General features: G+C 42.7%; 1 protein-coding gene across 1 annotated transcript; it reads left to right on the top strand.

The window, feature by feature from the left end:
• Nucleotides 1-2,628: 2,628 nt before the first annotated feature.
• On the top strand, nt 2,629-40,406 carry LOC140906749 (opsin-5). Its single transcript, XM_078851537.1, is given in 6 exon segments — nt 2,629-2,716; nt 6,369-6,531; nt 8,824-8,951; nt 11,260-11,594; nt 35,910-36,376; nt 39,990-40,406. Coding segments are annotated over 6 exon segments (1,359 nt in total). The 3' UTR covers nt 40,168-40,406.
• Nucleotides 40,407-72,089: the final 31,683 nt, after the last annotated feature.

Here is a 72,089-nt window from a genome sequence, read left to right on the forward strand (position 1 = left end):
TACCTACAGCATTGCAGGAATGAAGCAGGCTGTGACCTTATTACTAACTGTGTGTATACAGTGGTTGGCTCAGATCCAGAGTGTTAAGTACAGACCCTACTTAGACCATTTGGGCCATGTGCTAAGATTACTTTTGTACCTTGTTTTTTCTGACATTTCACATGTTGCGCTAAAATCCAATGTGCAAAATTGCATTTATTACATCATTTCTTGCTATTATGCTTATGGATATGGGGTGAAATTGCCATTAGGGCACTTAATCATATGACAGTTACAGAACAGGGAGAGCAATGGACCTTTATTTTTTATCAAGAAGCATAATCAGAGAAACTTGAGAAGGGGAAAAAGCTGCCAGTAGCAATTATATCTACCATTACCTGTGGCAATATTGATTGCCATAGGTAATGGTAGATATAATTCCTACTGGCCATGAAGTGTTAAGGGTCTGTACTTAACACTTCATGGCCAGGCTTAGGGAGTGTTGCTTTACTTTTGTTAGTCTGTGTATAGGAACTGTAATTTGTCTCATCTACTGAGGCAAAGCTCTAGCTAAACCTTACCAGCCCCATCTTCCACATTGCAGTAGCCTCCATAGGCCATGAAAATAGGAAGAGACATAACTTTCTTGAGACCTCAATAATATATTTCTTACAGGTCTATATAGTATCTCTTAGAGATGTGTAGATCCTGCAGTTCAATTCACAACAGATTGAACATGAAGAGATGCTTCACTGCCAAATGCAATGCACTGCAGCTCATTTGCTCCAAGGGCCTTATAGCCCCTTAGCCACTCCCCTCCCCACTGAAGGCCAAGGAAGGCTCAGCAGTTTCTCCAGCTGCACTGAGACCAATGAAAGTTAAGAGCCTAAATACCTTTGATGTGGCCCTTGTTGACCTTCTCCCCAGGTTTCCTGGCAGCATTTGGTGATTGCTGGCTCTAGCATGCCTTTCTAGGGCTTCCTAGTTGTGGGCTTCAGTCCTCACATGCTATAAATAGACTTGGAAGGATTCTATTTTTATTGGTAATATTTCTATTGATGATAGAAATTTACAGATAGGCAAAGTAAGAAAACTACTTTTTGGAGAATTTACTAGAGTTTGATTTAAGGATATTTACTTAGTATATATTTGACATGTAATGTTGACAATTTGTAGTTTAATGGTTATAATGCTTTCTCTTTTTAAATCTCAATGTTTGTCTTTAAACAATGGTCTGACACCCTCCCCCCCCAATAATTTCCCACAATCATGAAATTTTACATCAATAAAACTGGAAAAAATGGTTAAAATAAACTAATATCCATTGAAATTATATAAAAAAAATCAAATTCTGCCAAGCCTAGCTATAAAGTTGTTCTTGGGGGAAAGATGCATTCTAAATAGGGTAGTGGGAGCTGGGAAAACACTAGTGGATGCACTGCGAGCTAGCCAGACTCTGGGCAGGGGCAGAAGTGCTCTGTAGTCCCTAACATAGTAGCTAGAGAACCACTGGCAGGATACAAGTGACTGAAGTTCACCCATTAGAACATGATTCCAAATTCTTCTTGTGCTTTGCAGGCAGTTCACTAGTTTCTCTAATTTATTTGTTGTTGAATGTCATTTGCTGAAGAATTTCTTGAGGGCAAATTCAGAGGCGTTCTACGGAATCTCTTACAGTCAGAGTCCCTTAGATTTACGTAAGCGCCCTCTCTGAAACGTGAGGGAATCCAAGTTGGTGTAATTTAAGAACCAACCAGCCAGAAGAAAGTGTAAATAAAGTAGGCATGTCCTGCTTTAATTTTCATCTTCTAATGCTATCCTGTTAGGGGCCAGAAGAGAGGATTAGAGCAATTAGACTTCTTTACACACAGACTCAGTGGGACAAATTCAGAAATGAGAGTGTATGTGCAAGATGGGTAGAATGACTTACATGTTGGTAAGAGGGTGTGAACTTAAGTGAGTCAAAGCATGTAACGAATAACTTCAGAGAGTATACTGATGTAACATAGATGTTGAAGGGGTGGGGAAAAAGTGTAAATTATACCCATTAGACTTCTGTATTTTCATAGACTACTTAGGGCCTGATCTAGCTCCCATTGAATTTTAGATTTTCTTCCATAGTTCTTGGCCTTTTGTGCCTCCTATCTTTGAAAAGTGCTGAACAGTCACTCTGTGAAATTCAGCCCCCCTTTAATGTGTCTCAAGCTGAGCCTCCAAAAATCGAGGCATACAGAGTCACAAACACTGTTCCCTCTAAGCTGTATGCGTGTGCACATGCACACAGATCCTAAACCCCGCACACACGGCGAAACACCGCACTCACAAAAATTTGCACAGAAGCACAACAATTTGCACAGAAGAAATTTTTGTGCACATGGCCTGTCAAAAATTAGAGGGAACACTGGTCACAAGACGTTTTTTGGAAAATCTTGATGTACTCATGTTCTAATGAGTCAAAGGGACACCACTCAAGGGTGACAAACTAAATTCCTCAGCAACAACCCGATGCCACATCTCTCATCTTCAAACTTGTCATTGTGAACACTGGAAAAATCAAACCAACTCCCCGCAACAACCAGCTTATTGCTGGTCTTGCAGAAAGCCAACAGAGATTCTCAGGTGCTGAATTCCCATTTTCTTGTTTTTCAGATGGGTTCCTATCTTGTTAATGCAACATTCCAGTCCAAAATAACAGAAGAGGCAGATATTATTGTTGGACTGATTTATACAGTGTTTGGTAAGTATGGTTTGTTTCATGATTATTTCACATTCCAAAGGTTTGATGAGAATGTAGGGGGTTTGGAAATGGAGTTAATTACTGACACGGATTACTTCAAAGTTTTCATAACAATAAAATAAAAGACTAGATTGACCTAATTACAACTTCTATAATGTTAATTAGTGACACATTTTTCATCAAAAAGCAAGTACAGTACCTATTCAATTTTAATCTACTATAATAGTTTGACAATAATAATGGTGTTTAACTTTGGAAGTCATTAAACATTTTAAAGAATGATTTACTGCAAAATATTATGTGGTTGGTTCAACTTATACCACCCGAGGTTCTGGTCAGCACTATTTTGTATTTCTGGTTATGGTGTTAACATTGAATCCTTAAATCCCAGTCCAGCATCAAAATCTAGTAGTGCAAACCCCTGTACGCATGAGGAGTCCCAGGAAAGTCATTGAGACTCCTAATTGGCACAGTGGCCCATGAAAGTAGATCTAGATGCAGGTTTAGAGCCTTATACATGAGCAATGAAGCAAAGTTACTCCTGGAACTGTAGCACTGAATTTCTTTGCATCTAAAATGTCAATCATTGACTTCACTAGATTTGAGCCCACTTATACCATTGGTGAATATGGTCTTATGAATTCTTTATGGGCGAGAAACAAAATGCATATTCTAGCTGAGAAAAGGCCAGATCCTTGGCTGTAGCTGAACTGCATACAGCACAAATTGCAGGGAGATGGGGAGAAAGTACCTTAAAATCACTGTTTCAATACCTGATACTACTCATATTGTGTGGAGTGCCAGTCCACCTGGTAACTGCTTTAATTTATGACTACTGACAGCTGGGGATTAGTATGATGTAGAAGGATCCCTTTCTCCTTTTCCCCTGCTACATTGTCAGTAGGGAATTGTGTAGACATCTCTACATTCATTGTATACAACTGGAGGACCTCCTTTGCACTAGTATCGTCTTCCCAGCGATGGATGCTGGATTTTGATCTGTGTGATGCAAATCCAGATGGGAGAATTTGATCCCTAGTCTCTGCTTTTGGTGAACCAAGTCAAGTGTTTCAAATGCGAAAACTGAGGGTTGTCTGTAAAGAACATCTCCTTCTAAACAACATTACCCCCCAAGTCTAGGAGCACCAATGCAGTACATCAGTCCTGCTTCATGTCTGGAAAAGCAAATAAAGAATCCAAGAGGAGAATTGTGGCATGACTGGCCAATGAATTGTAATTGGAAAGATAACTCTGTAACTTTGCAGGAACTGGTGTGTGTGTATATAAGTACTTTCTGATTAGAAACAAACACATGAGTCTTGCTCGTTGCTCACTGCAGGTGAAAACTAGAATTTTCTGGTGATGCTTTCATTCTGTTTCTGATATTCTGCATGCAGATCATCGTCAACAAAGCAGGGTGAAAACTTGCTCTCGCTGGAAAGTGAACTGCACATGAAATGGTGAAAATTCCATTTACTTCAGCAGTACATGTTATGCCCCCCTCTCCCGCCTTTTGCTAAAGAGGCATTCAGCAAGGTTTGTTGCCAACTAACTAGCTTTTTTTTATTTTCCCTTTCAGATCCCATGATAGCCAACCCTGCTCAGATCACTGGCTCGCTTCAGTGTGACTTCCCAGCATGCACTGTGTTAGTGGTGTCACATCTGCTGCAGGACCTCATAAGAGAAAGGAGCTGGCCTGTTGGGGCACGGGGTGTCAGGTAAGTTGCGTTTAAAAGAGGTACTGTGCAACTTTCATGTTAGATATAATGTTGTAACTTCCCCTCTTCCTCCACAATTTAATAACTAAAAAACTAACAACAAAGCTGACCTTCCCCAATATCCATGCTCCAGCAGAGTCCTAAAGCAGCTGTGACATCCACATGGTGCATGCTGGGACATCCTATCAGAGCTTGAGCTGGTAATCCAAACGGGGCTGGGTGCTGTGGGACCTTGAAAGCAAACAGAAAAGGTGAGTTGTTGTTATGGAGCCAAGTGATGATCTTAGACCAGCTACTGAGAACATTCAAGTATTACTAAAGTGGATGGAATTTTCATGTGCTAGTTGCAATCCATTTTGATAAGTGAAAGTAATTTTAATGTTTAAGTTCCCACACCTTCAATGGCCACATGTGATCTCTTAGATCATGTCTCCTGTAGAGATATTTGTCATGAAATATTTGGTAGAGCGGGTGGAAAAATGGAAAAGCTATTACACAAAAAGCTTACCATTTCAAAGGTGTTGCCGTTCTGTAAGGTTCGAATCAAAATTATTGGCAAAATCTATTTTAAAATGTTGATATTTTGAATTTTAGCTCCCCCCTTTTTGTCACTAAATGAACAATACCCAGTTTTGTTTTTTTTTCATTTCTCTTTTTTGTGTTTCCTTCTTCCACTCTAAGTTTTCAAAAGTTAAAGAATTTTTCAAAAATTGCAGTGGCAAAAGGAATTTTTTTTTAAATGGAAAAGTCAATATATATTAAGCAACTCAGGATATTGTTCATTCTGTGCTTTCAGTGGGGGTGAGGAGGAAGCAGGTGTGTGCATGCGGGAAATCCGACGTTTCAAAATTTTAACGTTTTTGGGTTTGGTGAAAAATAAGGAAAATGTTTAAAGCAGTTTTTGAAAAGTTTTCAGTTTAGAAAAAAGGCCATTTGAACTAAATGTCAGATTTCCCACATGCACCACCTGCTTCCCCCCCACCATCACTGAAAGCACAGAATGAACAATATCCTGAGTTGCTTAATACATATTGACTTTTCCATATAAAAAAAAATTCCTTTTGCCGCTGCAAACTTTGGAACAAAATGTTTTGACCAGCTGTAATATTATTACAATTGGACTAGATCTGGGGAAGTTTAATCCTGCTTCTCCTCTTCCTTTTCAAGAAAGTCTCCACCCTCAGACACCTGGGATAGGTTTAATAAAGTAGAAAACAGTTTGTTACTGCTTACTACAATTCCTTGTTAATCAAAATAACAATGAATCCAGCTAGCATAGTCCTTCAAGTGAAAGCAAGATAATTTGTGGAGAACATTTGAAAAAATACTTAGAGGATGGGGGTGGTGGAAATAAAATCCTACTGGACTGGTAAATATAAGGGTGTATGAAGTGAAGTAAAGCCTCTTACTGCTGTGCTGAAAGGTCAGTGCTGGGTTTTGGCATTGGGATTTGAATACATGACTTTCTAACTTAGAAATCGGCATGCTACTAGGTAAGCCATACTTTTCTCCACACCTATAAGAGCTAAGTTTTATCCTACTTGTTCAGAGCTAGCGAGCAAATTAATATTCTTTCTCCGTTAGTCATGTTGGAATGTTAGAAGTAGTATATCTTCTATTAGAATTATATCAAATCCTAATCAAATGAACTTTTTATCTGGAGATAATAGATCATTGAAGTTAATTTCTCCATGATTTACTTTGTATCCTTTAATCATTATCGCAAATGAATCTTAAATAAGGCATTTCTGGGAAGATGTACCAAATAAGGGGTATTAAGTGTTCAAAAAAATTAGAGTTGAATTAATTTCATCATAGAAAAAAGATCATCCCATAAACACTGAATAGGTTGGCAATGCACTACTCCTTGCAAAGAGTATTAAAAACGAAAAGCCAGTAATGAATTCCTCTTTTTATTTTATATTCCCCTATAGGAATATGCTCCTTGTGTGGAAACAGTGTTCTTTTGTATGTTTCCTACAAGAAAAAGAATTTGCTAAAACCAGCAGAATACTTCATGATCAACCTTGCCATCAGTGACCGTGGTATGACTCTGACCTTGTACCCTCTAGCTGTTACATCCAGCCTTTCTCACAGGTTTGTTCAATATGCAAATAGTATTTAACATCCACTGCACAGACTGGAGGCCTCTGCCAGCAGAGAGGACTGAATTATTCTGCCACTTCTGTAGAAAGTACAGGGAAGATTAATTACGGAGATTGAGAGAAGTTTGTTACATAAGAGCAGCATTCTGAGCTGCTGGCTGCATTTAGTTTTCTAGGCTGAGGCCATTGCAATTTGTATCCCTCTTGGGAAAGGAGCATGGGGGTATTTCTTCCCTACAGTCACGCTACCTGCTGGCTGAAATCTTCCGTGGCAGGAATTGTAAGAACAATTGGAACATAGCTGTTTTAAAAAAAAAATACAAATCTAATATGCAAAGAAATCTGACGCTGTAGATGACTCCTGGGGATTAAAGTTATGGTTAATGTCCAATTCACAATTTGGTCTTCTTTCCAAATTAGCTCTTCTTTCTCTTGCCTCTACCTCCCTCATCCTTGCCAGTTTAACTGAATAGTATTCCATAATATCTGGCTTTTGTGATCTTTACATGGGGCTCAGAACCTCTAATAAATTCCCTTGCTGGACCCTAGGCAGTCTCTGGTATGCTGTGGAGTTTTCCCGTGGAAGCTCTTTGGGATTGTGGAGAGGAAAAAGAGGGTGCTTGTGGGACAGAGGAGAATGTGAATCTAGCCCAGAGTCTAATTTATTCAGATCAAAGGGATTTAGACACCTACCTGCCACTTTGGATGCTGAAGTCCAACATTTAAGAGCAAATGACATTTGCAAAATATCAGCTCAGCTGCTGCTGCCGAGCCCTGTAGGTACCTTAGAGACTTTAGATGCCTACATTTTAGTGGCTGAACATGCTCATAGCCAAGTCTTGACCTGCCCATCAGCTCTGTGCCTAACTCCCATCTACGCCCCAGCGGGATTCACGAGTTAGGCATTCCCCTATTGGGCCCCATCCAGGAGGTGTGCTCGGAGCATGTTGAAATTCACACAAAATGGCTGAAGGGTGAGGGGGCACTTCCTGGGGAAAGTGTTGATTTTTTTTGGATGAAATTTTTGTTTAAAAAAAAAAAATGGGGGGCGGGGAAGTTTGATAAAGATCAAACAGAACCTGACCTCAGGGGGATGGAACACTGCAAATGTTTTGTTTTGAAATGACTTTGTTCTGAAAGGTATTGTACTTTAAAATATAAAATTAGAATATAATTTTTAAAAAACCCAAATTGGGATGAATTTTATCAGAACAAACTATTTTGAAAACTTCGTCTCGCAGGAAATTTCCAATATTTTTCGCTCAGATTCAGAACGGAACCCCCCCACCCCCCCTCACCCCCGCCAAATGTTGGCATTTCCTGCAGAGCAGCTCTAGGAAGCAACAAGGTAAGACGCAATCTAGCATGGCTAAATGGCAAGGTTCAAGCGGAAGTCTTTCATGCCAAACTGATCCTTGTGGGAGAGCATGCGCAAAAGCTGCCCACACACTGCCTAGCTCAAATCAGTGCTATTGACTGTTTACTTTCATGACTGTATCACCCCCTGAGCAATTTACTTCCAAGTGCTACAGTATAAAATCACCTCTATTAACTCTTCCCTATGACTTGGGGGAGGGGGAGAAGGGAGAGAGGGATTTATGAGATTCCATCTCCTTACTGCAGGACTGTTCTAATTAGTGCTGCTTTCGGAATGCTTCTCTTATCCTCCACTCGGGCCTTGTCCACACACAAACTTGTGGACACTCTCTGATTTTGATTTGGGTAGCTTAATTTGGTTTATCTTAAACCAGTTTCTAATCTAACTTAAATTTAAACTGGAATTAGCTACTCTTATACAGAAATACGTGCCCACACAGGGGACTGCATTCGTTTAACTAAATCAGTTTAAATTCATATCTTTAGTTAAACTGCTGCAACGCTCCATGTAGACAGTGCCTAAAAGTGTTGCAGAGGAAGAGGAATGAGGAGAACTGAATTCTTAGCAGCTAGTGTCAGAGAAAAAAGAGTGAACAGTTTGGCAGAAAGTGGCTGAATTGAACAGACTCTGTTTTTTTTTTTTTTTCTTCTTTCTTCTCACCTCCCCTCAAAAATGAAGGCAGGCAACAATTTTTTAATGGCACTAGGATATTCCAGTAAGAATGTCCTCCTTCAGTTACCTGCTGACCAAGCATTAACACCACAATGATGCTCACTACTTTCGAATAGTAAATGTCAGCATTGTAATAATGACCACTACAAGGGACTTTCTACCATCTGCCTTTGAATTACAGGAAGAATGCGGCATTTAAATGTTGACTCTCTCTTGTTTTTGTTTTATTTTCAGATGGTTGTATGGTAAACAAGTTTGCTTGTTCTATGCATTCTGCGGTATACTTTTTGGGATCTGCAGTCTGTCAACACTAACATTACTGAGTACTGTGTGCTGCCTCAAAATTTGTTTCCCAGCTTATGGTAAATTAACTTCCTTCTCTCTCAGATTGTTCAGTATTTGGTTCTTGGACAAAGACAGCCATTGGCTAGTCGAGGTGTGTTACATGGGGGCCAAATGATTTATATATCTGTTCTCCCCAATAATTGAGTGTGGTGCTATATAAACCTAGTTTATTATATCCAAACCCACTTACGCTGAGGTAAATGACTCAGAAGAGGGCCATGAAATAACTGTTAAAATGAAAGCAAGGTTGGGTTAAGTTGATACCCTTTAAGATTCATTTTGTACAATTACCTTTGACTTGGTACAGGTATGAGCAGCATTTCAGTACCCTAATTTTTTGTAAATGGTAGAGATGCATACTATATTCTTTTGACCTTTTCAGATGTTTTCTTTTGTTCATCCACTCAAGTTCTTTCTTCATTACCTCACTCACGTCTTAGGATAAGAGGAATGCCAGTCAACGTAACATAGGAAAGACAAATGTAGCATCACATTTTACTACTATTCAAAGAACAGCTTTAAAATCCCTGAAGATGTAGTGTTGCAAGAAAAATGTGCATGACTGTAGTAAGTGTAGCCATGCAAATGGTGCCCCTCTCTTTCATATTCAGTGCCAACAGAACTACCTATTTTTAGTGAGATAAATTTTCCAGAACAAAGATGACCTTCTCTTGAATCAAGACACATGTCAACTAACAGTATCTTGTTTCTTTTCTTGTCTATGCCTGGTGTTGGATTGTTTAAAGACATTATAATTGTGAGGGTTAAATATTTAATTAATGTGAAAGTGTGTTGAAGATGCAACATCCCTGTTAAGTACATTTAATGTCTTCTTTATCATATAATATCTTCTTATCATATAAACTGAAAAATGGCAGATATAAACATTTTAGGCATGGATCATGAGCTCTGACCTACAAGTACTTGGCCCTACTTGTGTGGGGCAAAACATTTAGTAGAATCTCTCTAGGTGACAGCCCTTTAGTTTGAAATCAGGGTGATCATTCTTTAGATTCATTAGTGTTAACATTGTGTTTGAAAGTCATACTATGAACCATTCTAAAATGGAGCACATTTTGAAGCTGCAGGGAGCCGGGTCCTTGCTTATGACCAAGGAACACATAACACAAATTGCAGTGACAGGGGATGTAAGATGACTATGAAACTTCCCTTTGCAATCACCCCTCGCTCCTCCAGTTCTGTGTTAATTTGTGCTGGACTGGTTTCCCAGCATAACTCCGAGCAGCCTGAGGGTGCCAGCTTTCATTTTAAGGTAATCTGATTTCTTTTAAGTTCCCTTGAATATTTCCTTACATCTTTTATGTTTCCACACAAAACATCAATTGAATTTCAGTGAAGATCTCTTATTTATTTTATGATATGAGGGAGGATTTGCAAATAGCATGATCAGAGATCCCTGCACTTACTAGACATATGAACTGAAAGCTTGATTTAGTACAAAATCAGCTTGAGGCTCTCTCAGATGTACAGTATATTCACTATATGCAAAAATACCATTCGTGGCACCTCATAACAGCATAAGAGAAATCATCTCAAACTGAAATCAGGAAATAAGAGTTACAGTTTGAGTATCTGAGATGAGTGGTTTCTGAAGTACCGTGTGTGTGTGTTGTATTTGCTCTATTCTGTTTCCCTGGATTTCCTGATGCAGCGTTTCTTGAGAATAAGCTGTCTCTTCAACCTCCTGGCCAGAAGCTTAGACAAAGGTGAACAAGGTGGGACCTGAAACATCTTGTGTCTGCAGCTCACCCAACTTGCAGTTATTTAGGGTTCAGAATATTGCAAACTCATTTTATGGTGCCTTTAGTTTGAATAACAAGGAGATTTTTTACTGTTTATTTACATTGTGAATATTCTTTATTTGTGCAGGGAAGACCCAGTCTTGTTGGACCAGAACCCCATTTCACTAGGTGCTATACAGAAAACTAAGACAATCCCTGCTCCCAAAGAATTTATAGTCTTAAACTTAAGACAAATGAAAACAGGGGGCGACAGACTGGGAGCACAAGGAAACAATGAGCTAATATTGGCCAGCATGATAGGCAGTGATCTCGGCACATCCGCTGCTTACCTGTTAAGGCATCACAACAAAGGGAGAGTTTAATAGGGGATTTGAAGGAGGACCATGAGATAGCTTTGTGGATGTTTATGGGGGGCTCCTCCCAAGCTTGGGTGTGTGTGGGTAAACAATTGTAATACCCAGTATCCAATAAAAAGGGCCTATGCATTGTTTTCTGGCTTGCATAATTCAAATCCATCATGCTGCTGCAAGCAGTTCTTCACTGATTGTTTCATGTCTTCCAGGGAACAGATTTAGGCGAGAACATGGACGAATCTTGATAGCCTGCGGATGGGCCTATGCAGCAATTTTTGCCTGTTCGCCCCTAGCTCACTGGGGAGAGTATGGACCAGAGCCCTATGGTACAGCTTGCTGCATTGACTGGCATTCATCAAGTGTAAACACGGTGGCAATGTCTTACACTGTAGCTCTCTTTGTCTTCTGCTTTATCATCCCCTGTGGGGTAATTGTTACTTCCTATACCCTCATTCTGATAACTGTCAAGGAATCCAGAAAAGCAGTGGAACAGCATGTCTCAGGTCCCACCAGAATGAGCAACGTGCAGGCTATTACAGTCAAGGTATTTGAAAATTTGTGTTCTTAAGCCGCATTCTGCATGCACAGGCAGCACCATTTAGAGTGCTAGAGGGATCCCGAGAGAGGAATGAGAAAGGAAAGAAGACCAGTCCCACTTGTTTCTGAAACAAGCATGCAATGTTACCTTGTGCAGATTCACCACGTGAAAGTGAATTGTTCCTGCAAAACCCCTCAAGTGATAGCTATGAGGTTTCTGTAGTCTTTTCTTTAGGCTCTGGTAACAAAGGTATGGCAGAAGTTTTATTAGAATTTTGTGAAAATTTCAGACCTTTTTTTCTTTAAAGTTCTAGATATTTTACAATCTATTTTGGAAGACTGTAGGATTTCTTTGGAAAACCTGGCTTTAAAAGGGAAAAATGTATGCTGAATGCAATAAAACTTTGAAACTTGCGATAGAAAAATGTACTACTTGTAGCATGCAAGCAAATTCTGTACCTAAACATACAGTTACCAGTTATTTGGAAGGAACTCTTAGAGTTACATTTTGGCCTTCTGTGTTCAGGTCCTCTTTCTTTCGGCTCCCAGGTCCATCTGTCTTTCCCCTTGTTTTCAGGGTTGCATACCTCACTTTCACCCCCACATCTGTTTGCCTTTAGAGTTCTGGGGAACACGTATCTTTCTATTTTCAGAAAGTTTGAAACCCTGTCATTCCTACTATGATATTTTATGGATATTGTCCCAGATAGGCAAAGAAATGAGCTGTTTTGTAGTGACGGATGTGCAGTAACATTGCATTGCAGTGTTTTTTGTAGCATATAGTTTCATTTTAAGCTTGCAGTATTACTCGTAACAGCCTGGCAGCATTATCTAGATCAAAAAGAAAATCAGATCACATTAAAGAAGTGAGAAATAGCTAAATATTGAGACTTATGCTATGTGCTCAGAAATCGGTACTAAAGGAAGAGGATTGTGTTTTAACAATAGAGAATTACTGAGCATGAACAGGGCTAAACAAATGAGCTGATAAATGTTTATGCTCCTGCAATATCCTGAGAGAATACAAGGTTAAGGAATTCATTTATACTAGTAAAACATATTTTGAAAGATTCTTGCATCTTGGATGCAATTGTGTCTATTAAAAAGAAACGTAGACCAAATCTGATAAACTTTTATATATTTGGAAAAAGGTTTTGAAGTGAGATATTTTAAGCCACATATCTCACTGTCCCATATGTTAAAAATAGGGCTCCATTTAATGCATGACCATGGAATTTGCTCCTTGCCACCAAATTGTGTATCTGAATTTCAACAGAAAAGAAGCTTTCATTTACAAATATATCTGAAAACATAGCCTGAGTGTAAACAAGCACAATCATGTCTTCCTGAAATAATAAGAGATGTGAACTGATCCGTTCCTCTCCATGGTCTGTTAAGTTTGAAACCTGAAGATAAATCACTGGAATTCTCCAGAGTAACTTTGACTTTTGGATAAATCTGAAAAAAACAATACATAAAACAAAGATCCGTCTCTCTCAATTGATGTGTGGAACCTCAGTGTGAGTCATTTAAACTAAACAGGAGAATACAGTGCTGGGAACAAGCTTGCATTGGGAAGGTGATGGACTCTGTTAGCTTTGTGCATTGTTTGGAATAGAGCTGGTTGGAGCAACTTCAGTGGAATCATATTCTTATGGAATATGCAGTTCTGCCAAAATTGAAACACTTTGTGAAATCTGGTCAGTTTCACTTGTGTTTCTTTCAGAAAGCAAACTAGCCAAATCCAACAGTCAGAACATCCCATTTTGACAGTTTCAGAATGAAACATTTCAGTGTTTTTGTTCAATGTTTTTGATTTAAAATGACTTTTTGTTCTGCAATTTTTAATTTTAGGTTAGATATTTAATATAACACACAAATTTTAAGTGGAAACTGAAACAAAACAGTTTCGTTGAAATGAAACATTTTGAAGGACGTGAGGAAAAAGTAAACCTCAGAATTTTCTTCTTCAGAACAAAGCCAGATTTCGAAATCTCAATATCCTTTGCAAAATGGAACTTCCATCCTCTGTTCAGATCTAGTTTGGCGCTTTGCTTGGGCATATATTTTACCTCTTGTTTCTGCCCACTCCCATCTTCAGTGTCCTCTGCTTTACTCCGTTTCTTTAATGGGTCCTTTTCTCCTTCTCCCACAATAAGGAGGAGTTTTTAAGAACAAAAAGAATCTTAGCAATGCTATTAATCCATTACTAGATGGAAATGCTATAATAATGCAGAAAAGGCAGAATTGTTCAATAAATACTTGTTCTGTATTTGGAGGAAAAACAGATTATATAGTCACCTCAGATGATAACTCTTTCTATTCCTCTAGAATCTCAGAGGATGTTAAACATCAGGTACTAAAGTTAGACATTTTTAAATCCGTGGGTCCAGATAACTTGCATCCAAGAGTTTTAAAAGAGCTGAACAGTTAGTGTTGATTTTCAGTAACTCTTGGGACTCTGGGGATGTTTCAAAAGACTGGAAGAAATCTAATGTACCAAAATTAAAAAAGGATAGATGGGATGACCCCAGTAATCACAGACCTGTCAGCCTGACATTGATCCCAGGCAAGATAATGGAGCAGCTGATACAGGACTCCATAAAGAACTAAAGGGGGGTAATATAACTAACGCAAATCAATATGGGTTTCTGGGCAGTAGATCCTGTCAAACTAACTTTTTTTTTTTTTTAAGTGAGATCACAGGTTTGGTTGATAATATATTACATCAACACTATTACCTTTTAGAGTTCTGTAAGGTGTTCTTAGTACCACATAACATTTTGATTAAAACAACTAGAATGATATAAAATTAACATGGCACACGTTAAATGGATTCAAAACTGGCTAACTGATAGGTCTCAAAATGTAATTTAAGTGGGGAATCATCATCAATCAAGTATGTTTCTAGTAGGGCCCTTCAGGGATTGGTCTTAGCCCTACACTATTTAACATTTTTATCAATGATCTAGAAGGAAATATGAAAAAATTGTTGACAAATATTGCAGTGGACACAAAAATTGGGGGAGTGGTAAATAATTAACAGGACAGGTCACTGATTCAAAGTAATCTGAATTACTTTGTAAGCTGTCTGCAAGCAAAAAATATAGGCTTACATGGTGGGGGACTCTATCCTGGGAAGCAGTGGTTCTGAAAAAGATTGTGGGTGGTTGTGAGTAACCAGCTGAATGCATCCAATGAAGTGAGCGGTAGCTCACGAAAGCTTATGCTCAAATACATTTGTTAGTCTCTAAGGTGCCACAAGTACGCCTTTTCTTTCAGCTGAACATGAGCTCCTAGAACAAAACTGTGTCCAAAAGGGCTAATGCAAGCCTTGGATGCATGAACAGGTGAATGCTGAGTAGGAGAAGAGAGCTTATTTGACCCCTATCTTTGACACTGCTGCAACCACTGCTAAGAATACTGTGTCTAGTTCTGAATGATGTTGATAAATTGGAGAGGGCTCAGACAAGAGCCACAAGAATAATTAAAGGATTAGACAACAGGCCTTAAGAGAGTGATAACCTTCTTTTTTCTTAAATTAAATAGATTGAGTTCCTTGAGTTTAAGGGGTGACTTGATCATAGTCCATATGTACCTATCTGGGGGAAAATATATAATAATGGCTCTTCAGTCTCACAGAGAAAGATATGACATGATCCAATGGATGGAAGTTGAAGCTAGACAAGTTAAGATGGGAAATAAAGTGTATATTTTTAACAATGAGAGTAATTAACCACTGGAACAGTTTACCAAGGGTAGTGGTGGAGTCTTCATTACTGACAATTTTTACATCAAGATTGGATGCTTTTCTAAAAGATCGATCTAGGAATTATTTTGGGGAAGTTGTATGGCCTGTGTCATACAGGAAGTCAGACTAGATTATCACAGTGGTCTCTACTGGACTTGGAATCTATGGGTATGTCTACACTACGAAATTAGGTCGAATTTATAGAAGTCATTTTTTTAGAAATCGTTTTTATATAGTTGATTGTGTGTGTCCCCACAAAAAATGCTCTAAGTGCATTAACTCAGCAGAGTGCTTCCACAGTACCGAGGCTAGCATGACTTCCGGAGTGTTGCACTGCAGGTAGCTATCCCACAGTTCCTGCAGTCTCCGCTGCCATTGGAATTCTGGGTTGAGATCCCAATGCCTGATGCGGCAAAAAACATTGTCGCGGGTGGTTCTGGGTACATGTCGTCAGGCCCGCCCTCCCTCCCTCTGTGAAAGCAACGGTAGACAATTGTTGCGCGCCTTTTTTCCTGAGTTACCTGTGCAGACGCCATACCATGGCAAGCATGGAGCCCGCTCAGCTCACTGTCACTGTATGTCTCCTGGGTGCTGGCAGATGCATTGCTACACAGCAGCAGCAACCCATTGCCTTGTGGCAGCAGATAGTGCAATAGGCCTGAAAACCATCTTCATGGTGTCCGAGGTGCTCCTGGCCGCCTCAGTAAGGTCGGTCAGGAGCGCCTGGGCAGACATGAGCGCAGGGACTAAATTAGGAGTGACTCGACCAGGTCATTCTCTTTAGTCCTGCAGGCAGTCCTATTGTACCATCTTATGGTGAGCAGGCAGGAGATATGGATGGCTTGCAGTCCTACTGCATCGTCTGCTGCCAGCCAAAGATCTAAAAGATAGATGGAGTGGATCAAAACAAGAAACAGACCACATTTGTTTGGTATTCATTTGCTCCCCCTCCCTCCCTCCCTCTGTGAAATCAATGGCCGACAATTGTTTTGGTGAGGTCTGTCAGGGTCACCTTGAAAACTTTAATGGAGATTCAGTCCTGCCTGAAATACCAGAGGGAGGGATAGCTTAGTGGGTTGAGCATTGGCCTGCTAAACCCAGGGTTTTGAGTTCAATCCTTGAGCGGGCCATTCTGTGTGATAGTTGTGTGTGTTTCTCCTTGACAATAAAGCCACTCCCTTTGTTGATTTTAATTCCCTGTAAGCCAACCCTGTAAGCCATGTCGTCAGTTGCCCCTCCCCCCCATCAGAGCAACGGCAGACAATTGTTCCGCGCCTTTTTTCTGTGCAGACTCCATACCACGGCAAGCATGGAGCCTGCTCAGATCACTTTGGCAATTAGGAGCACATTAAACATCACACGCATTATCCAGCGGTATATACAGCACCAGAACCTGGCAAAGCAAAACCTGGCGAGTAGGTGATGTCAGCGTGGTGATGAGGACATGGACACAGACTTCTCTCAAATCACAGGCCCTGGCAATGTGGACATCATGGTGCTAATAGGGCAAGTTCATATGGTAGAATGTCGATTCTTGGCTCGGGAAACAAGCACAGACTGATGAGACTGCATAGTGTTGCAGATCTGGGACAATTCCCAGTGGCTGCGAAACTTTCGCATGCGTAAGGGCACTTTGTGACTTGCTTTCCCCTGCCCTGAAGCACATGAATACTAAGATGAGAGCAGCCCTCACAGTTGAGAAGTGAGTGGCAATAGCTTGCAACGCCAGACAGCTACTGGTTAGTTGGGAATCAATTCGGAGTGGACAAATCTACCGTGGGAGCTGCTGTGATGCAAGTAGCCCACACAATCAAAGATCTGCTGATATCAAGGGTAGTGACTTTGGGAAATGTGCAGGTCATAGTGGATGGCTTTGCTGCAATGGGATTCCCTAACTGTGGTGGGGCCATAGACGGAACCCATATCTCTATTTTGGCACCGGAGCACCAAGCCGGCAAGTACATAAACCGCAAGGGGTACTTTTCAATAGTGCTGCAAGCACTGGTGGATCACAAGGGACGTTTCACCAACATCAACGTGGGATGGTCGGGAAAGGTACATGACGCTCGCATCTTCAGGAACTCTGGTCTGTTTCAAAAGCTGCAGGAAGGGACTTTATTCCCAGACCAGAAAATAACTGTTGGGGATGTTGAAATGCCTTTAGTTATCCTTGGGGACCCAGCCTACCCCTTAATGCCATGGCTCATGAAGCCATACACAGGCAGCCTGGACAGCAGTCAGGAGCTGTTCAACTACAGGCTGAGCAAGTGCAGAATGGTGGTAGAATGTGCATTTGGATGCTTAAAAGCGCGCTGGCGCAGTTTACTGACTCAGACCTCAGCAAAACCAATATTCCCATTGTTATTACCGCTTGCTGTGCGCTCCACAATATCTGTGAGAGGAAGGGGGAGACGTTTATGGCGGGGTGGGAGGTTGAGGCTAATCGCCTGGCCACTGGTTACGCGCAGCCAGACACCAGGGCGGCTAGAAGAGCATAGGAGGGCGCGGTGCGCATCAGAGAAGCTTTGAAAACCAGTTTCATAACTGGCCAGGCTATGGTGTGACAGTTCTGTTTTGTTTCTCCTTGATGAAAACCCCCACCCCTTGGTTCACTCTATTTCCCTGTAAGCTAACCACCCTCCCCTCCTCCCTTCGATCACCGCTTGCAGAGGCAATCAAGTCATTGTTGCTTCACATTCATGCATTCTTTATTAATTCATCACAAAAATAGGGGGATAACTGCCAAGGTCGCCCGGGAGGGGTGGTGGAAGAGAGAAGCATGGGGAGGGGTGGTGGAGGAGGGAAAGACAAGGCCACACAGCACTTTAAAAGTTTAAAACTTATTGAATGCCAGCCTTCTGTTGCTTGGGCAATCCTCTGGGGTGGAGTGGCTGGGTGGCTGGGGGCCCCCCCACCGCATTCTTGGGCATCTGGGTGAGGAGGCTATGGAACTTGGGGAGGAGGGTGGTTGGTTACACGGGCTGCAGCGGCGATCTGTGCTCCAGTTGCCTTTCCTGCAGCTCAACCATATGCTGGAAAATATTAGTTTGATCCTCCAGCAGCCTCAGCATTGAATCCTGCCTCCTCTCATCATGCTGCTGCCACCTTTCAGCTTCAGCCCTCTCTTCAGCCCGCCACCTCTCCTGCCGGTCATTTTGTGCTTTTCTGCACTTTGACATTGTCTGCCTCCACGCATTCATCTGTGCTCTGTCAGTGTGGGAGGACAGCATGAGCTCAGAGAACATTTCATCACAAGTGCGGTTTTTTTTGCCTTCTAATCTTCACTAGTCTCTGGGAAGGAGAAGCTCCTGTTATCCTTGAAACACGTGCAGCTGGTGGAGGAAAAAAAAGTGACAGTGGTATTTAAAAAGACACATTTTATAGAACAATGGGTACGCTCTGTCACGGTAAACCTTGCTGCTAACATTACATACATAGCACATCTGCTTTCCTTCCAAGGTTGCATTTTGCCTCCCCCTACCACGTGGCTAGCCCTTCCCCCCCTCCCTGTGGCTAACAGCAGGGAACATTTCTGTTCAGCCACAGGCAAACAGCCCAGCAGGAACGGGCACCTCTGAATGTCCCCTTAAGAAAAGCACCCTATTTCAACCAGGTGACCATGAATGATATCATTCTCCTGAGGATAACACAGAGAGAGAAAGAACGGATGTTGTTTGAATGCCAGCAAACATACACTGCAATGCTTTGTTCTACAATGATTCCCAAGTATGTGCTACTGGCCTGGAGTGGTAAAGTGTCCTACCATGGTGGACAGAATAAGGCTGCCGTCCCCAGAAACCTTTTGCAAAGGCTTTAGGAGTACATCCAGGAGAGCCACGAATGCCAGGGCAAATTAATCATTAAACATGCTTGCTTTTAAACCATGTATACTATTTTAAAAGTACACTCACCAGAGGTCCCTTCTCCACCTGGCGGGTCTGGGAGGCAGCCTTGGGTCGGTTCGGGGGGTAATGGCTCCAGGTCCAGGGTGAGAAACAGTTCCTGGCTGTCGGGAAAACTGGTTTCTCTGCTTGCTTGCTGTGAGCTATCTACAACCTCATCATAATCATCTTCCTCGTACCCAAAACCTGCTTTCGTGTTGCCTCCATCTCTACTGAAGGAGTCAAACAACATGGCTGGGGTAGTGGTGGCTGAACCCCCTAAAATGGCATGCAACTCATCATAGAAGTGGCATGTTTGGGGCTCTGACCCGGAGCAGCCGTTTGCCTCTCTGGTTTTCTGGTAGGCTTGCCTCAGCTTCTTAAGTTAAACGCGGCACTGCTTCGGGTCCCTATTATGGCCTCTGTCCTTCATGCCCTGGGAGATTTTGACAAATGTTTTTTGCATTTCAAAAACTGGAATGGAGTTCTGATAGCACAGATTCCTCTCCCCATACAGCGATCAGATCCCGTACCTCCCCTTCAGTCCATGCTGGAGCTCTTTTGCGATTCTGGGACTCCATCCTGGTCACCTCTGCTGATGAGCTCTGCACTCACCTGCAGCTTGCCATGCTGGCCAAACAGGAAATTGAAATGCCACAAGTCCTTCTTTTCTTTTTAGTGGAACCTAGCAACCCACTCAAACACTTAGGTTCATGAGAGTGGATACTCTCTAGTCTGAGAATAGGATGGCTTGCACAGATCAGTTTCAGATTGTTGGAGCTTTGCCTAATGTGTGAGTGCTAGATTATCAAATTGCCTTTTAGAATTGACACAGAAGTAGTGGTTGCATGGGTACAACAGAGGTAAGAATTTGGCCCTAAACGTGTTTCCTTGATAATTGTATTTGAAATGTACGGGTCCTTATGATTAGAAGTCAGGATGGCATAATCACTGGGGAAGAAGTGGTCTTTCAATGCGGCAGCTCTTTCAAAGAGTTTTATTCTTTGGTTGGTGCTGAGTATCTGACCTTGGCTGTGGCTCTGCAAAGGTCTGAAAGCCTTTAATTCATTCTCGGTCTTCAAAATCTGGATGCTAAACTGGAAGTGATAGCCTCACACAAGCTTAGGGGTAGCAGAGAGAAGAAGACCTAGTATTGGTCAGATCATTTTGATTTGCAGGGAGTGCGCAAGGTAGGTGTAAACCTCTTTGGTTTTAAAATCCAAGTTGAGTTTTTAGTCAGCCCTTGAGTGGGTGCACAAGGTGAGGAAAGGCACAAAGGGCTCCCCATCATCTTGTATTATTGTGCACCTGACCGTAATGTCCCAGTGGGTGCTAGGTGCCTAAAAGAGGGTGAGATGAATATGTGACCATGGCTGTGCCCCCACCCCACTGAGTGTGCTAGAATTCCTCTTCCTAAGAACTACAGGTACTGTACAGACCAGGAGCAACGGAAGGGCTGAGGAGGAAGGTACAGAAGACAGGCTATAGTCCTAAGTGGAGACCTGTATCCTCAAGTGGATGTTGAAATGTACTTTAGCTCTTAGGCTGCATATTAGCATGATTAACCACGGAGAATATCACATCAAGAGTCTGGGCGGAGAGGCTGCTGGCACAAAGAAAGATTTATCACTGATTTATGCAGATCAAAGATAACGTTTATACTACACATCACCCTTTCTATTTAGAGTTACAGGCAATATTCTTAAGTGCCCCTATAAAAGAGAGGCTAGGATGGAAGACAGATTGTTATTTTGGTAAAGTGTGTGCTCTGTTATGGGTCCACTTCAAAAAAAAAAAAATTGTCCCTCAGCCAGCAATCAGTGATTAACAAAGCAGACATGACTGCTAGCTGTTGGCTTTGATTAATAAAAAGACTTTTGAGATATTTTTAGTACATGGCAATTGCAGAAAAAATACCTTGTTTTCTGCATAATTCAGCCACAGTAAGCTTTTTGCCAGTCTTTGAATCCTGTTCAGTGTGTCTCTCCAAGCACTCTCAAAGGAGCTGGTGAACAAAATACTACCAAGCCACCTGAAAGTATTGCGTTGCTCCAAAGGCCCAATCCAAGGGCTGGTGAAATCCATTGGAAATATTCCCATTGACTTCAGTCGGCTTTGACTGACTCAGACCCCAAATGAGACTCAGTAGTGTTGTTGAAATCACAAGGCAATTTTACAAACTATATAACTCTCATTGGAGCTTTGTGCTCTGGGAGTGGGAGAAGTGGAGGGAATATGTGGGTTTTATTTTCCAAACAGGTTGCTAATTTCTTTTGCTCACTATCTTTTTTCCTCCTCCCTATAGTTGAACAATATATTGGTTCTTTGTCCTGTGCTATGCAAGGGATCAGACTAGATGATCTTTCTGGTCTCTTCTGGTCTTAAAATCAAACAAAACTGTTTTGGCCTCTGTTCTCATGCATTTGGACCAAGTATCCTAGATGCTGAAGGTAGTTGCCCTTAACCAGTTGGGAGCAGAACTTCACAAGTTGTAGGAAGGAACTGTTTTTGTACTTTCTGTTCCCAGCAAAATGCCAGAAGGGTTTTGGGGTAACAGCAATTATGTGACAGAGAAGAGGAACATAAAATTTATTACCTCCAATATAGCCTTTTCCACTTACGTTTTCAAAGTCTGCTACCTGTGTTAGCATCAGAAAATGTAAAAGATTTTTTCCCCTACCAATCAGGAATCTGGAGGCCTTTTAAACTCTGCAGGAACAAATGTGTTATAGAAATATAGTGAGAAAACTAAAATACCTATTGTAAATATTCGTTTTTTTCTGCAAACAGGAATTAATTCAGTTGCCAACCAGAGTGAAATGCACTGTACCACAGAGAAATGATAATGAGCCATATGATTTATGTAAACCACAGCATGAAGTGCATGTTAATGAGACTTAAAACTTCAGACGGCCTGATTCTTCCAACTGCTTATGGCTGGTGCTAAGGTCTTTGCTCAGAAGCTCTTGCAAAATATTGAGTAGAAATCAGAAAGTACCTTTTAGCCTTGTAATGTACTATTATTAAGAGGCAGCTGCACTTCAGTGGTAGATGAAGTGATTCCTGGTTTATATAGGAGCGCATACAGTATGAACATGGAGGAGGCTGGATGCAGGAGAAGACTTGTGCCTTGCCTATGGCTAGCATGGAATTCTGCCATGCTCAATGAGCTGACAATGAGAGCAACAATGAAAGTGCTCGCTCCCCCAGTCTGTGGTTCCAGTCCCCTACCACTCCCTCTGTGTAGACACGCACTCCCAATCCAATATTCAGACCCTTCCTGTAAGGTCTGTAGAGGGACAGGATTTCCATCCAGCTTTCTAGCATGATTTAGTCGTGTCCTTCCTGAACCTAAGGAGAGAGAGAAGGGGAAGGGAGCTGGGAGACTCCACTCCCAAACCCAAAGATAGTGGTAAGAACTACCACCTCCCCACCAAGTCCCCAAGAACAACTTGAGGAACAGGAAGTGTGGGAGGGAGTTCAGGCATGAGGTCTAGGGAGCAAAGAATGGCCATGGTAGCTCCTGCAGCTAGCAAAAACAACTGGGGGTTTGCTAACTTCCAACTTTCATAATCAAAAATTGTTAAGACTGTGAGAGCAGCCCTTTAAAATGGAAAACGAGAAGGTAGCACGTTTGATCTACGAACTCAAAATAGCCATTTCATCATTGGATACGTCTGCGTAGTTCCTGATGTAATTCTAAATGGACTTCCTCTTCCTTAAACTACTATGTGCGGGGAACCTGGAATGTACAAATAGCCCTCTACCTTATCTGTCTAGTCGTTTGATTGCCATGGTGTGCAGCATAGTGACAACCATGATGTTCCTAAGTGATCTGTTGTTAGAGTTATTAAGTTTAGTAGAATTCAGTTTATATTTTTTATAATTTCAACTGATATCAGTTTGTTCTTTTTTATTTTTATCAATTTAAATTTTCACAGCTGTGGAAAAATTATGAGTTTAAGCATTTCTTTTTTGATTTTTATTGATTTAAATTTTCACAGTTGCAGGAAATCTGGGGATCAGACAATGGGAGGAGTCAGACAACAATTTAATGACAGTCGACATTGAGATTCAAAAAGTTAAAGCTTTATAACTGGCAAAATACGAATTGTCAGCAAAAGTGAATATCCTTAAATCCAACTCTAATAAGTTCTCAAGCAGCATTTTTCTTACTTTGCCGATCGGTAAATTCTAATCATTATAATTGGAAATATTTTTTGTCCATTTGTGTGTGTACGGTGAAATTGATGTTTATCAACATTTACCAGTAAAAATCATGTCCTTCTAAGCCTAAGTATTATACTTTCTTAAACTCCTGCATGTTTGGCTTATCTCTATTAAAAGCATTTCCTCCAATGAGAAAAACAGACCATTTCTCAGTACTGCTGCATATAAATCTATGTGTGTGTGTGTTGCTAGAATGATAACCTGCCCACCAAAACCAACCAAAGCAAATATAATATGTAACCCCCACAATGCTTGTTACCCTTGCTTACAGAGAATATACCTGTTTTATTGTGAAGCAAGAACCTGAGTGGGTGAGAGAGAGAGAGAAGAAAAGTGAGAGATTGGATTGAGTTCTAAAAAGGAAATACCTTCCCTCCACCCAGAGGTGGAGTGTAATCCTAATTGTTTCTCTTATCTTCCTGAAGTAATAGTAGTGAAAAGAAAGTCACTTTAAAATGTATATAAAATTCCAAAACATAATATAATAATTACCTGGATGATTTTATTTTCTATGGCCATAATATTTTCACACTTGGATGGCTAAAGTTACTCCTATCTTTATATTTAGGCTCCTAAATACAAGCTTTCAGTTGGGCTGAACACTTTCAGCTCCTATTCCCGCCCCCTCCTGGGACTACCCTCCCCTGACCCCTATCCACACCCCGCCCCCTGACAGGCCTTCCAGGACCCTGACCCATCCAACCCCCCACACTCGTAGTCCCCTGACTGCCCCCTCCCGGGATCCCCCAACCCCCCCCCTGCTCCCTGTCTCCTGACCACCCGCTGCCCCCTTACCATGCAGGTCAGAGCGGCAGGACAGGCTTATTGGAAAGCCTGGGAGGTGGGTGGGTGCAAGACGCACTGCCTGCGCGGCGAGCTGAGGCTGCGGGGGAGGGGTTGGAGGCTAGCTTTTTTGGCCAGGATCTCTGAGGCCCATCAGGACAGTCCCGCAGGCGGACTTCAACAGAATTTGCAAGTGGTTAGTGCTTCCAAAAATGGGTCCAGTTGTATTTCGGTGCCTAAATAGAGATGTAGGAGAAATCCAGGTTTGAAGATTTTAGCCTTAATGTATCTGGTGGCTTTAAAGAAAGGCACCCTTTTTGCTGTATGCATTTCTTGCCAAACACTTTCTACTTTTCTGATCTTGCCTTAACGTCTTAGGTTAAATTCTGCCTTCTGATATGTGTATGCAACTCCCATTGAAGCCAGTGGGGATTGCATCCATGTACCTGAGGACATAATAGGGCCTCTTAGGTTTAATTGTTTGGTCTAACAAAAATATATCTTGCAATTCTAAATTCCCCTCCCTGTGCCCGCTTCTCCCCCATTTTGCTGTCCTTGTTCCTTGAAAAATAGCTCATCATAAAGCACTTAGGAATGTACAACCAATCAATTGCTTAACTGGCTGGAAATTCTGAAAGCAGCTCATTTAGATTAGAGGATGCCTCACTCAATGCCGAACATTTTGAAATTCTTCACCTAAGTCAGGGCTTCTGTCATGCTGTTGTATTGGAATTAGACAGGTTAGTAAGATCTGAAAGCTTATATGTAGGGCCCTACCAAATTCACGGCCATGAAAAACGTGTCACAGACCATGAAATCTGGTCTCCCCCTGTGAAATCTGGTCTTTTGTGTGATTTTACCCTATATTGTACAGATGTCATGGGAGAGACCAGTGTTTCTCAGACTGGGGGTCCTGACCCAAAAGGGAGTTGCAGGGGGGCCGCAAGGTTATTTTGGGGGGGGGGTCATGGTATTGCCACCCTTACTTCTGCACTGCCTTCAGAGCTGGGTGGCTGGAGAATGGTGGCTACTGACTGAGGGCCCAACTCTCCAGGCAGCAGTGCAGAAATAAGAGTGGCAATACCAGACCATGCCATCCTTACTTCTCTGCTGCTGCTGGTGGCAGCTCTGCCTTCAGAACTGGGCTCCCGGCCAGCAGCCGCTGCTCTCCAGCTGCCCAGCTCTGAAGGCAGCGCCGCCGCAGCAGAAGTAAGGGTCGCAGTACCACAACCCTCCCTACAATATCCTTTTATCATTTTTCCTCTGCTTTGCATCTGTCCTTATTGGACAAAACGAAATGGAGGACTTTTCAGCCATCTATGGGAGCTTTTTGCTCAAAGACAAACAGTGATTCAGACCTTCAGTAGTTGGAATGAAATGCTTGCATTTGGTTCACGGTCACAGAATATTGCTGGAGTGTATAATAAGTCAGCAGCCCCCTGCTAATCCCCCGGGCCACTCTGGGCCTGTGGGGCCCCCAAAAGTGCTCCCCCCCACACAGCTCCTGCCTCCCAGACCCTGGTGGGAGGAGAAGGGGAGGCCTGGGGCTGCGTAGGGCACCCAAATGGCTAGGAACGGCCCTGATACTTACACATGGAAAAGATGTCTGAGGCTTTTCCATCTTGCAGGCACAGACATAAACAAGATCCAACGGCTGGAAGTTGAGCTGAGATAAATTCAACCTTGAAATAAGAATTTCCTAGCCATGAGTGTAATTAAACACAGGAGCAGCTTGCCAGGGGAGGTGATTGATTCACCGTCACTTGGAGTCTTTAGATACCTTTCTAAAGAATATGCTTTAATCTGGTTTCTGGGGAAAATTCTACAGTTTGCAGAGACAGGAGATCCCTTGCCCCCAGCCCCAGAGATCCCTTACCCCCTCGCGGGACGGGGCTTGTGGGGGGAGGGATTCCCCCACACTCACCGGCAGTCCTTTTCCCAATCCAAGTGACATGGCTGGGGCTGGGACAAGGGAAGCAGAGCAGGCTGGGGCCATGTTGCTCCGCTTCTCGCTGCCGGTGAGTGTTGGGAGCATCCTTTCCCCAACCTCCTCGCACTCACCAGCGGCAGGAAGCAGAGTGCCATGGCTGGGAGCTGGTGGACTGGAGCGGGCTGGGTCTGGGTTGCTCTGCTTCCCGCTGCTGCCGGTGAGTGCGGGGTTGTGGGGGGAAGAGGTGGAATGGGGGCGGGCTGGGGGCGGAGGAGGGAAGAAGGCTAAGAGGTGGGCCCCCTCCCCGGGGCCCCACACCCCCCTAGGGACGGCCCTGCCCCTTGCAGTGAGCGCAGCCCACGCGGGGGCCAGCTGAGGGATAGGGCTGGTCGCCGGGGCTGGTGCTGGTGCTGACATGTATGCAGCATGCAGCTGCCTAGGGCACCATGAAATTTGGGGCAATTTGGTACATATGCTGCGTATGTCTAGGGACGACCCTGGTAAGTATCTCCACATACCTCTCAACTTGCTCTTAGATAAGCTGAATAGACTGAACTCTTTAAGCCTCATATAGTTAGGCTTTATTTCCAGCCCCTCCTTTGAATTCTCTCCAGTATTTCCACATACTTCTTGAAGTGGAGACATCACTGGCCATGAGTATTCTGGGAGTGGCCTTACCAGTGCTGCGTACACAGGCAAGACCGCTTCCCAACTTGATATTCCCTTTTTATTACAACGAAGGATCACGCTGGCCTCTCTTTGTTGCAGCATGTTCAGAGCTCATGTTCAGGCAGTTATCTATGACTCTGTGATGTGTGTACAGGCCCCACACTGGTGGGGAGGAGGTTAATGAGGGCCTGTGGACCCAACTGGCCCTGTCCTGCTACCCTGGTAACAGATGTTGGATGTGGAGAGGGGAGTTATGGAGAAGGCCCTGCTCCATTTGGGGCTGACCAGGATGGAGAACGGAACTCCGCTTCTCCCTTGGTGAGAGAAGCCTGGTTTCAGCCAAGCATCTGAGACCACTTGCTGCCTGGACCAACCTCCTGGTGGATGGAACAACTAAGCCCACGGAGACTGATCAAAGGACTGGCTGCATGAAGACAAGCCCTGCACAAAAGGGTGGGGTTCTGCTGAAGTGTCCTTGGATTCACCCTATTTTGAGTTTTAGAATGCATTCTTGCATTCTTTTGAGTCCTAACAACATGCCATGTGATACATATTTTACAAACTGCATCATTGACTGAGGAATAACTAGCTAAATCTGGGCGAGCACTAGATGTTTAGAAATACCCCATTTGGAAATATAAATATATGTATAGCTTGTGTAATAGACCCTGGCCAGTTGGGTACAGCAGTGTAGTAGAAGGCAGATATACTGGCCACTGGATAAGCAGTTTTCTGTTCCCTGACTGACCAGAGCAGGGGCTGCTCCAGGGTAGGGTGGACACATGACTCCAATTAGCCTGCAAAGAGTCAGCCGAAGCTATTGGGCTAATGCGAACGCCTGACTCTAATTAAGGCTCCTCTGATACTATAAAAGGGCTCACGCCGATCAGGCCGAGGAGAGCCAGGGAGCCAGAGGAGAGGAAGTGCGGCTGAAGGGCTGGGTAATGAAGACACCCTCAAGCCACTGAAAAGGGATCCCTAAGGTAAGGGTGAAGAAGGTGTTAAGAGAGAGAAGCGGGAGAGCTGCGGGGAAGTGGCCCAGGGAAATGTAGCAACTCTGGCAGTGAAAGGTCGGCTGCCAACAACTGCTGCCATTATGGTCCCTGGGCCGGAACCCGGAGTAGAGGGCGGGCCTGGGTTCCCCCCAACCCAACATTACAGAAACACCTCGGGAGGGGAAGACAGGTCCCTGTCAGGGCAGGAGGCTAAACTGTTCGGGAATAAGCCCATAGGGACAACAGAGACTGGGAGTTCTCTCACTGACCTCCTTGCTGGCTTATGATGAAAAGGGCTGAGTAGACTGTAACCCTGGCCCTAGAGAGAGAAGGGCTACATGGAGGGTTGCAGTGAGCCTCTGAGGCTACCATAAACTGCATGGAAGCACGGGACCCATGGGGACAAGGTTGGAGCTCTGCCACACTTGCTACTATACCATTTAGAGTGTTAATTATTTGGTGCAGGGGCTGACATTTCATCATGTCTGTGTATGGTAGCTAGAACAATGGGGCCTCAAGTCACTGCCTCAGTACAAATACATAAAATAATTCTGCACTATATATAGTTTTACATTTTGTTTTTCATCTACTTGTTATGTCTTGTTTTTAACTACTTTTAAGCTTTCGCAGACAGGGGTTTTCTTTACTTTGTCTGTAGAACACCTATGAGAGTGGGACACTGATTTGATAGATCTTAATTTAATAACAATTAATGATAATTTCCCACAAATGCTTGCAGTCATTGGAAGATAAGATTGTTAATGTTTGATTTTTAATCTTTGTTCTTCAGTAGTGGGCCCATAGTAAATAGCGGTTTGAACCAAAGGCCGCTGGAGTCAGTAGAAGTCCTCTTTCCATTGACTCCAATGGGCTTTGGATCAGGCCTTAGGTTCTTGATACTCTTTACAAACCTCAGGGAGTTATTTGTTGCCTTATGGAATGATTTCATTACTTAGATAGGACATCTTAGCGATCTAAAAAATTTATACCCTTTTTGTTAGGCTTTTGAATGTTCGTCAAAGTCACCTCTTCAAACTGTCCCTCATCCAGAGTCTTATTTCTCTGTGATCCATTCTGGATTAGTGTCCTCATAGTTGTTGCTACTGCAGTTTCAGCAATGCTGAATTACAGCCTGAGTCTAAAGTTAGAGAAATCATTACCTTTCTCATTTTAGTGTGTGGAACAGTTGGCCCGAAGCCCACAGTTAGATTATCAGAAGGTCACAAAGTCTGTTCCTGCTTTATTTTAATGTCTTGCCTGGGCTTTCATTAGATAGATGTGTGCACAGTTTGCCAAGGGAGATGGTATCACCTTCACCAGAAGATATTCAAGGCCAGAAATGACATCCATCTATCAAGAATGGTTTAACAATAATTAAATTATCCACATCATGGAGGGGGATGGGTTAGATGACCCATCAGATCTCCCTGTATTGGTGTGAAAGTTATATCCATTTACAATCACTTCTGTTGTGTATATAGCTGATATGTGAGTAAAAGGAATATACAAAAATATTAACAAATCACTTAGGCTGAATGATGACTTTTGGATAAAGAGAAACATAGATTTCTAAATGACCAGCATAATATGCTGGTCAAATGCTATCTTTCTAGTCAAGGACAAATGCTTTATCCTTTCACTACCTAAAATGTTTCTTTGTAACCCAAATGTGAAAGTCCACAATCCTGTATCCTATTCAGCATGTTTTTGGTTGAGAAAAGGTTATACACTAAATATAATATTGGGGATCTGATAAAATTGTGAATGCTAACAAACACACCAGTCAAGTACAGCCGGCTTTAAAAGATAAGCCCATAAAGCTGAGAGTATCCATCCCTACTGTTCAGATTGATTTGAAGAGTAGTCATAATTGTTCCTACAATTCTACATTTGATCAATATGTCTTTAGGACACAAACACCTAGAATCCAAAACTCTACTCAATAAAAATTAAATGCATATAGACTTGATTAACTATGGCTTAATCCAATTTAACATCTCTCCTCATTCTTTTAGGGGCACTTTATATATAGCTGTTTTGTGTAATAAATGATCAGGGTGCTTGCTTTACACACTATATTTTGGTGAAATCAGCCTCTGCCACTCAAGAAACATTTGCACAATTTGATCTTGTAAATGGTTTCCACCATGCTTTTGTAACCTTCCAAATCAACTTTTTGGTCCTGTCTATACTGGAATGTGGTGGTGGTGAGGGGTAAGTTTTTTTTGGGGGGGGGGGTTATATCGGTGTATTTTCACCAGTGGAGCTACACCAGTGCAACCCTTGAGTGTACATACACTGCACTTAGATGGGGCTTGCACTGGTGCCATTTACCTAGGTCACATTGAGGCTAGTCCTATTTTGCACCAGTGCAAACAGTGCATTACATTGAGCTGTCCCCAATGACACTTAGATCTTTCCTCTGAATGGTTACAGCTGATTGAAAACATTGCAATATTTATTTTTCCGTATGAGTAGTTCAGATTATTTCTCCAAACGTCATTCATTTTTTACAAATGTAAAATAATTCACATCTGCCACCTTGATGCTAATTCGTCTAATCCAGTTGCATCCTGCTGAGTCTTGATTAACCTAGTTAGTATTGTACCACGTGCACCTGTTGCCACTTCATTGTGTAATTCCGTTTTTTCAGATCATTTATGAATGTTCTAAACATCACCAATTCTGGTATGGAAATGTGAACAGTCCACTGTTAACCCTTCACCGTGACCATCCTGCTCTTTGTGTTGTCTCTGCCAGCTTCTAATCCATTACAATCCAATCTCACCCCATAATTACCTTTTTCAATCGTTTCTTTGTCAAAGTCTCTTTTGAAAAGTCCATATGTCACCCAGTTCCCCTTTGTGATGGGGTATATAAACCCTGCATTGACATGGAAGGGGTGCAGGATATACTTTGGGCTGGAGTAGCTCAACCCTGTTGCACCTGCATGTCATGTCAGGAATGGAGAAGGCGTTTAAAAGGCAGAAACTCCATTCAGTAGTGGGCAGTCCTGGAAAGAGAGCAGGTTGTTGAAGGGAGCCCTGGGAAAGCAGCTGGGAGAGGCCTGGGAGCTAGCAGAGACTCTGCCCTCACAGAAAGTGAAGACAGATCCCCTGTGCTAAAAAGGGGGAAGAGATTGTATCCTAATACTTGTGCTGGAGACCCGAAGAAATTTGGAGTGGACTATAGCCCATCCAGGGCCCCTCTAAAGAAAGACAGGCCAAATATCTTGGCTAGAATTGACTATAGACTTTCTTCTTCTTCACCCTTTTGTTTACTCTCTTGCTAATTTTGGATTATGTGTCTGTTTCACTTGGGACTCTGAAATGGGGAGAAATAGTCTTGGCTGGTGGGCTGAGAGCCAGTCATTGCTAGGTTGACATCAAATGCTTCTGATGGAAGGATTGGACTCATGTGTCTGCACTTTTCATGTAGCATCCAATGAGGGAACAGATCCCTGACATCCAGCTTTCACAATTTTTTTGACTTGATCAAAGAATTTGAGTAATTAGTGATGTATGATTTTCTGTTACAAAACATTTTTTCTTTTCTCATTGTCAATCACTTTCAACAGCTGGTGATGGGACACTAGATGGGAAGGGCTCTGAGTCACTACAAATAATTCTTTCCCAGGTGTCTGGCTGGTGGGTCTTGCCCATATGCTCAGGGTCTAACTAAATGCCATATTTGGGGTCAAGAAGGAATTTCCCTCAGATCAGATTGGCAGAGACCTTGGGGTTTTTTCACCTTCCTCTGCAGCATGGGGCATGGGTCACTTGTGGGTTTAAACTAGTGTAATTTGGTGGATTTTTTGTAATAACTTGAAGTCTTTAAATTGGAGGACTTCAGTAACTCAGCCAGAGGCTATGGGTCTATTACAGGAGTGGGTGGGTGAGCTTATGTGGCCTGCGATGTGGCCAGACTAGCTGATCATGATGGTCTCTTCTGGCCTTGAAGTTTGAGTCTATGAATCACGTTCATCTACATGTTTTATAATTCTGTGGTTAGTTATCTTTTCAACCAGTTTAAAGACTCATTGATCTGTAATTATCAGGATCATGCATGCTACCATTTTAAAAAAAAATAGATATGGGTGTGACATTTGATACTGCACAATCCTCCAGTAGTGGCTGATTTTAATGAAAGATTGCATATTTTTATTCATTCTGAAAATCCTTCAGAATGCTTGGATGAGTTCCATCTAGTCCTCATGACTCATTGTGCTTCAATTTTTTGGAACAATTTAGCAAGGGTCGTGGTGGATTCGCCAACACTGACCATTTTAAAATCAAAATTGGATGTTTTGCTAAAAGATATACTCTAGGAATTATTTTGGAGAAGTTCTATGGCCTGTGTTATACATGAGGTCAGACTAGATGATTACAATTGTTCCTTCTGGCTATGGAATCTATGAATCTCTAAACTTATGAATTTGCTCCAGGACCAACTCTTTTGACACCTCAATTTTTGACAGCACATCCTCTATTGCCCGAGAAGAGCAGGTCTAAGGCAGGTATGTCTCCAGCATTCTCTGCTGTGAGGACTGATGCAATTAAATAATGCAGAGAAGCTGAATGTCCTTATTCGCCTTCATTGCACCCTATAAACCCTGGTCCTGATATACTTAAATAAGTTCTTGCTATTTGTTTTTGTCTTTGGCTATTTGCTCTTCAAAATTTCTCTTAGTCCTAATTACATTTTAACATTGTAGCCTTTCCTTAAATTAAACGAATAGCACTGTGTTAAACAATAGCACCCTCTTTAGCCCTGAGGCCTCGTATGGCTAAGCCAAAATCTTACAGGCCTTAGCCTGTAGGCCTTGCATTACAGCCTTACCTTGCTTATATACCTAATATTCACCAGGGACACTGATTTAACACAGAACTATCCATTCAATTCAAGGAAAGGCTACAACCTCCATAATGTATGCTCCTTTATTAGTTTCACAGGGTTGGATTTCCATTTTTTGAAGAATACTGGGTTGGCTGGAATAACCTATTCAGAATCTTGTATTACTCTTATCACTGTAGGAGCTGACAGCCTTCCAGTAGTGTGTTAATTGCTGTTAAACTGTGCAATTTAACTGTAGTATTTTCCTCTGCTTTTCTAAGTTCTTTACTGTTAGGATGCACGCCTCTTGTGGTTCTGTTATCCTCTGCTTAGCTTCCATGCTGAGTTTTTCAGGCTTTTAATTTCCTCTTTGACTTAAAGGAGATTGTTTCGACTAGCTTCCTCAGTTTTTGTTTTACATCCACATTTCTAATGTTTAGTGTCTTTTGCACTGATTTTTCTCCAAGGATGTTGTACTTAATTATCCTGCAGTCATTGCTACTCAGTTTCTCAACCATGATCACTTCTTAAACCAGCGCTTTTGTGTTGCCTAAGACTATGATGATTTCTCCTCATGTGAGCTCTAGAAATAGTTGTTCCAAGACCCCATCATTAAAGCAGAAGTATGAACCTGTTGAGTAGAAGGAATACACAATCAAGTGTACTCCTCTCTTACACTGAATGACCACCTTGTGGGTGAAGATGAAGATAAAATTGTTTCTCAAAACCTTGTCGCATTTTGGTATTTAACCTGTTTGTATGAAAATAGTTCAAGTCATCTGTTATGGCTTTTTCATTATATTTAGTTGCTTCTTTGGCCTCCCCAGCAGTGTGCAATGTAACTTTTTCCTGATCAGGAAGCCAGTAATATAATACCTTTAGACCATTGGTTCCCAAACTTGTTCTGCTGCTTGTGCAGGGAAAGCCCCTGCCAGGCCGGGCTGGTTTGTTTACCTGCCACGTCCGCAGGTTCGGCCAATCGTGGCTCCCAGTGGCTGCGGTTCGCTGCTCGAGGCCAAAGGGAGCTGTTGGAAGAGGCACGGGCCAAGGGACATACTGGCTGCTGCTTCCAGCAGCTCCCATTGGCCTGAAGCAGCATACCGCGGCCAGTGGGAGCTGCGATCAGCCGAACCTGTGGACGCGGCAGGTAGACAAACCAGCCCGGCTCGCCAGGGGCTTTCCCTGCACAAGCAGCAGAACAAGTTTGGGAACCAATGGTCTAAAGGTATTATATTACTGGCTTCCTGATCAGGAAAAAGTTACATTGCACACTGCCGGGGAGGCCAAAGAAGCAACTAAATATAATGAAAAAGCCATAACAGATGACTTGAACTATTTTCATACAAACAGGTTAAATACCAAAATGCAACAAGGTTTTGAGAAACAATTTTATCTTCATCTTCACCCACAAGGTGGTCATTCAGTGTAAGAGAGGAGTACACTTGATTGTGTATTCCTTCTACTCATCAGGTTCACACCTGCTGGCCAGTGGGGTGGGAGGAGGTATTGTTTTATATTCTCTGTGTATATATAAAGTCTGCTGCAGTTTCCATGGTATGCATCCGATGAAGTGAGCTGTAGCTCACGAAAACTTATGCTCAAATAAATTGGTTAGTCTCTAAGGTGCCACAAGTACTCCTTTTCTTTTTGCGAATACAGACTAACATGGCTGTTACTCTGAAGACTATAGCTGTGATAGCCTGCAACACCTCCTTGGCAAGCACAAGGCAGTTCTTGTAAAATTAAAAAGTTCCTGAAATTTGCAAATTTAGGGCGAGACTAATTAAGATCTTGGGAGAGAGCCGCATGTTTTAAAATAGATTGTACTGCACAGCTTGTACGTGTGCTGGTTTTATTCTGGCCTCAGAAGGCCTTTCTCAGTACCACCCTTACATAAACCTTATAAAGCTTATGCTCAAATTGGTTAGTCTCTAAGGTGCCACAAGTACTCCTTTTCTTTTTGCGAATACAGACTAACATGGCTGTTACTCTGAAACCTGTACATAAACTAATGGACCTTGTGAAAATAAACATGCTTTTGGCAGCTGAGAGTTTGTAGCCTGAGCCTGCCTGGGGGAATGGTTGAGTTTTAAAGGCAGATGAGCTAGTTACCAGCTCTCTGTAGTTCTGAAATACAGGCACAGAGCACAATAGGCTTTTGGAAACATGAGGGCATTCATTGCCAAAACACACCTTGACCTGCTTAGACCTGACACTGCTTTAGGTGAAATGGATTTTCTCCATCATTTCTCATTTTGAAATTGCAACTCTTGGCCAATTCAGAGCTCATGAAGCTCATTCAGAAATCTGACACTTATCTGAGTATTCTTGTCTGTATATATCTTTTAAGTATTCAGTACAGTTTATTTCTGAATGATGCTCAGAATGGTTCAGAGTCGATTATGGTCTCTCTGTGTGAATGGAAGTTTACAATATATCTGGGATTTTTGGTGTTTGTATTCCAATTCTGGTATTTACTCTCATATTATTGCTTTATACATATATACTTTTAAAATGGTGGGTTTTCCCCCAATAGTTTTAAAAGCTGCTATCAAAACTTCATCAATCAGCTGTGCAACAGCAGTTCATATGAATTCATTCATTTGAGTCAGCTGCTGGTTTAAATATTTTTAACTGCTTTTTAAAAAATATTAAATGTATTTTTAAAACCTGTTTTTAAGAGCCAGTGGCCTGACTAAGCCATCAGTTACCTGTGTACAACTCCCATAGAATTCTTTATTCTGGATACTGTTGATGAGATGAGCCACAACAGATTAAGTTTTATAGATTTATTAGACTTTAGTTTAACTTCTTTCCTTTTAACTCTATCTCTAAAGGAATGCTACACACAGTAAAGTCCATATAAGCTGATTATTTGGGCTAGGAAATAGAAAAATCTATTGTTGATGGTCAGAAGAGAATTTCCTCTGATTTTACATTTTTCCTCAGGTGTTTACAAGGGCAATGGTTGCCCTTCTCTGACATGAGAAACGGATAGGTTTAAGATGCTAGAGCTGTCCTCAAAAAGTTCCATATACAGTGGAGCCTGGTATGCTTCTTATCTGAAACAATTATCCAAGTTCAGAATAGCTGTGTACTGAGTAGACAAGATGAAAAGTGAGGAAGGCATAGAGAGAGACTTCAGCAGATGCATTAGTCATGATAATGTCTTATGTCCACACTAGTTTGGAAGTATGTTTCTCACATATGCTGTTTTATCTAACACCACTTCTTTCCTCTTTCCTTTCAGATGAGCATTGCTGTATGCATTGGATTTTTTGCTGCCTGGAGCCCATATGCCATCATAGCCATGTGGACAGCCTTTGGATCCATGGAAGGGATTCCTCCCCTAGCCTTTGCTGTGCCAGCTGTCTTTGCAAAGTCCTCAACACTCTACAACCCAGTTACCTATCTTCTTCTGAAGCCCAATTTCCGAAGCACCCTTGCCAAAGATTTTGGAGTTCTTCAGCAATTATGCATCAGGACCTGTTTTTGCCTCAAGGCCCTACAGAGCTGCAGTTATAGGTCAGTTCTGGAAGTCCGCCTGAATTCATTTAAAGGGAGAAATGAGTCCAGCTGTAACTCGGTGCAGACTGTGGAAGGATGTTCTTACTTCCCTTGTGAAAAGTGCAATGATACTTTTGAATGCTTTAAGAACTATCCAAAATGCTCCCAGGAGAGGTTAAGCACTATGGAATGCACTCCTCAAGAAAGTGTGTCTTTGGAGAAAGAAAAGGAGGACTTGTGGCACCTTAGAGACTAACCAATTTATTAGAGCATGAGCTTTCGTGAGCTACAGCTCACTTCCTCAGATGCATATCGTGGAAACTGCAGCAGGCTTTATATATACACAGAGAATATGAAACAATACCTATTCCCACCCCACTGTCCTGCTGGTAATAGCTTATCTAAAGTGATTTCCAGCACAAATCCAGGTTTTCTCACCCTCCACCCCCCCACACAAATTCACTCTCCTGCTGGTGATAGCCCATCCAAAGTGACAACTCTTTACACAATGTGCATGACAATCAAGCTGGGCTATTTCCTGCATAAATCCAGGTTCTCACATCCCCCCCACCCCCATACACACACAAACTCACTCTCCTGCTGGTAATAGCTCATCCAAACTGACCACTCTTCAAGTTAAAATCCAAGTTAAACCAGAACATCTGGGGGGGGGGGTAGGAAAAAACAAGAGGAAACAGGCTACCTTGCATAATGACTTAGCCACTCCAAGTCTCTATTTAAGCCTAAATTAATAGTATCCAATTTGCAAATGAATTCCAATTCAGCAGTTTCTCGCTGGAGTCTGGATTTGAAGTTTTTTTGTTTTAAGATAGCGACCTTCATGTCTGTGATCGCGTGACCAGAGAGATTGAAGTGTTCTCCGACTGGTTTATGAATGTTATAATTCTTGACATCTGATTTGTGTCCATTTATTCTTTTACGTAGAGACTGTCCAGTTTGACCAATGTACATGGCAGAGGGGCATTGCTGGCACATGATGGCATATATCACATTGGTGGATGTGCAGGTGAACGAGCCTCTGATAGTGTGGCTGATGTTATTAGGCCCTGTGATGGTGTCCCCTGAATAGATATGTGGGCACAGTTGGCAACGGGCTTTGTTGCAAGGATAAGTTCCTGGGTTAGTGGTTCTGTTGTGTGGTATGTGGTTGTTGGTGAGTATTTGCTTCAGGTTGCGGGGCTGTCTGTAGGCAAGGACTGGCCTGTCTCCCAAGATTTGTGAGAGTGTTGGGTCATCCTTTAGGATAGGTTGTAGATCCTTAATAATGCGTTGGAGGGGTTTTAGTTGGGGGCTGAAGGTGACGGCTAGTGGCGTTCTGTTATTTTCTTTGTTAGGCCTGTCCTGTAGTAGGTAACTTCTGGGAACTCTTCTGGCTCTATCAATCTGTTTCTTTACTTCTGCAGGTGGGTATTGTAGTTGTAAGAAAGCTTGACAGAGATCTTGTAGGTGTTTGTCTCTGTCTGAGGGGTTGGAGCAAATGCGGTTGTATCGCAGAGCTTGGCTGTAGATGATGGATCGTGTGGTGTGGTCAGGGTGAAAGCTGGAGGCATGCAGGTAGGAATAGCGGTCAGTAGGTTTCCGGTATAGGGTGGTGTTTATGTGACCATTGTTTATTAGCACTGTAGTGTCCAGGAAGTGGATCTCTTCTGTGGACTGGACCAGGCTGAGGTTGGTGGTGGGATGGAAATTGTTGAAATCATGGTGGAATTCCTCAAGGGCTTCTTTTCCATGGGTCCAGATGATGAAGATGTCATCAATATAGCGCAAGTAGAGTAGGGGCTTTAGGGGACGAGAGCTGAGGAAGCGTTGTTCTAAATCAGCCATAAAAATGTTGGCATACTGTGGGGCCATGCGGGTACCCATAGCAGTGCCGCTGATCTGAAGGTATACATTGTCCCCAAATGTGAAGTAGTTATGGGTAAGGACAAAGTCACAAAGTTCAGCCACCAGGTTAGCCGTGACATTATCGGGGATAAACCTGGAAATCCTGGGCGCCCCATCATCTCAGGCATTGGCACCCTGACAGCAGGATTGTCTGGCTATGTAGACTCCCTCCTCAGGCCCTACGCTACCAGCACTCCCAGCTACCTTCGAGACACCACTGACTTCCTGAGGAAACTACAATCCATCGGTGATCTTCCTGATAACACCATCCTGGCCACTATGGATGTAGAAGCCCTCTACACCAACATTCCACACAAAGATGGACTACAAGCCGTCAAGAACACTATCCCCGATAATGTCACGGCTAACCTGGTGGCTGAACTTTGTGACTTGAGGAATTCCACCATGATTTCAACAATTTCCATCCCACCACCAACCTCAGCCTGGTCCAGTCCACAGAAGAGATCCACTTCCTGGACACTACAGTGCTAATAAACAATGGTCACATAAACACCACCCTATACCGGAAACCTACTGACCGCTATTCCTACCTGCATGCCTCCAGCTTTCACCCTGACCACACCACACGATCCATCATCTACAGCCAAGCTCTGCGATACAACCGCATTTGCTCCAACCCCTCAGACAGAGACAAACACCTACAAGATCTCTGTCAAGCTTTCTTACAACTACAATACCCACCTGCAGAAGTAAAGAAACAGATTGATAGAGCCAGAAGAGTTCCCAGAAGTTACCTACTACAGGACAGGCCTAACAAAGAAAATAACAGAACGCCACTAGCCGTCACCTTCAGCCCCCAACTAAAACCCCTCCAACGCATTATTAAGGATCTACAACCTATCCTAAAGGATGACCCAACACTCTCACAAATCTTGGGAGACAGGCCAGTCCTTGCCTACAGACAGCCCCGCAACCTGAAGCAAATACTCACCAACAACCACATACCACACAACAGAACCACTAACCCAGGAACTTATCCTTGCAACAAAGCCCGTTGCCAACTGTGCCCACATATCTATTCAGGGGACACCATCACAGGGCCTAATAACATCAGCCACACTATCAGAGGCTCGTTCACCTGCACATCCACCAATGTGATATATGCCATCATGTGCCAGCAATGCCCCTCTGCCATGTACATTGGTCAAACTGGACAGTCTCTACGTAAAAGAATAAATGGACACAAATCAGATGTCAAGAATTATAACATTCATAAACCAGTCGGAGAACACTTCAATCTCTCTGGTCACGCGATCACAGACATGAAGGTCGCTATCTTAAAACAAAAAAACTTCAAATCCAGACTCCAGCGAGAAACTGCTGAATTGGAATTCATTTGCAAATTGGATACTATTAATTTAGGCTTAAATAGAGACTTGGAGTGGCTAAGTCATTATGCAAGGTAGCCTGTTTCCTCTTGTTTTTTCCTACCCCCCCCCCCAGATGTTCTGGTTTAACTTGGATTTTAACTTGAAGAGTGGTCAGTTTGGATGAGCTATTACCAGCAGGAGAGTGAGTTTGTGTGTGTATGGGGGTGGGGGGGATGTGAGAACCTGGAATTATGCAGGAAATAGCCCAGCTTGATTGTCATGCACATTGTGTAAAGAGTTGTCACTTTGGATGGGCTATCACCAGCAGGAGAGTGAATTTGTGTGGGGGGGTGGAGGGTGAGAAAACCTGGATTTGTGCTGGAAATCACTTTAGATAAGCTATTACCAGCAGGACAGTGGGGTGGGAATAGGTATTGTTTCATATTCTCTGTGTATATATAAAGCCTGCTGCAGTTTCCACGATATGCATCTGAGGAAGTGAGCTGTAGCTCACGAAAGCTCATGCTCTAATAAATTGGTTAGTCTCTAAGGTGCCACAAGTCCTCCTTTTCTTTTTGCGAATACAGACTAACACGGCTGTTACTCTGAAACCTGTCTTTGGAGAGTAGTCTCCAAGCAAAACGGAAGCAGGGTGCCAAGAAATCTGTAAAGGTGGTTGTTCAAGGAGAAGAAAGCACTCAAAATGATAACTTTGAAATCACCTTGGAAACAATACCTGCACACAGCAGATTTGCAAATCTTTAGAGTTTCATTTAAGAAACAATAATGTAATGGTACCAGACTTCTTGATGTAACCTTTTCTAAACAGCCCATCCACTGCCACTTTCTATACAGTTTTCCTGGTTCCCACACCTGTCCTTTGATAGAATACCTAATGGAGCATGAACTTGTTAAAAAGAACGTTTGACTCTCACAATGCAGACTTCAGTAAGTATCTTGTGCTAACTGTATTCAAACAGTACTTACTTAATATTTATATTGCAGTGGTGCTCAGAGGCCTCTATCAGGATTGGGGTTGAATTGTGCGAGGTTCTGTATAAACCTACACAAAGCCGCAGTCTCTGTCCCAAAGAACTTGAAATTCAAGTAGTTAGTCTTACGTTCCTCAAGAGACACCACCCAAACCATCAGTGAAATAAACTGCATATGTTTAGTTATATAAATAATCATGTGGCACCAGCACATTTTGGTGAAGTTTCTATGGTGGTTCATAGGGAAAGTACTTGAATGCCAGTGTCCTAACCATTTAAACTCTACCAGTGATTCTGAATAATCATCATCATCATGTTCCCATTACGCCTCTGGCGTTTAGGGCAGTGACGAAGCTCCTCCACTCGTGTCTGTTTCTGGCAAGTCTTTCAATGGTTCCCCAGCTGTGCCCCAGGTTTTTCAGCTCGTCTTCCACAGCTCTTCACCATGTTACTTTCAGGTGGCCTCGTTTTCGCTTGCCTTCAGGTGTCCATGTTATTGCTACTCTAGTGATGGAATCAGTTTCCATCTGAAGAACATGGCCAATCCATCTCCAACGTCTCCTGGCAATGATGGTGCTCAGATCCTCTTGGCTGCACTGTGTCAATAGATCTTGGTTTGAGATTGTTCTGGGCCAAAAGATACATAAAGATTTCTGAGGCGGGTTGTATGGAATGAAGAGAATTTGGACATGTCATACTTTCTCATTTCCTAGTATTCTGCACTGTAAAGTAATGTTGAAAATACACAGCTCTGATAAATCTTGAGTTTGGTTTTGGTGTTGTATTTTGATGGTTTCCAGACTGTATTCCCCCCTGAAATTCTGAGTAAACCGCTATTTAAATGGATGTTGTTGCAACAGATAGGATATAGCTTGTTGACTTGGGACCTATAGTGTGGCTTCTCATCCTCTGCTTAAACTGTCTCCCCCTTCACCCTCCATCTATTCCCATGTGCATGATGCTTTTGATGTTTTTGTTAGTTTCCCATAGTTGCAGAGTGTTTGTTTAAAATGACATGAGCAGCTGTTTGTTGCAGAGTACAAAACATTTAGCATGTATTAGAGAAAAAGCTCCCGTGTGGCTAAAACACCACGCCTCTTTAAGAGCCATGAACCCTATAAACAAGCTGTTTTGTTTTGTTTTTTGAAGAATGTGCAAATTAAAACTGAAGTTTCGATTAGCATTTTCTCCAAAGTCTCTCAAGGCATGTTGTCAGTGATCGGAGCAAATCAAGGGCCCAGTCCCGCATCACTGAGGTTAAAGGAAGTTCTGCCATTGAATTCAAGTGGAATAGGATGAGGCCCTAAGGACTCAATACTGCAAAGGTTCATGTTTCTGCATAACTCTATGCACTGGATCAGCGTTCATGTCACACTCCCAGTCAGAACCCAGCCCAGGCTTATGGATCCTGGTCACATGTCACCTGATGCATGTTGCGCATACATGCTAAGAAGAAGACTCTATGCCTGTGGGTGTCGACATAGCATCTGGGAGGATACTTCTCAGCCTCGGTAGACCCAGGCTAGCTCTGCTCGAGCTGGCACGCCAAAAATAGCAGTGTGGCCACGGCAGCATGGTGGCAGTTTGGGCTAGGTGCCCTAATACAATGCCAGCGGACTCCCCCAGGGGATACTCAGCTAGCCTGAGCTGCCCCCTGTGCTGTTGCAGCCACACTGCACACAGCAGCACTGTGTAGATATACCCTATGAGTAGCCCTACTGGTTTCAATGAGATTTCTTACTGCATGCACACAAGTCTCTAGAGGACTGGGGCCTTAGGTGATTGGCTCGCTTCAATGAGATGAAATACCTGTATGTTGTGATTAACTGGAATATGATAAGAATGCAGGACTAGATAAAACAGGAAAAAACAACTCTGTTAACCCACGCCTTCAACTGAAAACACATGTTGGGGGAGAAAATAAGAGTAGTTTGCACTATACAGTGTCTGTTCTCTGGAAAATTCATGAGTATTTATACAATGGTTATTATATAATGTAAAGAAATCAAGTTAATGTATCACTGTTTCTTCCCTCCAAGTCTGCTTTGGAGTGCCTGAACTAATCATAAGTTTTGAGTGTGGAGTAAAACATTTGCTTAAAAATCAACATGTCACTTTCAACTTTTTCTTTTCTCTACAGTTCAGATTTCAGATGACAGGTAGAACATTTTTTGTTTTACAATGAACGTTGAACCCTCGGCTTATTTCTTTTTGGAGTTAATAGGAGCAGGATTGTGCCTTTGAAGAGAATTATGAAGCAATGCCCAGTGTCCACAAGCAATCAGACTGACAGTCCAATTCAGAATTCTGTTTGTTGTTTGAAAAAAGTTTTTCTTCTTATGTTAAATGCTTTTACTGGTGTGATCAGTCACACAAAATTCTCCCCAACCTGTCTGCCTTTGGATTGGTCCATCCATCATTTTCCGGAGTTAGACTATTTTTATGAGTTACTTGCAAATAAATGTATTTGCAAATCATGATGCTGCTGATTACAGGGTCTTCTTGTCATTATTTATTATAACCTTATGAAAAACTCTGGTGTCAATTATTGGAAGAAAAAACTTTTGTTTTTCCAAGTGAAACAATAAAAGGAGTGATATCATCATATCTGGGGAGTGAATTCATACTTATTGTTGCTGATGGTCTGGTGCGATTTTTAAACACATTGAGTAAAATCAACTTTCAAGGACAGGTTTCAGAATAAATGTCAGTAGTAACAGCAGTAGTAGTAAAAGGAAGGGGATTTCTGGGCAGGTGGTAGTTTTTCATGCCCAACACGAAGAAACTAGTGTAAAATGTCATGCCTATCTGCAGAAGTTGGTAGAGTAAAGGATATTACCTCACTAATGTCCTGGGCTCAATATGGTTACAACAACACTGTGAAATACCACACTTCTCAAAGTTTTTTTTTTTTTTTAACATTTTGTAAGAGAATATGGTTGCTCGGGATATTTGTAATGGAATATGAAGCCTTTGGCTCTCAAGGTCACCAGTTCAAATCTGACCCAATCAGAAGTGATTGAAAATCATTACCATCTGGTGGCTGTTTGGAAGGTTTGGTGATACAAGTGGGTGATCTCAGATCCTAACAGATGGCTAACCTCATCACACACACAGATGCTATCACAACTGCCATGAAATGGCACTTTTGTTGTCAGGCAGGTGGCTAGTAGGAATGATTGATGTTAACATTACTGGTTAGTTTAGATCTTTAAAAACAAACACCTTTGATTTGAAACAAGCTGATGATTATGCACAAGATTATAATTGTTATAAAGAGGACAGTAATCAGTTTTTCTCCATGTCCACTGAAAGCAGGACAAAATAAGCAACTTAGTTTCTAGCACAGACAATGTAGGCTAGATATTAGGAAAAACTTTCTGACTATATGGATAGTTAAGCACTGGAACAGGTTATCTAGATAAGTTGTGGAACCCCATCACTGGAGGTTTTTAACAACAGCTAAGACAAACACCTGTCAGGGATGGTCTAGATATACTTAGTCCTGCCTCAGTGAGGGGGCAGAGGCTGGACTAGATGACTTCTTGACATCCCTTCCAGCCCTATGTTTCTGTGATTCTATGACAGCTAGTCTATGTAACCACATGAAACTATTACCCTCATCCTCCCTCTCCCAGACCTTCCATTTATTTGGCACATTTACTTGTTATGTCTTTGTGTTAAGATAGGTTGTACATTCTTTGGGCAGGGACTGTCTCTTGGTATGTGTTTTTACAATGGATCTCCAATCCTGCCTCAGAGCCTCTGGACCCTATTATAATAAGAATAATAAATAATGATCGTGTCAAGGTCAAGGACTGAAAGAGCATAGAGACTCAGGGTAGGTCTACACTTATGGTGGCATATAGAGTACAGACACTGTATGCCCTGTTAGCATGGATATAAATAGCAGTGTAGATGGTGAGGTGCTTAAGTTGTATAGTCAATTGCTTGATCACACACTGATACATTATGAAATATACTCAAGAGCCCAAATAACTGATGTCAGTCAGGTTTGCTAATGTGGTACAGGCAAAAGGTTCTATACGATACCTGTGTCCGAAGAGCTATCCTGTGTGGTGATGTTATATTCACCTGACACAAAGTTACACCCCATAAGCCATCTTTTTATACCCCACTTGTTTTACCAGTAAAAGGTATTATATATGTCATTTGAAACTGGATTCAACCCATCAGCTTTTTACCTTGTTCTTCTGGTACCCTGGTGTACACCTTATCATTGTTTTGAAAGCATGCATTCCAAGTCATGATGTACCTTCATCTCTGTACATTCCAGGTACTAAGGAATGTGAAGGTACCTCCTAGGCCTGTACCAGGGTAAACAGACTTGTGAGGGTAACTTCCTTTCTGTTGCTATGAAGAAATAACCATATGTTTTGATACTGACACTTTTCCCATCTACTTAAGCCAAAGTTTACTTCAGCTAATGGAAGGTGTTATGGGATATGTAGCATAAGTGAACAGGATTATAATAAAGGTGCAGGCCAATTTCGGCTATCTAACTACTATATCTATGCTTAATAATATTTGTTTTTAATGCTTAAAATATGGAGAGAGTGCAGATAATACCTTTTATCAGCTGTTTGAGTTTGACTTCCACCTCAGATGTGGTACTTTCTGCCTCCATATCCTTGTTGCTATTAGTGACCCTAAGCTTTTTAATCTCTGCCCCATCCTCAGTGCTCAGTGGTCCCACACTTCCTTGCTTTCTTTTTATTTATATGGCTATAGAATCCTTTGGTTTTAATTCCCTTTCCAAGTTCCAATTCTGCTTGGCTTTTAGCAGTTCTCACTTTGTCCCCACACTTTCTGACCTCCAAGAGGCAGCTTTCTTTGCTGATACCTCCCCATCTTCCATTCCCTGTAGGCTTTCTGCTGTCTCTTAATCATCTGTTTGAGATTCTTGCTCATCTATCTTGGTCTGAAACCCTTCCCTATTAATTTTTTCTCCTCGCTTAGGATACAGGCTTCAGATAGCTTCTACAACTTTGACTTAAAGTAATTCCAAGCCTCCTTCACATTCAGATCCTTGAGTTCTTCACTCCAGTCCACTTCCCTAACAAATTCCCTTAATTTTTTTAAAGTTTGCTTTTTTGAAAATCAAGGACCCTTGTTGCAGATCTATTTTTGTTTATCCTTTCATTTAGTTTAAACTGAATTAGCTCATGATCACTCGAACCAAGGTTGTCCTCTATAACCAGTTCTTCCATGGAGGTCCTCACTACTCACCAATACCAAATGTAAAATGGCATCACCTCTCGTTGGTTCAGCAACTCTTCGGTGAAGAAATCTTTCAGCTATCACATCCAGGATAATCTGGATTATTATTATTTTATTTTATTTTATTAGCACTTATACTCCTTATCTAGGAAGTTAAAATCTCCCATAATTGCAAAATTCCCAGAAGGATTTATGTAATTAAAAACATTAAAGAGGTCTCTATCCATATCCAAATCAGATCCTGGTGGTCTGTAGCACACCCCAACCACTGTATCAGAGGAACCTTTAATCGCTTTCTTCCCCAAAGTGATTTTGACCCAAACAGACTGTCTTATACATTCCATCTCTTCTAATTTCTTTACAGTGTACTTTATCATTAATATACAATGCTACTCTGCCACCTTTGCCTTTATTTCTGTCTTTCCTGAACAGCACATGCCCTTCAATACCTGTACTTCTGTCATGACGACTATTCCACCATGTTTCTGTTATCCCTATATCTGGTTTCACTTCCTGCAGCAGTAGTTCTAGTTCCTCCATTTTGTTACCCAGGCTCCTTGCTTTGGTGTACAAGCATCTTAATTGCTGCTGCTTGGCTTCGCTCACATTCCTCCCCTGATTGGGTACAGTCATTCTTGTGCTAATTATCACCTATCTGACTAGTATCAGCACTATCCTTCCTCTTAAACTCCATTCTCCTACCCACTGCTGTTCCTTTCTCCAGTGATGTATCGGATGCCCAACCAGAATTGGAATTTTAAGTGTCTTTACTGTTGTTCCCTGCTGTATATATTGTTTGTTATTACCACAGCATCTAGGAGCTCCAGTCCTGGACCAATCCCTACTGTACTAGGCAGTATAAAAACACAGAACAAAAAGACAGTCCCTTCCCCCAAGGAATTTATAGTCTAAATATGAGACAAAAGACAACAGATAGATACAGGCAGATAGGAGTACAAGGAAACAGTGAAACACTGTTGATCAGCATGATAGCCAATAGTCTCTGCACACCAGCAGTCTAACTGTTGTCAAGTTTTCTAATAGTCATCATGGGACTGGAGAGTTCTGAGGAGGGATTAGAAGGTCAATAAAGAGGTGGCTTTGCAGATGTTCTCAGGGGCTCCTCCCAAGCATGAGAAAAGGAATGAGAAGCATGAACAGTAGAGGATACTCTGTGTCTTTTGTATACTACCACATATATTGCTCCAGTATGTAAGAGACGGGGATTTGTCTTCGTTCACTTTCCGTATTTTATGGAATCCTAACAAGGATTGTGCTGTTGTTCTGTTTGTTTATTTGATTCTCAATGGGGTGTCTTTGCTCTGGAGTTGAGATGTTACAGAAGCAGTTAATACAGGGGGAGCAAATATTGTAGAGTAGTATATTAAGTGAGAATCCAGTTTACAATTATTAGATATATGAAAAATGGTCTTTTGGGAAAGCTGAATTAACCTTGCACATTTTTGAAGGTTACCATATGTCCACTTGAGATTATACAGAGATATGAACTTTTTATGCAATTTAACCATATTTTGCACATAGTACCACCTATTCCAATTTTGAATTGGAAATCCAGAATGACTGGGTTGTGATAAATCATTAGCAATGACTGCATATGTTTCTACTGAGCTGCAGAGGACAAGTTGATGTTTAAGAGCTGGAAGGAGAGACAAGGCCTGATTCACAATTCTGTTACACTGGCTTTCTGCTGATGTAATTCCACTGGCATAAACCAGTATAACACAGTGGAGGATTAGGCCATATAAATTCTTGATTCTTATGGCATTAATTAAATCATTTCTGAAGTAAAACAGCATTGACCCAGTAAATTGTTTTGGCACAGTACATAGGACTTCATGTTAAAAACAACAGCCCAGATTTCAGCCTGCACCGAGGGCTGCTTAGTAAAGATTGTGGTGACTGTCAGGTTGCCTTGACACCAGACCTGGGGTAATTTAGAGCAGCTGTTCTTATTTATACCAGTTGGCTATGGTTCCCAAGGGACTGCATGCCATTTGCAAGTAGGCAAGATCTGGTTTAAAATTTCAAATTAAAATGATTATTGATTGAAAAATTGGTTTTCTGCAAAAAATGGACATTATCATAAAAATTCCCTTTTTTCGATAAAACTAAAAGCCTCACTTTTTTTTCTTTTTCAGTTTTCCTCCCCTTTTCTCAATCAAACTAGCATGCTAAAAAAGAAGGTAGCTGCCACAGCACGAATGATGAAAGGTACTAGACGTCCCAAATATGTACCTAACATCTCTGACAGTCTTGGGGTGGCTAGCTCCCCTCACACTGCTGTGACTACCCTCTATTTTTAATGTGCTAGTTCAGTCAGAGCTAGCCCCGGTATGTCTCTTCAGGCTGGGAATCACACCCCAAGCTCAAACTGTAGACTTACTCTTTGTATCTTTAGTTCATCTGGTTTGAAAAGCATTGTATAAGTGTGCATTATTATCATCATCGTCTTCAACTTCTGAGAAATGACTTTCCCAGGTCTTATCTTCCTAGTAGTATCAGTAAGCCCTTTGCAAAAACTTTGTCAATAAAAGAAAAAGTTTCAAACAGGAAGTTTTCAAGAAATGCTAGATTTACACATCAAAATCTAGTTACTCAAACTTTTCATTCTACTGTTCATGCTATAGCAGAAAATATTTGGAGGGTATGACGGGGTGTGCATACCCCGCACTGGACAAGATAGGATTAATCAGTGGTTTGAGCATTGGCCTGCTAAACCCAGGGTTGTGAGTTCAATCCTTGAGGGGGCCATTTAGGGATCTGGGGCAAAAATTGGGGATTGGTCCTGCTTTGAGCAGGGGGTTGGACTAGATGACCTCCTGAGGTCCTTTCCAACCCTGATATTCTGTGTTTTTCTGTAATAGGCAGCAGAAGTCCCGCCCCTCAGGCCATGCTGGGTATGCTCCAACTGCTGCCTCTCTATAGAAGGGAGCAGCCCAACTCATTCTAGGCTGACTGCTAAGGAGGAAGGACGCTTGATGGCGGCTCCAGCCTAGGAGCCACTTCAGCCCCTGATTGCAGGAACCAGAGATCCCGAGGCCCAGACTGGAGACCTGTTGCCTACAGCCGGTCGACTGGGGTCTGAATCCCAGCAAGCTACCTGCGCCGAGGAGTTCAGTACGCCTGATGACGAATGGACTGCAGCTTCAGGACACGTGGTAGGAAGCGGTCCAGTGAGGTGGGGTGAGTGGTATCTCCCACCTGAGGAAAGTCAGTGTGTTGTAGCATGATTCCCCGCTGACTGGGTGGTGATCACACTCACCATTGACAGGGCCCTGGGCCAGGACCTAGTGGAGCAGAGAGGGCTTGTGTCCCCCTACCCTGACTGTCACCACCCCCAGGGTAGTGGCCTCTGACTCTGGCCATCGGGCTGAACAGCCCTGACCCCAAGGGCAGCTGTATAGACTCTGGCCATTAGCTGAACAGCCCCGTCCTGTCCCAAAAGAGGACAGGGTGTGCATACCCTGCTACAGAGGGCTTGTTGTCAGTTTGTTTCAAATATTGTCACAGGAATTCCATGAGGGTGTTCCAACAGCATCATACGTGGTAATTTTCCATAGAGATGCTTTCTAAACTCTTACCAGCTACCTTTATAAAACTGAAGGATCCAGTCAATGAAATTTCTACTCTGGTAGCATGGACAAGTCAACTATTCCCCTCCCCCTACCCCCTTCAGTAACATTCCAATCCCAATATCAATGAAAATGCAACTGGCTTGTAAAAAAAAACTGCTGTAACAAATCCAGGTTAAAATATTCTTCGTCCACATTAGTAAGGTGACAGTATTTCTCAAAGCAAAAATGGGACACTGCACAGAGCTGGTCTGAGGCCCGTGGGGCTGGGGTTGATAGCCTGAGGCCCGCCTGCTGCCCAAGAGTCAGAGTAGCCTTCAGCCTAATGTAGACAACCCAGAAGGGCTGCCTAAGTCATGAGCGCCTCCCCAGGCTACCCTACAAACAGCAGTATTACCCAGAATTTCAGCAGCACTACATGAAATGGAACTGTGTCCAACATCCTCACTTCTTAGACCCCCCCCACAACATATTCCCTTCTGCCAGGGCAGAGCATTCTAGCATCCAGGATGAGTAAGCATATTTGTACCCCTTGTCATTTTTTGTCACTTTTCTACCCCATTTCCCCCTGCCCCACAACTTTGTGCCTTGAGCAGCTGCCCCATGCGCCCCACCCTGGTTACAGCCCTGTGCCAGGGCTTGCAAGGGCGTCCTTGAAAGACTGGTTTATGAATTCTCCCCCAGCTGGAACTGTGGCTTTTAGAGCTCCTTTACATCTCTCTGGCCCTTTTGCCCAGCATATGTAGGGATGAGAATCTCACCAGAAATGGTCTAATATGTATAGGCTTCTAGCATGGTGGCACTTATATGATGGAAAAAATAAGACACATATGAAATCAAATAAGAGGTATATTTTCAGCCTGGTGATTTAAGCCCTTGCAATCATTGGAAGCTGCATGGCAAAATCTACCTGCACTGGTCACTAAGGGCCTGATCATGCTATCTGGGAGAGCTTTGCATGTGGAATGACTATAGGACTGGCCCTAACCTTGTACCATAGGAACCCCATGATGTTCTAAGCGTACTTCTGCTATTTCCATATATTCGATGTCACTCTTGTGCTCAGAAGCCCATGTCCTTAGAATGACTAAGGGCAGCACAAAGTAGTCAGCTCAGGGACAGGAGAGCCAGACAGCTCAGCATGTGTGTGGTTTTTTTAAGGACTCAGCTGAACTAATTTTTTGTATATGTTTACAAAAAAAAGTCCTTCCATTTTGTCCCTTCATCTTTTTAAAAGTAAAGAATTGAAGGGCCTGAGCCTTAAATATGCCATACAAATCCTCAAATCCACAATGAGCCTTAAATATGCCATTCAAATCCCCAAAACCACAATGGCTGGTAAGAGACCAGCAATTAAATCCCTTCTCCTTTATTTCTTTAAATACACAAACACTCAATGGGACCCATGCATCCGAGAGTGCTAAAGGAATTGGCGGCTGTGATTGCAGAGCCATTGGCCATTATCTTTGAAAACTCGTGGCGAACGGGGGAAGTCCCGGATGGCCGGAAAAAGGCTAATGTAGTGCCAATCTTTAAAAAAGGGAAGAAGGAGGATCCTGGGAACTACAGGCCAGTTAGCCTCACCTCAGTCACCTCAGTCCCCGGAAAAATCATGGAGCAGGTCCTCAAAGAATCAATCCTGAAGCACTTACATGAGAGGAAAGTGATCAGGAACAGTCAGCATGGATTCACCAAGGGAAGGTCATGCCTGACTAATCTAATCGCCTTCTATGATGAGATTACTGGTTCTGTGGATGAAGGGAAAGCAGTGGTTGTATTGTTTCTTGACTTTAGCAAAGCTTTTGACACGGTCTCCCACAGTATTCTTGTCAGCAAGTTAAAGAAGTATGGGCTGGATGAATGCACTATAAGGTGGGTAGAAAGTTGGCTAGATTGTCGGGCTCAACGGGTAGTGATCAATGGCTCCATGTCTAGTTGGCAGCCGGTGTCAAGTGGAGTGCCCTAGGGGTCGGTCCTGGGGCCGGTTTTGTTCAATATCTTCATAAATGATCTGGAGGATGGTGTGGATTGCACTCTCAGCAAATTTGCGGATGATACTAAACCGGGAGGAGTGGTAGATACGCTGGAGGGCAGGGATAGGATACAGAGGGACCTAGACAAATTGGAGGATTGGGCCAAAAGAAATCTGATGAGGTTCAATAAGGATAAGTGCAGGGTCCTGCACTTAGGACGGAAGAACCCAATGCACAGCTACAGACTAGGGACCGAATGGCTAGGCAGCAGTTCCGCGGAAAAGGACCTAGGGGTGACAGTGGACAAGAAGCTGGATATGAGTCAGCAGTGTGCCCTTGTTGCCAAGAAGGCCAATGGTATTTTGGGATGTATAAGTAGGGGCATAGTGAGCAGATCGAGGGACGTGATCGTCCCCCTCTATTCGACATTGGTGAGGCCTCCTCTGGAGTACTGTGTCCAGTTTTGAGCCCCACACTACAAAAAGGATGTGGATAAATTGGAGAGAGTCCAGCGAAGGGCAACAAAAATGATTAGGGGTCTGGAACACATGACTTATGAGGAGAGGCTAAGGGAATTGGGATTGTTTAGTCTGCAGAAGAGAAGAATGAGGGGGGATTTGATAGCTGCTTTCAACTACCTGAGAGGTGGTTCCAGAGAGGATGGTTCTAGACTATTCTCAGTGGTAGAAGAGGACAGGACAAGGAGTAATGGTCTCAAGTTGCAGTGGGGGAGGTTTCGGTTGGATATTAGGAAAAATAGGAGGGTGGTGAAACACTGGAATGCGTTACCTAGGGAGGTGGTAGAATCTCCTTCCTTAGAAATTTTTAAGGTCAGGCTTGACAAAGCCCTGGCTGGGATGATTTAATTGGGGATTGGTCCTGCTTTGAACAGGGGGTTGGACTAGATGACCTCCTGAGGTCCCTTCCAACCCTGATATTCTATGATTCTATGATTCCATGCCTTCCTCTTCTGCCTTCTCTCCAGCAACCCTGTGCAGCAGGGGTTGCGTGGGAGGGACTAGCAGATATTTAGCCTCTTCAGTTCAGCACCATAGAGTGCAGCCAGGAAAGGGACTAGCAGATGGAGCTGGAGGGAGGGTCTAGCCCCTAAGAGAGTTCCTCCCATCACTGAAACTATGGAACAGAGCTCAGACCAGAGCCCTGCTCTTTGGGCAGAATCAATCAAGGTAGCCTCAGTGCAGAACTACACCCTCATCTCTGGAGCAACTGGAAGAGCCCAAGTTGGAGAAAGCAGAGGCTGAAGGAATGAGGAGCTGGACAGTCAGTGATTTCAAGAAGGCAGCAGATAGGAGGCCTGTGATTGGGGAGAAGGGGTGAAAGGGAGAGCCTGCCACCAGGGAGCGGGTGAAAGGGAATAGTGGGCCTGTGACCCACAGTATTGCTAAATCTCAGAATTTCTGGGGTGTTTTTTCCCCTAAAGCTCTTTCTCCTGGAGTCAGGTGATTGCAAGAATCTCAGCTTTTTAAAAATAAAGCAAGTTTCTAGCCCTCATGGCAGAGGAGAAAATCTTGGAAATGTGACCCCTCTAGGATCTAAAATAAGAACATGCCTAAAAAGAACCTATACTGTATTAATAGTAGAATCTCTTGATTTTTGGAGGCCTGACTAATTATTTTGAATGCTTGGGGTTGGCAATCCTGGATGAGGGATGAAAAGGAAGCAGGCAGGCCTGTGATCCAGCAGTGTGGCTGGAGGTTGAAAGAGGGGAGCAAAGGAACCTGTAGCCTGCAGGGTGGGGGAATAAAAGGGAGCAGAGCAGAGTGGACCTGCCTATTTATTGCAGGAGGAGCTGGGAAGCTATTAGGTGGGAGGGGGAGAATGTGTTTATTGGGGGAGAGGGAAGAGTGTTTAGCTGGTTGAGCTTATTTGGGGAGATCAGGAATGATTATGGGAGTGTGTGGAGGGAAGGTGAGGGCAGAAGTAATTTTTCGGAGGGGGCCAAGGAGAGGAAGAAATAGTATCTGATTACAAGCCCCAGCGCAGTGCTTATTTTGGCTACCTGGCCACCACGGTCTAAAATAGCCATTGGGCCTGATACCTGTCAGCCTTATAGTGGGGAAATGCCAGTGAAGTCAGTAGAGTTTCACTGGACTGAAATTAGTCTGAGCTTATGGTCAGGACCTCGTAGCAGGGGCAATTTTCCACTTTTGCCCTGGCCCATTCATGCCTCTCTGGCAGTGTAAAGGCAGACATGATCTCCAGAGTGTAATCCTAGTACATGGTGTGGTGCTGCTACAAGATCCCTTCCCTGCCCCCACACACCCAGCCTCCTGGCCACTGGTGAAAACAGCTTGAGGCAGGGAAGCTCTGACTGCACCAGCCGAGGTCTCCTGCTCAAGGCTAGGTGATGTGGATGGCAAGGAAGGGCATGTGAGCAAATTACTCTGTGCTCCAGCTATTCTGATCTGTATGAAACCAATAGGGGCTATTGCAGCCAGAACATAATCTCCAAGGTTGCGCTAACTTGTGACCAGGGCCGAGTAGGCTCTTGGACAGCCAGACAAATATGGGAATGAAAAACTGATTTACAGCCCCGTCATTTCTACTCTCCATTCCTGCATCAAATACGATAGAGAATTGGCCCTGCATTTTGTGCTTGTATACTGCTTACAGGTGTAGCTAAACTGATTGTGGCATGCAGGAGAGATTACAATCAAACACAGGTAAAGGAGAGGTGAGGAAGGAAAAACAGCATATCCCTTATGTGATTTCTCATATATGGATCACAAGTTATTCAACATCAGCAGTTGAATTTCCCTTTCTTCTCAATTTTTTGAATTTCCCTTTCTTCTCCATTTCCCTTTCTTCTCAACAGATGCTTCAGGAAAAGCATCTGATGAGCGCTTATTCTTATTCTCTGCACAACTGATATAATGAAATATCCTGTTGGAAGTGATTGAAAGGATTCCTATTTTGTAGAAATAGTTTGCACAGTAGCCATCATTTCCAGTTCTGAGTAAAACAGCTACATGCATCTCAGAGGAGTGGCTCAGTCTCAAGCAAAAAGAAGCACTCAAGGCAGTTAATTGGCAGTTATAATCCCTGTCTGCATTAAGAAATTGAACTTCTGCTGTCAAGGTTACTCAGCAGAGGGACCAGCAGAGCCAATACTGACAACTTCACTAAGACATCACCAAGCCGCAGTATTTATTCTGAAATTGTACCGCAACTAGTTTTCTCCTGTTTATGTAAGCAGCCAGAGGGATCACTGCTGAAAACTATTGAGCAATCATTCAAATTCCTAGCGTAGATGGAGGCTACAGTTTCTGGTTGAATAGTTCTGTAGTTAAGCTGAAGGGAGAGTTATTTAGGATGGTATTACTCAGATAGTAAACTCGAGGGACTGACTTTTGTTGTGGGTTTGTTCAGGCCCTAGAACAGTGGGGGCCTAGTCTATGGGTCCCCGAGGTTCTACCACAATACAAATTATTATAAATAATTGGTATTGACTACATCTTGTGCCATAAAGGAGAACCAGGGAATGGCAAGGAGAATTGGGGAAAAGGAAAAGAGCCTGGAAAAAGAGCGAAGTAAGGAGAATTAAAGAGGGGTAGGTTGAGGAGAACTGTAATGCAGAAAACGGGGGGCAAAGAAAATTGGTTAGGGAATGAGAAAGGTAATGAGAACTGGAAGAAACTTTCCAGCCCCTTTCAACTCAATGCTTAGGTTGAAGAGAAAGAGAAGGTGAGGGGAAGTGAGAAAAAGAAGTTGGAGAAAATAAAACCAGAGAACAATGAGAGAGGAGTGAGGGGCGGATATAGAACAGGGTAAATGTGCCCAGAGCAGGGAGTGAGGGAGAAACTGGTGATCTGTTCCAGCATTGCATTTTCAGAAATGGTTACCTTAGTCATGAGCAATAATTTCTGGAAGCAGGAGATGCATAATGGATCCAGGAGTAGCTAATAACAGGAATAGGATTATTGAAGTTTAGTACTCACCAACATGGAAACTCCTGGCATAGCTCTTGGCTGCCCAGAAAGAACAGCTGGAGACTTGCAGAGCATGGGTATTGCCTTCCAATGCTTTCATTATAGCCAGGAATGGCAGAACCTTAAGGTTTCTGATGCTCAAGCTAAACTTCCTTCTTTTTTTTTTTTTCCCCCAGAAAATTCATAACTCCTCTTTTCATTTCCTCTCCCTTTCACTTTTCCTATCCAGTCTGTATGGCCTCAAGCCTGAGTGTAGCTTTGTGCATGGAAGTGCCCTCTGTACATACAGCAGTACCTTTACCTGTGTCAGTCTCATTTAGTCACCTGAATTATGTTTGCAGGACCAAGCTCTGTTCATTTAATTTATTTCTCAGTCTCTTGCGCCTTCTATTTTTTTTTTTTACCTTTTCCTTCTTCTTTTTCCATCTTTTCTTTTTATCTTCCTTTGTCTTTCGAGCACTGTTCTCTTCGTGCTTCTTCACTTACCGTCAGTTGTTTACCAGATCTCAACAGTTCTCTTTTATCTTTCCCTTTTCATCCCTACTTATCCTCTTCTGCTTTGGTTTCCACCTTTTCCTCTCTAAAGATGCAGGTTCCCATTAAAGTTACAAGTGAACTGAGTCTCAATTAAGCCCTATTGGCCGTTGGTCTATATCATAAAAACACCACAGCATTTCCTAGCATTTGTTATGGCTAGTAATCTTTAATTCCATCCCTGTAATAGTGCAGTTTGAAAAGATCATTGTCTGCTGCTTTGCAAACAGATTGTGGTGGACTCTAAATCACTGCCAATTTTTTCATCAAGATAGGATGTTTTTCTAAAAGATACACTTTAGGAATTATTTTGGGGAAGTTCTATGTCTTCTTCCGTAGAGGAGATCAGGCTAGAAGATCACAATGGCCTTGGAGTCCATGAATCTATACAGTGATCTTTGCTAGCCCCTGGTGAAATATGCACATCAAATCTGTTTGCTTTGGTAACACTCAGTTGTTTAGTTGCATACCAGATGGCTTCTCATCTTACAAAACTAAACTGTTTGAAGCTGTTCAGTCAGTTCATAAATCAGCAACATATAAATCTCCTCAAAACTGTCAGCATCTCCAGCGCCTACAGAATAGGGACTTATTTCCCCTCTTGTTCTATTTAACTTCACAGTTGTATGTCATACACCAGACGAGGGCATCATCTTGGTTCATTTGAGGCCTACATCAGACTTTGAGACAAATTGTACTTGACTAGTTCAGCTCGGATTAGTTTCAGTTCTGGTGGTTTTCTTGCAGAATGACATGATTTTCCTCTTACCTAGCACAATGTTATCGCATTCCCTCCCACTTCCATATACCCCTTACTTAAATATTAAATGCAAAACCCACATTAATGGAGCACTGAAGGTTACACAATTGTTTTTAAAAACGTAATGAATTGTGAAAGTTATGGTTTCAATAACAACTTTGTTAATCCTATTTAAACCATCTACATCAGTGGTTCTCAAAGCCGGTCCGCTGCTTGTTCAGGGAAAGCCGCAGGCGGGCCGGACTGATTTGTTTACCTGCCAAGTCCACAGGTTCAGCTGATTGTGGCTCCCACTGGCCGCGGGTCGCCGCTCCAGGCCAATGGGGGCTGCAGGAAGCGGTGCGGGCCAAGGGACGTGCTGGCCGCCCTTCCTGCAGCCCCCATTGGCCTGGAGCGGCGACCCGCGGCCAGTGGGAGCCACAATCAGCTGAACCTGTGGACTTGGCAGGTAAACAAACCAGTCCGGCCCGCCTGGGGCTTTTCCTGAACAAGCTGTGGACTGGCTTTGAGAACCACTGATCTACATCGACTCTTCTCTACTTAGAGCAGAATTATGACTTGTGTGTATAAATATATAGGTAGGAGGATGGCTGTGTATATGTATGTACACACACACACATATGAACACAATGCAGGGCTAATCCTTGGGTCCAGTGATTTGCACTCAGTTCAGGGCCTGAGGGGGAAAGCTTTGTGCTACTTATACATTTCTTTTCCCCTCCCTCAAATTCTGGAGCTGACTGGGAAGACTGTTTCAGCCAATGGTGCAAATTAGAGCAGGTTCAGGGGATGAGGTGTTTTTGAGATCTGGATCCAGAATCAAATTTTACCACTTAAACCTAGTTCTACTCGTTGGCCAATGTTGCCCAGAAAAGAAAAGGGAAAGCTAACTCTAAAGACAACCACCCAGCAGTACTGATCCCTTGGGGTGGGGGGGACGGGACATGACACTGAGAACCAGAGGGCAGGAAAAGGCTTTAGGAATCTCACTTGGCTTGGAGACATGGGGGTCTTTTTACTAACTCTACATATTCACTAGCACTTGCATACCGAGGACACATAAAGCTATTAAACCGGTTTGAGTTTTGCCTACCAAGGCTAAAGTTGCCACTGAGGGGACACATGCAGGGTTTCTATTGTGGTTAATAGGGGCTGCAAACAAGCATGCGAAGGCAGGATTTGGTCCTAAAAAATGTAATGCACTGTAAAACTTGATTAAATTGATGAGCAGGAGTTTTTAAAATGGCACTAAAGATTAAATGCAGCCTATTGAATACCCCAAAATAAATCCCAAAAAACACAAACAATAATAGTAATAATTAACAAATAAATAAATCACAAAGCTTTTCACAGGATGGGACCCTGGCCGTAGAATTCTGTCTTGGGCAAAGATTGTTTAGCCTCTGTCACCTTTGGAGAGTGGTTTATTTTCAGTAAATGATTACTGGTGCGTTCAAGCCATATGTAATATATTAGTTCCACCTACAGCACTAACTGTCACTTTCCATTATACTTCTACTTCTCACTAATTTTAACAAAACAACTTAATTTTATCCTGGCTTTCATTTTATGCACCATTAGTGTCCAGCTGCTAATGCATCCTGAACTACTTATGACCCTAATAAAGACTCAGACTTATAAAATGACATATCTTTGCATTAATCCCCAAATTAAATGAAAAGCAGCATGCCAAGAATAGCTTACCCATATTAGAAGGGAGCTGTCTTGTAAAATGCATCCTGATTTGGCTAATGGAATTTCAGTTAATGGGCTGGGAATTTTCATCAAGGATAGTCTTGATGTTTTTGAATTCTCGGTGGGAAAATTAAGAAGGCTTTCTGTGTGTGTACTGCTGCAGTTTGTCAGTGCCTTCATAAAAACAGTATAAATCAATGATGTAACAGAGGTATAAGATCTCAGATAGGAAAAAATAATAAAAACACTGGGGCAATTTGTTTTATGATTCCTCCATTCCAGAAACCATGTACAAAAGTTGCTGTTACAATCTCAGTATCTACCCACACCACCACCAGCAGTGCAGAAGTAAGGGTGGCATGGTATGGTATTGCCACCTTTACTTCTGTGCTGCTGCCTGCAGAGCTGGACCCCCAGGCAGCAGCTGTCACTGTCCGGCCGTCCAGCTCTGAAGTCAGCACGGAAGTAAGATTGGCAATACCACAAGCCCCCTAAAATAACCTTGTGGTCCCCCGCTCCCCCCACAACTCCTTTTTGGGTCTGGACCTCCAATCTGAGAATTACTGGTTTCTCCCTTGAAATCTGTACAGTATAGGGTAAAGCACACACAAGGCCAGATTTCACAGGAGGAGACTAGATTTCACTGTCTGTGATGCATTTTTCATGGTCATGAATTTGGTAGGGCCCTACAAATGACCGTTGAATGTGCCTTGGCTGTTTAAAGGTCATTGGTGCTGTCTTTTTGGCTGGTTAGTCAGTGGTCATTGCAGCCTCTGTACTCTCCATAATATTTATGAATCGAAGGGGGAAAAGTTTTCCCCAAGGGTGGGCACTGAGGCTGATCAACTGGCTGCTGATTTTGAGCATCCAGATACAAGGGCAATTAGAGGGGTGCAGCAGGAGGCTATTTGAATCAGGGAGGCTTTGAAGGAGCATTTTGACAGTGATTCACACTAATGTGTCTGTATGTGATGCATTCGGCCAGGCAATGTTTACTTGCCACCATGAATTACCCCTGTAGTGCTTGCTTCTTGAGTGTTAATTGCAAAGAGCAAATGTTCCTACCCATAGCCAATGTGTTTCAGTGTTAGCACTGAGCAATGTATGTATTTCACAAATGAAGACTCATCTCATTTCAAAGACTCAAGTTTAATAACCAGGGTCAAACATAAACTTTTGGTCAAACAGGGGACATGACCAAGAAGACCAGTCTTTCGGTTAGGGCTCTCACAGCTGAGTCTAACTCCAGCTTTCATTGGGAAACAAGTCCCCAGGAATGGAGTGCACAGGATACTGTGAGGGACTGAGAACACGCGATGAACGTGGTGGAGGAGTGCGGGGAGGGCATGGACTGGAGTTCTGTAGTGGCTGGAGAGGGAGTCGGACACAGAGTTGTTGTGATTGCAGGCTAATGAAGGACTTCAACATCTCTGTCTGGTCCTTGAGGAGCTTTACCATCTGCTTCTGCCTCTGTGTCCTTTCCTGGCTATCCAGCCTCAGTCTTTCATTAACTGTCTCCCTCCACGGTCTTGTTTTGCTTCTGTTGATGGCAGCACCTCATGAAACATATCCTCCTTACTTCTCCTGGGTCACCGCCTTATCTGATGGAGGCACTCCTGTTACCAGCTTTGCCTGTTAGTTTGGGATATGCTCACTTATTAGGGTTACTCTTCGGGGAGGTGGGGAGGTCTGAACTTCTATCAATGAACTGCTTGTGTCACTTGTGTTCTCATATGGAGCTCTACTTCTCCCTGCTGCAAGTGCCCTCCCAATGGAGCTATTCTGCAGGACCTAGGTTCCCCAGGGCTGGGTTCTTCCAGCCCCAGAATCAGAGGAGCACACACACACACATTAACAGAGCGCGTCTGAGGGGACCGGGTTAATCAGCACTCCCAAATTGACCCCTTATATGTCCCTGGACTCAGTAGACTGGTTCTAGCAGCACTTCCAAGCTGTCACCCTCATAGGCCCTTGGATTCACCAGGCTGAGTCGAACAGCACCTCAAAGCTGTCACCCTCATATGCCATGGGCACTGCACCAGAATAGAATATGCCTGAGCAGACTGGGTCGAGAAGCACTTCCAAGCTGCCTCCCTCATATGCCCCAGGTTCAGCACATCCCTATCCCTACTTTCATGTTACAATTGTGCTGGTAGTAACCCACTTGCTGAGCAAACCCCACAGGATTTTTTGGTGCTGCAGGGATCTTTTAGCTCAGGTACGAGGAGCATTGCTGCAGAGCAAATGAGGAAACCAAAAAACACCCATGAGAGAGAGAAGCAACCAGCTTAATCATGAAAGTTCTTTATTGCCAGGTAATAACCATAGGGGAGCCAAACAAACAAAACAGTTATAATATTAAATCTAACTTAAATTTGATTATAAAAGTCAGGTTTAGAAAACTATAACTGATCACACAAGTCAGGGTCAGAAGGCTATACCTGGAGCAAGAGAGAGAGAGCTCTTGAATTAATTGGGGTTCCCAAGTGGTGGTAGCTAAGGGTCCGGAGTGCTGGAGACAGGCAGAGCCCCCAGCATAATCAGTCAGGAGAAGATTAAGTCCCAATGGAACTGATGCAGATTTTGGATCCAGGCTTGAACACTTACTTGAGCATGGATAGGGGTTTTTGTAAAGAAACAACAATGGTTCAAGGGAGAACACTAGATTTGTTTATGTGTAAATTGATGGCTCATGGAAGTATACCAAAGTTGTTTTGTTCAGGCTAGACAATGGGAGCTGATCATTTCTGGCTATGGGCGGTGTTTCTTGGAGGGAGCTCACAATGCAATTAGGGAGCTTCACTATTTTGGTTACCAATAAAGGATTTATTACTAGAATTGGTCTGATAATTACTGAGCTGGGTGTGTACAGGCATGGGTTCATTGACATCTGAAGCAGAGATCCCCATCATGCAGTGCTTCCCTGCTTTTCTGGTCCCAGAGTTCCATGTGGTTCTTGCATTGGAATCTCTGTTCTCCATTCTGTATGCTCATGGAGATGCCTCTTTGTCCCATCTTTGATGCAAATGAGGCTAGGGAAGTTTCCTTAATCCTGTCATCCTTATCCCAGGGATTTAGATGTGTCTCCCACTGCCTTTTCATTGCTTTTTGTAAATCTTTCTTCTGATGCAGATTTGGTTCAAGCAGAGGCTGGGATTGGCGAGGTCTTTTCTGAGTCAGACAGGCTGGGTACTGTGCCCTGGTTCCCCAAGAACACAGAGCTGCTAGGTAACACTCTGTCCATGTGGAGGAGTGTGTTCTCAAGGGCACATCTACAAAAGGGAAAGAAAGAAAGAACAGAGACGGTATTATGAGTGCACTCACAGGCATGAATCACAAAAGTTACACACACCTCTTTCTCACTGTCCCTGGGCTGGCACACAGGTCAGGGTGAGTCCCAGTTATGGTGAGGTTTGCGGAGAAGGGAAGGGTAGACAAGGAGAAAAGGGCAAGAAGGGACAAAGGGTGATTTGCAAAGGAGATTGAAGAGGACATTGGATGACATGTTCCAAGAGATCCTGCAAGCCTCTGCTGCTTTGGATACCGAGCACAGAGCTTGGAGGATCACCCTCCTGGACAAAATGGCCAGGGATAGAATGGAGAGGAGATTGGTGCAGGAAAAGGAGAGGGACATGCAGCAGGAGATATTAGTGCTACTCACTAACAGACATGCTGTGGATCCTTGTTGACCTTTAGCTTCCACTGTCCCATGCTTGCCTTCATCTGAAGCCCATAGAGAACTGCATTCCAGGCCCTCCCTCCACCCCCTCTCCCACAGTCCACTGCTGCTACATTACCCCTACTCCACCCCAGGGGAGAATACTGGCAATCACAGCTGCACATACACCAACTGTGTCTTCCACCAGTCAGTGTATGTGTTTGTGAAATGGAAATGAGTGTTATGTCCCCTTCAAAAGTTCTTTTCCCTTTTTGATTAAGTCCAATCCATTACAAATGTGTCTGTCTGCATGAGTATGGAGTAAAAGTATTTACGGAAACTTAATTCATCTTTATTAATTCACAACATATGCTGGCTGGGGCTGACATCAGTCACAGATAACAGTAATAAGTGCCTTTGCAATGTTATATTACTTCAAACACAGCACTCATTATAAGGTTCATATTGGGAAGGGCAGTGCCAGGTACAGCACAGTGGAGCAACACACATTACTGTGGTTCACTATTGAAATGGTCTTCCAAAGCTTCCCGGAGCCTAATAGCTCCACACTGAGCTCTTCTTATAGTCCTGATATCTGACTGCTCAAAATCAGCAGACAGCCATCCCACTTCCACCCCAGTGGAAACTTTTGCTTCATAGATATTATGCAGAACACAGCAGGAAGCTATAACCATTGAGATATTTTTTTCAATTTTGAGAGTAGGCAGCACCAGCGACCTTTCAAACCACCAAAGGCACATTAAACTGTCATTCTGTATCTGCCCAGCCTGTAGTAGAAGCACTCTTTGATGCTGTCGAGGTACCCAGTGTACAGCTTCATAAGCCATGGAGCGAAGGGTAGGCTGGGTCTCCCAGGATCGCTATTGGCATTTCAATATTCCCAGTGGTAATCCATCAGTCTGGAAAGAAAGTTCCTGCTTGCTTTCTGAACAGTCCTGTGTTTTTAAAGATGTGTGTGTCATGCACCTTCCCTGACCAGCCCACACTGATGTCAGTAAAGTGGCCCGGTGATCCACCAGCGCTTGCAATACCATAGAAAAGTAGCCCTTTCTGGAAAGGTGGTTTGGTGCCAAAATAGGGATATGCATGCCATCTACTGGCCCACTGCAGTTTGGCAACCCCATTGCTGCAAAACCATCCTCTATGTCCTGCACGTTGCCCAGGGTCACAGTCCTTCAGACCAGGATGCGATTAATGGCCCTGCACACTTTCAGCACAACCACCCCCATGGTGGGTTTCCCAACTCCAAATGGATTCCTGACTGAGTGGTAGCAATTGGGAATTGCAAGTTTCCACAGAGTGATCACTCACTTCACGACTGTCAGTGCAGATCTCATTTTGGTGTCGCTGCACTGGAGGGCTGGGGCAAGTTCTGCGTGAGGATCCAGAAATGTAGCCTTGCATATCTGGAAGTTCTGCACCCACGGCTCATTATCGCAAAGCTGCATTATGATGCAATCAGTGCTTGTTTCTCAGGCCCAGAACTGGTGCGCCATCATCTCCATGAATGCACCAACAACTTTTGCTTCTATATCCCACAGCAGTCTAGCCTCCAAGGAATCACCATGTTCTCCTCTGGCAGCTCTGCAACTACTGCAGGATCAGGCACGCCATTCTCGCAGTGGTCATCACAATAGTGCAGAGCTGTGCAGGATTTAAGCTTCTGACACAGATGGTGGACAGTGAGAAGAGATGTGCGGGTTTGTGGGGATTTTGAAAACAGGCATGAAATATGATGGCATGCAGATGAAATTACAGAACGTGGAACGCTGCATTAGGGGATGTTGAAATCATTCTACCCGTCACCCCCGCACAACTCATTTGGCCCCATGAGACATTGCAAAACCTTCCCAGAACATCCTGCACTAGATGGTGGTGAGTTGCTCAGGGGGATAGCTACCCACAAGTGCACTGCTCTCTGCATTGATGCAAGTACTAGTCGTAAGGATGTGCACTACTGACACAAGAACTGTAATGTGGACACGCAAAAACCATTTAATTACTGTGGTGCCTTGTAACTGATATAACTTAGGTCAACAATTTTGTCGTGTAAACAAAAGCTGAAAGAAAACAGTCCATTTCAATTTTTTATTGTTTCAATATTTTTGTGTCAAAGTTTTCATTAAAATTGGCACATTCTAATACAATGTTTTCATTTCAGTGAAAATGATGGAATATTCTTCTGTCAACATTTTTTTGTCCAGCTATAGTCATGAGTTTGGTTTAACATCCTCAGTAGAGAAGGTGTCAACTCCAACAGCTTGGTGCCCCCTATCACTATGCTGGAGCTTTGGTTCAGTACTGACTCAGAAGAAAAAGTGCTTAGCTATTCCCACTTTCTACAGCACCTTGTTTTTCCTTAGTAGTTATCCATCCTTCCTATTTATATGGCCCTCATTGCCATAGTATCTGAATCTCCCAAGTATTTAAAAAAATAGGGGGAAAAAAACCAATCTGTTTCACTCTCTCTTCCCAGTGTGAAGGAGAAATAGCTTGATTACATTTTGTTTGCATTGGTGTATGTGTGTAAATTATTGAGCATCTGACTATGATGAAATATTGTGATCATAATTTGCGGTGATGTGGGTGCAGAATACGGGAACATTTGTGTATCAAGAAACAAAGGCATATAAAACCAATCACTTTCTATTCAAAAGGATCTTTGGCTGAAGGATGTAAGGGTAGGATAGATCACAGAGCACATGTACTGAGTGTGTGAGTCTGTGTGAATCAAATTGTGGGGAAGGAGAAGGTGATGGAAGAAAGACAATCTTAACAGGACTCTTATATCCCTCCCTTACAACAATAATGCACTGTTGTCACACAAATCTAATCTACCTACTGTATGTGGTGCACTCTAATAACAAAATATGCTCACTTTGAATGACTTAGGCCATGTTCTTTACGTCTGATTATCCAGAAGAGAATTCTAGAGCCATGGAGTTGAATAAGCAAAAGACTTTGGTCCAATTAATTTTTTTACTGTAGGAATTGTAGTTAAACTCCACTCATAGAACTTTGGAGAGTGAGAATTTAGAAGTATCCATTGTGGAGGATTAAAAATAGGGTAGAAAATGCCAGTCTTCTTTTAATCAGCAAAAAAGCTTGCAACTGGCTATATGGTGTACGATGATGTTCTTGAAGTCAGGAGATGATGTATATTTCTATAATTCTTTATACTCATGTAAAGAAGTTGAATCTCCTGAATTATAAATCACAGATTCTTATTCAGTTGCAAGTACAATCATCTGTTATATTTCCAGAGCTTATCTAACCATAAACAGTTCTTATTCCTGAAAGAACCTTAAAAAAATCTATCCATGTTAATCTTTCAGGAAAATGTTTGATTCAACAGATGTTCAGCTATACAAATAAAATGTATAATACATAAACTTTTGGAAATGTTGCTTTCTTCAAGCATTGCAAATGGAGCATTTGGCTTACACATTTATAACAGACAAGCTGCAAAGTGAAATACAATGTACAGTATTGTATTATACCATGTTCAGTTTAGGGAATTTGAATAAAATTGTGATTGACTCCTGTGCATTGTGGTGGTGGAGTGGAGAATGGGCACAAGGAGCTTCTCTCCCTCTGTAAAGAGATGGCAAATATCCCCAGTTCACACATGAGAAACAGAGATATCAATTCCTTGCCCCAAGCATGCTTTCCTTAATAACTGTTAAATATAGAAATTATAAATAAACTAATGATCAAAACCTTGGGGTGGATTTTACATATATCACTCATTTGATTAATTCCATTGGCTGCCGGATTTGGCCACTTAATCCCAACTATTCAACACACTGTTTGAGTGTTTTTATACAGCACTATCTGTGTAGGCATAAAAATAAAGAGCCAAGGCTTGATTTTAGCAGTGTTCCAGGTAGTACAAAAGCCAGATGTGACCATCTGGAAGACCTGCCTATGTACAATTTATGAATTGGTTATTTTATGAACTCTTTGTATAACTCCACTTCCAATGCATAGTAAATCAATCATAGTCAGACAAGTCCCCTGTCACGTATCATACACCCTACCTGGAAAAAGCTACAGAACAAAAAAAAGGAACCATTAAAATTGTAATGACGCTGCTCTATCAGGACAATGGGTTTGTTAAAGAGGGTGCCTGAGCTGGAAGAATCCAGTTATATTCCAGGTGATCTGCGGGCATGGGGTTTTGAAGCAGAACAAAGAACCCAAAGGTTGATGCAGCCCTTTAAAAACACAAAGGCTGAGAAATTGCGGGAGGAGGAGGGAGGAAAGAGAGGGAGGGAAGACTCAGAGAGGGACTCAGAGAGGAACAAAAAGACAAATTTATGGAGGCTTGTTGACTGCCAGACTAGCCAAAGGTGAAGAATGCTGACTGTAGGTCAGAGAGACTTCATGTTCTAAAGGAGAAGCCATGTGCGGGAGAGGCAGGATCCTGGGCTCCTTAGAAGACTCTTTGGGGCAGGGAGTTAGTTAATTACCACGATGATGTCACTTCCCTGCCTTAAATAGCTTTTGCATATGCAGGAACTCTTTGTTTCAAAGCTTGGTTCCTATGCCAAACAGTGGAAAAACACTGGTATTGAAAGATGGAGTCCAGCACCCCCGAACCTGAAGCAAATACTCACCAGCAACCACACACCACACAACAGAATCACTAACCCAGGAACCTATCCTTGCAACAAAGCCCGTTGCCAACGGTGTCCACATATCTATTCAGGGGACACCATCATAAGGCCTAATCACATCAGTCACACTATCAGAGGCTCGTTCACCTGCACATCTACCAACGTGATATATGCCATCATGTGCCAGCAATGCTTCTCTGCCATGTACATCGGCTAAACTGGACAGTCACTACATAAAAGAATAAATGGACACAAATCAGACGTCAAGAATTATAACATTCAAAAACCAGTCGGAGAACACTTCAATCTCTTTGGTCACTCGATTACAGACCTAAAAGTGGCAATTCTTCAACAAAAAAACCTTCAAAAACACTCCAACGAGAGACTGCTGAATTGGAATTAATTTGCAAACCGGACACAATTAATTTAGGCTTGAATAAAGACTGGGAGTGGATGTGTCATTACACAAAGTAAAACTATTTCCCCATGTTTATTTCCCACCCTTCTCTCCCCCCCCCCCCCGTTCCTCACACGTTCTTGTCAACTGCTGGAAATGGCACACCTTGATTATCACTACAAAAGGTTTTTTTGTTTGTTCCCTCCTCCCCCCCTCTGCCCTTCCTGCTGGTAATAGCTCACTTTACCTGATCACTCTCATAGAATCATAGAAACATAGAATATCAGGGTTGGAAGGGACCTCAGGAGGTCATCTAGTCCAACCCCCTGCTCAAAGCAGGACCAATCCCCAAATAAATCATCCCAGCCAGGGCTTTGTCAAGCCTGACCTTAAAAACTTCTAAGGAAGGAGATTCTACCACCTCCCTAGGCAACGCATTCCAGTGTTTCACCACCCTCCTAGTGAAAAAGTTTTTCCTAATATCCAACCGAAACCTCCCCCACTGCAACTTGAGACCATTACTCCTTGTCCTGTCCTCTTCTACCACTGAGAATAGTCTAGAACCATCCTCTCTGGAACCACCTCTCAGGTAGTTGAAAGCAGCTATCAAATCCCCCCTCATTCTTCTCTTCTGCAGACTAAACAATCCCAGTTCCCTCAGCCTCTCCTCATAAGTCATGTGTTCCAGACCCCTAATCATTTTTGTTGCCCTTCGCTGGACTCTCTCCAATTTATCCACATCCTTCTTGTAGTGTGGGGCCCAAAACTGGACACAGTACTCCAGATGAGGCCTCACCAATGTCGAATAGAGGGGGACGATCACGTCCCTCGATCTGCTCGCTATGCCCCTGCTTATACATCCCAAAATGCCATTGGCCTTCTTGGCAACAAGGGCACATTGCTGACTCATATCCAGCTTCTCATCCACTGTCACCCCTAGGTCCTTTTCCTTACAGTGTGTATGGTAACACCCATTGTTTCATGTTCTCTGTGAATATAAAATCTCCCCACTGTATTTTCTACTGCATGCATCCAATGAAGTGAGCTGTAGCTCACGAAAGCTTATGCTCAAATAAATTTGCTCGTCTCTAAGGTGCCACAAGTACTCCTGTTCTTTTTGCGGATACAGACTAACACGGCTGCTACTCTGAAACCTGTGCACAGGATGTAAGCCCTAATACAAGTATTGGAGCTAAATGAACTATTCTAGCTGTAAGCAGTTTCTGGAGCAGAAAGTCCTGAGTTGTTTGTTCTGGTAGCTGTGAAGTTTATAGCCCAGATCATCAAAGATATTTAGGCATCTAACTGCCATTGAGTTCAATGGAAGTTAGCCACCTAAATATCTTTGAGGATCTGGGCCTATGTGAATTTTTCCATAAAGTCTATGGAGCCACAGAATCACTGCAGTACCTCCCAGAACACTAAAGGCGCTCAGCAATTATGCTCAGCAATCAATGGATCTTTAATTGTTCCAGCCAAAAAAAATTGTCTCCTTCACTCATGGTTTTCTTCTGCAGCTCTTGTAAACTGGATCCATCTGTCAATAATATTCACAGGTTTTCCTAGATTTGTTTGAATAGCTTTCAGAATTGTAAAGAGGATTTGTACACTTTAAAAAATGATGCAATATGTAATTAACCTCATTGTCTCCATTCAAGTAGCAACCTGATAATATATACATACAATTTACACAACAGCACAAGCCTTCTAAACACTGAGGGTATACATGTATCTTAAAGGACCTGCTTCAGCAAATGACTTAAGCACATAAGTGTCTTGCTGAACACATCCTCACTAGTGCTCGCCATAACTCACAATTTCTGTTTTGCAGGAAAATCCAACATCTAAAACATGCTCCTGTAGAACACTTCAATTGTGATAAGTCAGCATTTTCCAGTTGGAAAACACATTGGAAACTTTTCAAAACAGCTCTAATACTCATACACATACCTGAGGCAGAGCTATAAAAATATATTGACAGGCTTGCCCTTCACAATAACATATTTATGATTATAAATTCAAGCTAAGTCTATTTTATCTGCAGTACATTTAATGGGTTATAGAAGTTATGATCAGTTGTACACGTACAAAAGGGGAAATGTCTGCCTAGAAAGAAGTACTGAGGAAAGGGATATGGGGTCATAGTGGACCATAAGCTAAGTGAGTCAACAGTGTAACGTGGTTGCAGAAAAAAGCAAACATCAGTCTGGGATGTATTAGCGGGCGTGTTGTAAGCAAGACACGAGAAGTAATTCTCTACTGTACTCTGCACTGATGAGACCTCAACTGGAGTAGTGTGTCCAGTTCTGAGCGCCACATTTCAGAAAAGATGTGGACAAATTGGAGAAAGTCCAGAGAAGAGTAACAAAAATGATGAAAGGTCTAGAAAACATGACCTATGAGGGAAGATTGAAAAAACTGGGTTTGCTTAGTCTGGAAAAGAGAAGACTGAGAGGGGACATAGCAGCTTTTAAGTACATAAAAGGTTGTTACAAGGAGGAGGGAGAAAAATTGTTGTTCTTAACCTCTGAGGATAGGACTAGAAGCAATGGGCTTAAATTGCAGCAAGGGTGGTTTAGGTTGGACATTGGGGAAAAACTTCCTAACTCTCAGTGTAGTTAAGCACTGGAATAAATTGCCTAGGTGGGTTGTGGAATCTCCATCATTGGCGATTTTTAAGGGCAGGTTAGACAAACACCTGTCAGGAATGCTCTAGATAATACTTAGTCCTGCCATGAGTGCAGGGGACAGGACTAGATGACCTCTCGTGGTCCCTTCCAGTCCTATGATGGCATTGACTGGAAATAACTCTAATGTTGCTAGTATCAGCATATTTTGGAGCAATATGATTTTTTTTCCAATTGTACTGCTGATGTTTTAAAGGTAACATAGACAACTTTTGGATTGATGGGGGGTTACTGAATGTGGAGTTGTCTTAATGGTTTACTAGAGTTGTCCTCTGTAAACAAGTGGCGTTGCATACTTATTAGCCAGCAAAGGAACACCACAAGAATGAGAAGGATACAGTGATTGCTCTTAAACACCAGGCTCCAACTCTTCCAACAGACGTGCTAGTGCTGACCATTATGTCTGTGCAGTGACTCAGTGACAGAAAACATGGTGTCCTGCTTATCTTTCGGCTAAGACATTTTGCTGAGGTGAATAAAAATCTCATTAAGCATTAGCAAACAACAAACTCAGTTTCATCACTTTTTCCTGCTCCTTAAGTAGAACAAACCAACTGATCCAACCACTGACACAAAGAGCTCCCTACCTCCATTTGTCAATAATATTTGCTTGTGAAAAAAATCTTGGTGTGTCCCTCTGTAAGCACAAGAATCTTTAGTTTAACACCCCCAGAGACACATTCATGGGCCAATTATTAAATAGCCTCTCTCTTTGGTACCCCATTTCCCTATCCCATCCCTCATTATCCCAACAGGAAAAAGACCAAACAAAAGCAAAGAAACCAGATGTGTTAGCTGATATTTTTATTGAGAAGTCTATTCTAGGGATGCTTTCTCATCCCAACTTATTTATTTTTGATTGACAAACTCTGACTGTTCACTACTCTGGCCTGGAGAGAAAAGTATGGTATTGCCAGGGTCCAGCACTGGATGAGTGATTATGACTCACTAATTTGACTTATCTGACACCTGTGTTCATGTTTAGGTGTGGAACAGTAGAGACTGACAAAATAAGGCTCAGCTGGAAGCCCACAGTCTGGAAGATAATTAATGGCCAATGAGAACTATACATTTTGAAAATTAAAAAGGATTATCACCTATAAAAAAATCTCTGGGATATTGTACCTAGTGCATTTAAAATGGCCTTTACAAAGGGTTAATCACAATGGGACATTCAGACAATGTAGCAAATATCTCAATCAATTTTAGTTGAGATATTCATATTAACTGTTTACTAATATAGGCTTCTGTCAGTGCAGCTTGTCCTTACAGCAAAAGCTGCGTGGGACTGTGGATAGGCATCCCTTATGCCATCATCTGGTATACCATATTGTGGGGAACTTTCCAAGTGTATTATGGGGCTGTCTCTGTGTACTGAGAAATACCATCACTTCTCCCAGAGAACTGGGGGAGTTTGAGATCAAATTTCCACAAATCCCTTTTTAGGATGGAACAATCTCCTCTTTTGGGTGCGTGCACCATTTTTCCTTCTCATTGGCAGAAACTTGGATACTCTACTGGTTAGTGGCACCATCTTGGCCATTTAAGGACAGGACATAGGATTCTTTTGTATTTGTAGAACCACAGCGTCGGACATCTAGGGAGGATGAATGGAAGATAAGAGTGAATGAAGCTGACTAGTGAACTTCCCTAACTGTGGTGGGGGCAATATATAGGATGCATATCCCAATTCTGACCCTCTCCTATGTTGCCTCTGAGTACATAAACAGAAAGAGAACATAACATAAGAATGGACATAGTGGGTCATACCAAAGGTCCATTTAGCCTAGTATCCTCTCTTCCAACAGTGGCCAATGCCAGGTGCCCCAGAGGGAATTAACTGAACTGAACAGGTAACCATCAGGTGATCCATCCCCTGTCGCTTATTCCCAGCTTCTGGCAAATGGAGGCTAGGAACACCATTCCTGTCCATCCTGGCTCATAGCCACTGATGGACCTATCCTCCATGAATTTATCTAGTTCTTTTTTGAACCCTGTTATAGACTCTGCCAGAGGATGTTGTGAGGGCCAAGAATTCCACAGGTTGACTGTGCGTTATGTGAAGAAATACTTCCTTTTGTTTTAAACCTGCTGCCTAACAACTTCATTTGGTGGCCCTAGTTCTTGTGTTATGAGAAGGAGTAAATAACACTTCCTTACTTACTTTCTCCACACCAGTCATGATTCTATAGACCTCATTCATATCCCTCCTTAGTCACGTCTTTTCCAAGCTGAAAAGTCCCAGTCTTATGAATATCTCAAATAATATATCGGAACTAATATGAATATCTCAACTAAAATATAATTAAAATAAAACTAAATAACGAAACTAAAATATCTCAATCAATATCTCAACTAATAATCCTATCTAAAAGTATGATTACTACATGTACCAAACAATTTCCCACGAATATAAACTTGAACATCCAGTTAGGACTAGACTTTAACCTTAAGCACAAACCCGAGCAGGGGTGGTATGTAGGCTGAACCAAACCCAGAGGTAGCTCCTGGAGGCATTGTGGCTCAGAGATGCACATCTGAGTCTTGTTGACTTTCCTCCTTGCTTG

This window comes from Lepidochelys kempii, chromosome 2 (assembly GCF_965140285.1).
Source record: "Lepidochelys kempii isolate rLepKem1 chromosome 2, rLepKem1.hap1, whole genome shotgun sequence".
Lineage (NCBI taxonomy): Eukaryota > Metazoa > Chordata > Testudines > Cheloniidae > Lepidochelys > Lepidochelys kempii.